The sequence below is a fragment of the Notamacropus eugenii genome, chromosome 5 (genome assembly GCF_028372415.1).
Source record: "Notamacropus eugenii isolate mMacEug1 chromosome 5, mMacEug1.pri_v2, whole genome shotgun sequence".
Classification (NCBI taxonomy): domain Eukaryota; kingdom Metazoa; phylum Chordata; class Mammalia; order Diprotodontia; family Macropodidae; genus Notamacropus; species Notamacropus eugenii.
Window position 1 is genome coordinate 144202471 of NC_092876.1, and position 72089 is coordinate 144274559.

Below are 72089 nucleotides of genomic sequence, written 5' to 3' on the forward strand. Positions count from 1 at the left end.
TTGAAAGATTATGTCTAGGCTTTGTTTCTCATCATGGCTCTCAGGTAGCCCAATCATTCTTAAATTATCTCTCCTTTTTCTATTTTCTAGGTCAATTGTTTTTCCTATGAGGTATTTCACATGCTCTCTTTATTTCCAGTTTTTTTCCACTTTATTTTGTTGTTTCTTAATGTCTCTTGGAGTCATTAGCTTCCACTTGACCAATTCTAATTTTTAGGGAATTATTTTATTCAGTGAAGTTTTGTACTTCTTTTACCACTGGACCAATACTGATTTTTAAGAGTTTGTTTTCTTCTGTATTTTCTTGTTCCTCTTTTTTCAAGCTGTTAATTTTCTTGCCTAATGTATTTCCTTTGCCAGTTTTCCTTTACTACTCTTATTTGACTTTTAAAATAAGCTGTTTGCAGTTTTAAAAATATTTTTTGGAGCCAAGATGGGGGAGGGGAGGAGGCAGGGACTTGCCTGAGCTCTCCCAACATCCCCTCCAAACAACTTTAAATAATGCCTCAAAAATAAATTCTGGAAGAGTGGAACCCACAAAACATGGGGTGAAATAATTTTCCAACCCAAGACAATTTAGAAGTTCAACAGGAGAGGTCTCCAGTAAGACAGCAGCAGGCCTTGGGGGCAACTGAATAAGCATCAGGGACTTCTGAAGCTCTCAGTTCACAGATAGTAAGGGGGTAGGACCACAAGTCTGGAGGAGATTACAGGAGTCTCTTTTCAGTCCCACAGTGAGGAGGAGCATTAGCACACCAGAACTTGTGAGCACAGGGGATCAGGGACTCTAGTCACAATTCCAGGGCAGAAAAGTGCTTGTGGTCTCTCATAGAGCAGAGCATAGGCCAGAAGCATACCTACTTCTTCTTAGATCATGCCACTTTGGAAGAAGTGAAAACTTATACACCTCCAGAATTAGCTCTGAAATCTGTTATTGTTGTTCAATTGTTTTAATCATGTCTTACTCTTTGTGACCCCATTTAGGGTTTCCTTAGCAGATATACTGAATATGCCATTTCCTTCTTCAGCTCATTTTATAGGTGAGAAAACTGAGGCAAACAGGGTTAAGTACTTGCCCAGGGTCACACAGCTAGTAAGTATCTGAGGCCAGATTTGAACTCAGCTCTTCCTTACTCCAGACCTGGTGCTCCATTCACTATTCACCTAACTGCTCTATCTATGTAAGACCAAAAACTAGCATTGTTACATGCTAGTTAAACTTAAATAATTCGAGTGTGTTTGTGTATGTGTGTGTATACATATTTGTATGCATCTATGCATATATGTATATATATACTTGATGTAACATCCTATTAAATGCATACATGTAAAATGACTTAAATAATTATACATCTATAGATCCCCACTTCACATGTATAAGCTCTTTGGACAGTATTGAAATGTTGGACTCAAATGATATGGGAGTTGGTAGGCACTAAACTAGTGAAAAAAAAGGCCTCTCTCAAAAAAAAAAAAAATCTCCTTCCATGCCAGTCAAAATCATGTTATGGGCTGATTAGGACTTATGTCATCAAGATATTTTATCTAATGGGATTTGTTGGAGTAATTAGGATTTGCATGTTGCTGAAGTAACGAAACGGGATTTTAGGTATGTCCACAATTTATGGGCCTCCTCTAAATGATCATATGCCTTCAGAGGGCAGGATGGTGGGCTCTTGTGAGGTGAGAACTGAAGCATTGTTAAAAGTTGTGATATGCTAAAAGATAAAGGTAAACACGAACTTATAATCATGGATTTATATGTTTATGTACAACAACATTATATGTCATGTAATATTAGATAACATTGGGATAGGATATTCATGTGGGAAATAAACTATAATTTAATAAATGTATAAAGTGTTTTTAGTATTGTATGAGTTAATACTAGAAGCTTTCTCAGTAAGATCAGGGAAATAAAGTAAGTATGTCTGCTGACTATTTAATATAATATTTGAAATTCTGGCTAAGACAACAGGACAGAAAAAAAAGACTTGAGAGAATAATGGTAGGCAAGGAAGAAACAAAATTATTTCTATATTACAGAGGATAATATGGTTTATTGAGAATCCCAGAGATTTAATGAAAACAATTATTTTAAAAATCTGATAACTTCTATAAGGGATATAAAATGATCCCACAAATATCATCTGCCTTTCTCTATATTATTTACAAAGTCCAGCAGAAGATAGGGAAATTCCATTCAAAATAATTATAAATCCATATAATATCTGGGCATTATCCTACTAAAACTCCCTCAGGACTTATATAAGTACAAAATCAAAACCTTGGTTCATGACTACCAAAAAATAACATACTACCTAAATTAATTTACATATTTTAGTGCAATACCAGCCAAATTGCCAAGGGATTTCTTTACAGAATTAGACAAAACAATAATAAAATTAATCTGAAGAAACTACAGGTTAATAATTTCGATGGAAAAATTAGAAAAGCAATATTGAAAGAGGCATAGCATTTTCAGACTTCAAGCCATATTATATAGCATTTTTTACCATATTTATTCAGATCAGTTAAAATAGATAAGAACCATGCTAAAAAGGTAATCAGATTGTTCATACACTTTGAAGTAACAATATCATTACTAGGTATTCACCCCAAGGCATTCACAGACAGATAGAAAATCTCAATATATACTAAAATATTCATAATTTCATAATAGCAAGAAACTGGAAAAAACTGAATACTAATCAGTTAGAGGAAGACTGAACAAATTGTGGTTTATGAATATAATGGAATATTACTCTGCTGATAAGGAAAAACATGAAAAATTCAGAGAAATTTGGGTAGACTTGCAAAGCAAGCAGAACTAAGTGAATAACATACACAATGAACTGAACAGTGCAAAGGACAATAACATTACAAGATATCAGAAAAGTTTGGTGCAGTGATTAATCCTGACTGCAGAAGGGTGGAAAGTGTGGAGTGAAACAAAAGCTCTTAAACATAGTCAATAGTTTTGCTTCATTGAACAAGAGAGGATTCTATTGCAAGTGATGGGGCAATACTGGGAAGTAATATACATGTGAAAAAGCATCAATAAAACATTTTTTTAAATTAAGTAATAAAACATTTTAAGAGCTATAAGCTGAATATTTCCCCTCCGACAAAGCTAATTTGGGGGAGGAGGATGCAGTGTTTATGCGTGTGTGTATATATGTAGTATATAGAATACATACGTAATATGTATTCTATAATGTGCTTATATATGTATATGTTTATATATACAGATATATGTATATAAATGTACATGCATATGTATCACAGGATTTAAAAAATAAACATAAACCTTGGGAGCTCACCTTTGACTCATCAAGTTCCTATCTCAGGAAGAACATGTTACCTGAAGGGAAAATAATTTCCCACACGTGAAAGCACTTTAAATGAGGTAATATCAATTTAATAACTGCTCATGCGCATATTTCATTAGCCAGACCTCCTGAGAAGAGGCTTCTCCATGTGCAATTTAGGCATTTGGGGAGGTACATTAATGCAGTGTCACAAAAAATGTATTAATTAGCACCTTGGGGCATAGAGACATTATTAATACATTTCCCCAGAGGGTTCAACTCAAATCCAGAGAATAGTGTCCTTAGCCTTGTAGCATCTGCCCCATGTCTATACTCAAAGAGAATTAGACTGGGTTTACAAAACACTTGATTCTGTTTTTCTAGCTCAGATATCTACTTTGGCATCCAACACTCTCATATGCTTTTTATTGATTGATCTTGAACTTACAAAGAAGTAAATAATGTGAATATGTCTTTGGGGCAAGTTCTTTCATTTTGTAAAATGTCTACTCTGATTGTCATGTTGGGGGTGACCCTGAGTTTTCAAAGCCCATGCCAGCAGAACACAACCTTTAGCAGGTCCAAAGAATTTGGCAAGGCTTTAATGCGGACATGTCAAGAGACCGTGCATATTGGTCTGCTGAAGATTAGCCTAAGTTCAGAGAAGGTTCCTTTGTTGTTTGTTTGGCTACAAACTGATGACCACTTCACACTAGGGCTACTGCAAGAGACTATTGGTTGGTCTCTCTGCCACAGGTCTCTTCCTGCTCCCATTCATCCTCTTCTCGGCTATCAAAATAACATTCCTTGTCATCCTTTTTCTCAGTGGACTCTAGTGGCTCCCTATTATCTCCAAATTCAAATATAAAATCCTCATTTTATTGGCATTCAAGCCCTTCATAACTTGTTCTTCCCAAGTTCTTCCCCAACCCCACCTTTCCAGCCTTCTACTTTGCTCACCCCCATGTCCTATGTGATCCAGTGACACTGGCCTCTTTGTGTATTTTCACTGTCTATCTCCCATGCCCTAGAATTCTCTTCCATCTCAATGTCACCTTCTGGTTTCTTTGACTTCCTTCCAATTCCACCTAAAACCCTACCTTCTACAAGAAGCCTTTTCCAATTTCTCTTAATGTTAGTGCTCTCCCCCTGTTGATTATCTCCTATATTTCCTTATATATAGTTCTTTACATGTTATTAGATTCTCGTTAGACTATGAGCTCCTTGAGAGCTAGGGTAGTCTGTTTTTACTTTCTCTTTCTAGCCCTTAGCACAGTGGCTGGTACTTAGTAGGTGCATAATAAATAATTGACTGACTGAATATTTTTTGGTCACAGCAAATCATAAAGAACTGTCTACTAAGGGGTAGGTGAGTACTCATACCAATGAAATTGTGATTTTTCACTCAAGCTTCTTGGAATTAACTGCCAGGAACTTTTGTGGCAAAGGTTTATACTTTTAAATTCAGTTCTCTTAAATGAATCCTTTTTTCTTTTGCTTTTAAGTGATGTTCTTCACTTTTCCTTCCAATAGAAATTAATTATTTTCTATATGTAAATTCATACGATTCTACCATATAATCCAGTCCCCAGTCTACTGGTAGGGTTGAAATCAATCCTCCCCTTTTGAGCCTCCATAGAGTAGGAGTTGGGATAAGGATCCTCAAAGAATATATGAACTACGTGTCTGATTACAGAATCTCAAAGAGAAAAAAACACTAGCACAGTATACTCAGTCTTCATCTGGAATCTTTGGAAAATTGTCTTGTCTGAATGTCAGCTACTTCTGGGTCCATATTAGATGAATCTTGAGGTCCCTGGATGGGGGCTTTCTTCAGATGATCCAGGAGCCCATACGCACAAGTTTGGAAGCTTTGGAGTAGTCAGAAAGACCTGATAGGGGCCCTTAAAAACAATAACTGATTGATCAATACAGGGTCAGTTTTCAGATAAGATATATGGGTTGCTTGAGATATACAGTTGTGAGAAAACTCCTTATATCAATCTTTGGATCTGAGTTTCTAGTCCATATAACATAGGTACTTGGTTAAAGGTCTTTAAACAGCATAAAGTGGTGGTCCAATTTCCCAGATACACAGGGCTAGGTTCAAACAATGCAATAAGGTTTTTCATAAATTCATAATCATAATTACATTAAGCCAGATTACATTAATGTCAGGCTATAGATCAAACCACTTAGAGGACTCCCAAGTGAGCAGTTTTGAGAGGGACGATCTACATGTCACCAAGGTAACCATGAAACTTAAACATAAACATCATTAAACAAAAGACCAAAGCAATGCAGTAGTTATTGCCAATATTAACTAACATCGTCTCCTTGTATCCTAGTAACCCATTCTCAAGGTTCATTGAACCAGCACATTTTGAGTCCCTAATGTTTCATGGAGCTTTCTGGTCCCTACGTATCTTTTTTTGGACAATAGGTTTCAGTCTCAGGACAGCTCCGAAAGGGAGATTTGTTTCTCTGGTTCTAAATCGAGAGGTTCTTAAATAATTTTGCTAGTAACAAGACTTAATACAAGTTAGTAAATTTGGTTCTCCAATCTTGAAACTTCAGAGAATTTCCGTTTATATGCCATTGGATGTTTCTATCCTTAGATAAATCCTGTCCCTAATATAAAAATCCTTCAAAAATTTATGAGGGTTCAACAGTAAAATGAACTCTTCTTTCCTTTAAAATTATCAGACACTTTAAAATGGGGAAATAATTTCACTTTCTTTGCTATTATCAATACAATTTATGTGTAAAATCCTTTATTCAATTTTGAAAATTTATTATCAAAACATACTCAAAGCCTGAATTTCCATGATAGATAAATTTGAAAGCCAATCTTATGTATATGTACATAGTTCTTAGAGAAAACAATCTACGCCTATTGCTTTTTCAAAATTTATTATTCTATTTATTTAGGAAACTTTTTACATTGTATCTTTGATTTATTACTTTAATTAATTATGAAATTAATTAATCATTTCCCCCTTAGAAGGATATTATCCCTATATTTTAATTTGACCACAAGTATAAGTTAAAATTGTAGGATGTTCATACTTGTATGTTATTATAGTAACTCAGAGATGTTTCAGTATTTACTTATTATTCAATAGATTTAGTATTGTACTTACAAAACTTCATTATAGAATCTGCTAGAAAAGGAAAAAGAGGGACACAGTTATAACAATATCATATATCATAACATGGGGAAAAATTCTCTTAGCTCTGTTTGATTCTAGGCATGAATCATATCTGACAGCCAATCATGTGATCACAGGGTGTTAAAAGCAAGGCTCAAGATTAACCAGGTGGGGAATTTTCCTTTTCAAAAATAGGGAAATAAAGTCAAGAGGATCCTACCTTAGGCCATGCCAAAGCCTTCTCTAAACTCTTATCAGGTACAGACATCCACATTTAGCAGTTCCCAGACTGCAGAAATGCCATTTCCTACTATTGGCTTCATGACAATCAGACAGCTATCTCTAATCAAAGCTCAAAACAATAGCAAGTTATAGTCCCCAAATTTTTTTACCTTAAATAGCAAAATTTCACTAACCAAAATTTAGGGCTTAAATATCTTTCTTGATGCTCCTCTAACAGTTAACATTTCATGTATCCTTTACTTATAAATTAAAACTACTCATATTCTGGGACTTCAGATATATAAGAAATACCTGAAGATTGATTCATAATTAATATGTTGAAGCTAAATCTTTAAATCACCCTATGCATTTTCATAATAGTCAAAAAATTTAAAATGAAAATTAGCTATTATGCTAAACTTACTGTTGTTATTATATGTTTTATAGCAAAATATGCTTCATTAAAATTTAACAGTTTTCAAATATCTTTTTTAATCACATTCTTTAAAGAGCCCAATTCATAATCTGACAGCATCCAAATTGAAAGGGAAGTTGTTTTGTCTAGCAACGTTTCTGTTATAAGGGTCTCTCAAATTTCACATAAGAGAATTTAGAAATATAATAGCATAAATAATGTCATGTATTTAAGACATGAAACAAAACCAGATCACATCAATTTAGTTAATTGCATTTCCAAATTATCCCATATAAAAATAATTAATCTTATTGCCTCTGACATTTTAAACCCACTTTAGAATTATAAGGCATGGAACAAGTACATCAATTAAAGAAATAATAATATAGTGCTTAGCATATGGCAGTCACTGTGGTAAGCACTTTACAATCAGTATGTTATTTTGATTCTCACAACAACCCTGGGTGGGTTGTTTTTTTCTTTATAGATAAGGAAGGCCATGATTTAAAAAAAGGGTCTTGGCATTGTCTTTCAAGAAATTATAAAGGAAAACTGCCCCGATACTCTAGAACCAGAGAGGAAAATAGAAAATGAAAGAATCCACCGATCTCCTGAAAGAGATCCCAAAATTAAAAGTCCCAGGAATATTATAGCCAAATTCCAGAGTTCTCAGGTCAAGGAGAAAACATTGCAAGCTGTCAGAAAGACACAATTCAAGTATTGTGGAACCACAATCAGGATAACACAAGATTTAGAAGCTTTTACATTAATGGATCAGAGGGCTTAGAATAAGATATTCTGAAGGGTAAAGGGCCTATATGTACAAAAATTATTTATAGCAGCTCTTTTCTGGGGGTAAAGAATTGGAGATTGAGGGGATGCACATCAATTGGGGAATGACTGAATAAGTTGTGTTATGTAATTGTGATGGAATACTATTGTACTATAAGAAATGATAAGTAGGATGCTCTCAGAAGAACCTAGAAAGACTTACATGGGCTGATGCAAAGTGAAATGTAATGGGTACAAAGAGAAAGCAATGTTGTGGCATGAGCGGCTGTGACTGACTTAGCTTTTGTCAGCACTACGATGATCTATGACAACACTGAAGGACTTAGGTTAAAAAATGCTATCCATTCCCAGACAAAGAATCAATAGTGTCTGAATACAGATTGAAAATCACTTTTTTTTATGAGTTTTTTTAATCTATGTTTTCTTTCACAACATGACAATTATGGATATGTTTTGCATGACTACACATATATAAACTATATGGAATTGCTTGCCTTCTCAGTGAGGAGGGTGAGGAGGGAGGAAGAGAGAATTTGGAATCAAAGTTTTAAAAACAAATGTTAAAAATTGTTGTTTGCATGTAACAGGGAAAAATTAAATACTAAATAAATACAAAAAAAACCTATCACATATCATCATAAATGTTCTATAGAAACAAACTTTATATTACTTCTGACCTCTTATATGAATAAAATGCTAGCGTTATTAATAGAATGATAAACTACCTAGAAACTATGCGTCTATAACTTTAGTATGGTCACCAGACAAAGGAATACTTGAGGAAAAGAGACAGATTTGGCATAAGGTTTCCTAGGAAATTGTCTCCTTTTTGAACACACACTGGTGAAATTTCGTCATCTAGAAAGAGGGCCTTTCCTGAGAAATTGTGAGTTGCAATCTTGATTCTCTCCTCAATCGGATACTTCTGATTATAACCTTTAATTATATCTGGGTAAGCGTATCTGTATTCATGTCTGTTTTCTCTACACTACAATACTCTGAATTTTTACTCTCTATAATAGGAGACCCCCTCAAGATGGGGAGAAATTGTACACACAAAACTTTGGCAATGCTGCCTGAGAAGTTCGGGTTCCAGGATCACAGCCTGAGCACTTCAGTTCTGCTGTAAAGCAGACATGACCTGAAATTTCTTGCAGGTAGAGTTTCATTAAGAGTTCTAGATTTCTGGCAGGAAGTGTAGGTCTTCTGCCCAAGAGAGCTTTGGGGAATTTTGTTCAAGCAGGCTCATTAATGGAACTGAGGCAATTGTGAGAGTACTTTGTATGTTCTTGTCTGGTTTTGTCTTTGTCTTTAAGATACAGCCAGCATTCACTAGGAAGGAGGGTGAGGACTCCCTCAGAATACTTGTATTTAGAGTTTAAAAGAGTAGTTTTCATTTTAAAGAATTATCTTTCTGTCCTTTTGATTGTTAGCCCAACCATAGCCTGCAAGGGCTGATGAGGGAAAATTACCTTCGATTTTTTAATCAGTAAGTCACCATCTCAAGTGAGCTTAATTAAATGAAATAGCCACTTGAAATCACTTGACAAAAGGGATTTTTGTGTGTGTGTGTGAAGAAAGGAAAAGCCATCATTATGGGGCAGGTGAATAATGACCTTGTATGCATTTGCGTGGGATCACAGGTATTCAAAGAAAGAGCAGGACTCCAGAGAATCAAACTGGAAGAGCCTGATGAAATCTTAACTGTGAGATGGGGCTAGGGAGAGACTGGAAAAACTATAGGGAAAAATACATATATTTTGGCTAGAGAGGAGACAGAACCTTGATTATTTTAGTTAGATGTGCATTTTAAACTTGATTGTAAATGTAAAGTCTATGGTGGTGAAAGGGCTCTCAAATACATATCGATTGTTTAAAGGAAAAGATCCTTCTTTTCTTTCCTTAAATGGACAGTTTTTCTGTTTACTTTTTCCTTTGCACCTTTTATCTGTAAGGTCTGTTTACTAAAGAGGACTGCCCCCTTTGGTTCTGCCAATGAGTTAACTGATTTTTCTCCTTCTTCCCTTCACATTGTACCCATCATAAGCCCCATAGTTAAGAACTCTTGATGAAGTGTTTGCAGTACGAGTTAGTGATTCCTTGAGACTATGTCTGTCAAATGGGGAAATGAAAGCAATGATTATCTCTCTTGTATTTCATAACTAGTTATTGAGTTAGGACCAAAGTTTTTCTCCTTTCTGTCTTCCTCATCCAGAAACCAACCGGTGTGGGAACTCTTGGGCAAAGACTTACCCAGGTTAAGATCTAATCAATGGTAGTAAAAGAGATTCTAAGTTTAGGTGAATGGGTGGGCTCTTGCTCTTTGTGTTTACTCAGACAGGTCTGGGAAAATGCAGATTATCCCTTTTGTCAGACAGATGATATGGAAATTGATAAATCTCTTAGACCAAGACTTGGGTGATCCATGTCATGTACCCCCAAAATGATCATTAGAAGGAACCCACCTCTCATTATAACATTCATTCTTTCATTGCTTGTTAACCAAATTTGACTGCCACCCTCAGGAACACCCACCCTTTCAAGGACATGTAAATGTTTAGTGGGTTCTGTGAAGGTTCTTTGGCATTAGAGAGTGCCACTGACCTCTTTTATTAATAAAATGCTAACATTATTAATAAAATGATTCATTACCCAGAACTGATGTTTCTTGAAATTTTTAAATGTCATACTTCTCATTGCAGTGCTAAGGCTACTTTCCAATTTAAACTTATTCTTCACTTATGTTAACATTATTTTATCTAGAGGATTTTCAAATGAACTGGTTGCTTACACTGATTAGTTGTTTAGTAGAGTTTCTTTGAGAAAGCAGGCAGTATGCCAGTGGTAGAAAAGAAGAAAGTCATCTCTGAAGAGAATTTTTTTCCTTACAAAGTTTTGTTTATATATAAATATTGTTAAAAATGAAGAAATATATGAAAATACACAGCACGTATATTTGTCATTTAACACAGACCTTGTCATTAGGCAGTGGAAAAGTAAATATTTTATGTTGTAATTAGTTATTTATTTTCATCAATGCTTAAGTGCTTAAAAACAAAATATGGAAAAAATGAATTTCTATCTCTCATCAAGAGGGCTTGTAAAATTCTTCTACCCTTTTCCACCACAGATTTGTGCGAACTAACATTTTCGCTTCATTTTTGTTTTAAATGAAAATATAGAAATGAATTTGATATGAAACTAATCATTGTGTTTACCTGAAGTTGAACTAAATATTGCAAACCTTTGTTCAAATAAAAATTCCAACACTGAAACATCTTCAGTTTGTATAATTATTATATTATGTTAAACAGTTTCCAAGTTGCAACTTATTTCATTATAAATAGAATTTATATTCAACAGAACTTATAAAATAAATTTAATATGAAGGCTGATAGGTAATAGTAAACATATAGTTATTTTATTTTTTAAATTCTTACAGAATGTTCCACATAAAATATTTTTCATTGTTTTATAGTTTTATAATATTATTTTAAAGTTTTATGCTTATAGATAGAATACTATTTTATATTATATAATTATAATTACACAATATAAATTTTAATTTGAAACTTTTAGAGGCAAAAATTATTGTAGTTATTATAAACACTTCAGGAATATATCTAAAAGAATATTATGAGTAGTATATTACATTACCTGAAGAGTTTACAAGATTTTTTGTTATTGTTGAAAGGTATCCTCAGAGCAAAAAACACTGGAAACCATTGATTTGTTTCAAATATCTTTATCTGATCCAACAAGGATAGCATGAGAAAGTTTGCCAAAAGCTTTCCTGAAATCTGGGTGAACTCTATCTATAGCATTTCCCTGAACTTCTATTCTAGAAAACCTTAAAAAAATAGGAAATTGAGAGCAATTTGGAACTATGCCCAAAGGGCTACAAAAATGTGCATACTCTTTGCCCCAGCAATATCGCTTCTAGTATCATGCCCCCAAGAGATCATAAAAATGGGAAAGAGTCTCACATGTACAAAAATATTTATAGTAGCACTCTGTGGTGGCCAAAAACTAGGAATCAAAGGGATACCCATCAATTGGGGAATGGTTGAATAAATTATGGTATATGAATGTAATGGAATACTATGATGAACAAAACTTCAGAAAGGCCTGGAAAGACTTATAGGATCTGATGCTGAGCGAAAGGAGCAGAACCAGGAGAACTTGGTTCACAGCATTGACCACAGTGCGCAAGAGTTTTTTTTGGAACTTCATAGCAATGCAAGGACTTAAAAAAAAAATTCCCAGTGGTCTTCTAAGGCAAAATGCCTTCCACTTCCAGAGAAAGAACTATGGAATTCAATCTCAGAGTGTAGCAGATCATTTTGTGTGTGTGTGTGTATTATGTTTTGGTTTGTTATATGATTTCTCCCATTCATTTTAGTTCTTCTACACAGCATGGCTATAGTGAAAATGTATTCAATAGGAATGTATGTGTAGATCGTATATAGAATTGTATGCCATCTCAGGGAGGGAGAAGGGAAGTGAAGGGTAGGTAGGGGGAAAAAAAATCTAAGTTTTATGGTAGTGATTGTAGAACACTAAAAATAAATAAAATTAATCTTAAAAAAATAGGAAATTAGGTTAGTCTGGTATAATCTGTTCTTGATGAAGTCATGCCAGCTCTTTGATCACTATTATTTTTCTGGATATTCACTAATCAACTACTTAAGTAATATGTCCTGAAATTTTTCCCAAAACTAAAGTCTACCTCACGGACTTCCCAATTTGTTCTGGAATACCCCAAATGAGAGACGATTAACTTCTTCTATTCACCTCCTTAACTTCGTGCCTTTTTATAAAAATTAGATTTATCTAATTCTTTATCTAGATTTATCTAGTATCTATTTATCTAGTTTATCTACTTTATTTAGGGGAAGATTGAAGGCCCCCATTATTATAGTTTGCTATTTCCATCTGTAATTCATTTACCTTTTCCTTTAAAAAATTGGATGCTAAGGCTTTTGGTGCTTTTTGGTTTAGTACTAATATCACTTCATTATCTATGGTACCTTTTAACATTATGTAGTTTCCCTTTTTTATCTCCTTTAATTAAATCTATTTTAGCTTTAAATTTATCTGGGATTATGATTGCTACTCCTACTTTTTTGCATCAGCAGAAGCATAATAAATTCTACCTCAGCCCTTTATTTTTTCCCCTGTGCATTTCTCATTTTTAAATGTTTTTTATGAACATATTGTTAGATTCTGATTTTTAATCCATGCTACTACCCATTTCTGTTCTATGGGCAAGTTCATCCCATTCACATTCAAAGTTCTAATTACGGACTGTGCCTTTCCCTTCATCCTGTTTTTGTCACTTTATCCTTCTCTTCCTCTCTTTTAATCCTAACCCTCCTCAAAGTCTAATTGACTTCTAATGACGAATTCAAACTCCTTCTAAGAATCCCTCCCTAGCCTTTGCCCTTACCCTCCGATTACTGGATCTGTACACCCTTCCTTATACTCCCCCACCCTATTTCTTCATAAATTTAGAAGACCCATATAACTTTTCTAGAAGTATGTTATTCCCTTTTACTTGATTCTGATGAGAATAAGGTTCTAGTACTATCAGCCCTCCATCCCCTCCTGCCTCAGTTCTTCCATTTACACCTTATATGTATGAAATAATTGCTCCATTTTAACTCTCCTTGCCCAGTTTTATATCTTAGAATAATCCCATCATACTCAACCCCAAGCTTTCTACCTATGCTGTCAAAAGTACCCAAGAAATAACATTAAGAATTACAGTGTTTTTCCAAATAAGATATATATTTTAAAAGTTATCCATAAGAGAGATACTTCCTATTACATGTGGTGGCATTCCACAATGTGCAGGGAAGGGGCACCATCAAATTGTTCTGGATTTTCCACCAATAAAACCATAGTTCACTTGCTCTAACCAAAGTGTTTACCTTTAATAGTCAGCTAGATGATATAATTATTCCAAAAAAAGGGCACTTGTTAGAATAAGAAAAAGAGTAACAAGACATTTGCCCATAAATCTTCAATGCACTCTCTCACAAGCATATACATGTATGTATGTATGTATATATATGTGTGTGTGTGTGTGTGTATACACATTTATAGATACACACACACATATATGGATACACCACAAGAGAAGTGGTAAAAGGACAAATGAACATTTGGCAATAGAATATGAAGCGTGAGGCAGTAAAGATGATATCTAGGTTGCAAAAACAGGTGAGTGCAAAGGATGGTGGTAACCTTGGTATTAAAAGGAAAGTTAGGAAGAGAGGAGTGTTTAGGGGGGAAGATAAAGAATTCAGTCTTGAACATGTTGAGATAAAGATATTTATAGGGCATCCCCTTTAGGGTGTCCAACAGGCAGATGGAGATGCAAGACTGGACATTAGGAGAGAAGTTAGGACTGAATAAGTAGATCTGAGGACCAGATCTATTTGTGTAGACGTACTACTTATGTACTTGTGCTGTATTATTGTTGACTGGTTGAGGTTGCTCCAAAAAAGGACTTTTTCTTAAGTATGACATAAACTATGTAAATTATTGGATAAAGGGCAAAATTTGAAAAGACATGTTTGAAAAGATAGATTTTTTTGGAAAACTTTAAGAACTTAGCTCCACAATTTAGAGGCAAGCCAACTGAACATCTGACCTTGAGCAGTTAACAGCCATAGCTGACTGTGCCTCCAGAAACCAGCAGATGATTCAAGGTTTCTTGTGTAGGAATCACAGTAGAAGACTGACCAGATGACCATCAACCTAGACATATAGTGTGTGTGTGTGTGTGTGTGTGAAGAGGAAGAAAGTCAATTTGGTTGTACTTCATAGTACACAAAGCATTGGTAGATTGGAGTCAGTGTGAAGGGCTTGAAATGCCAAACTGAATTCTATGCATTTGATCCTAGAGGTAACAGGGAGCCACTGGAGTTTACTGAGTAGGGGAGTGACAAGGTCACAAGCACTTTAGGAATACTGCCTGGGCAGCTGTGTGGAGAACAGTTTAGAGAGGGGAGAGACTTGAGAGATGGTCTTTTAGCTCCACACATTTGAATATATTGAATGAATCTTTAGAGGATCAAAAATTGTGTCATCTTTTGTCTTTGTACTTTCTGCACCTGTAACAGTGACTGGCACACAGTATGCAGTTAATAAATGTTGAACAAATGAACACCATTTAAGTAGTATCTTTGTTGCACAGCTAGAGGTTTTTTTAATCCTTATTATTTAATCCTAAATAAATGCTGTTAGGATTCAAATGACATCTCATTGATTGCTTTCAGTATGAAAAAAGAAACTACATGAATCAATAGGGACAAATATCCACACTGAAGAAAACACAAACACTTTGGAAATATGATTTCCTAAGGGAATCAGTGAAAGCTTCATGGAGCAGCCGATACCCAATTTTTTGATACCTTTCGTTTTTATATCAGTCAACTCTCCACTCTCAACACACACGAGACACACAGAGAACCCACATGGGCAGGAAGAGTTAATTCCAATACAGTAAATGACAACGTACACATGTTGTCCTTGTAGCACCCTGCCTCTGTATCAAGTAAAAAGAAGTGTATTTCACTATTTCTAAAAGACCGTTCTGGTTTTTCAATTTCCCAACTACATGTCTGTGTCCTAAACTTTTCTTTTAATCATGGTTATTGATGTTGTTTTCATTCTGCTTATTTCATGTTGTATCAGTTCATAGATGAATTTCTTTGAATTCTTTATATTTACCATCATACCGCACAATATTTCATTCCAACTGTTTCCTTCAACCCATTTCCCATTTGATAAGTCCCCACTTTATTTCCAATTTTTTGGTACCACCAAAGTACTCTCAATATTTCAATACATACTGAATCTCTTGCTTCATTCTTTGCCTTCTCTAGGACAGATATGCCCAATGCCCAATGTTAGGTGAAAAGTTACAAAGTTTAGTCTCCAACTCCCCCTCCCACTCTTCTGCCCCAGATTAAATTGTTTTCCATAATGGTTGGGCCAATTCAGTTCCACCAGCCATGTCAGTGTGCATACCTTTCCATGACATCTTCAAAAATGACTTCTGTTACTTCTGCAAAGTTGTAGAGGTGAGGGGTAAACCTGGGTTCTTTTTACATTTTTCTCTTATATTTGGAGTGTTTTCTTATGGTCATTTATAATTTGTGATTTTTTTGTAAACCATTTATATTCTTAAAACATCTATCCACTTAGCTCTTAGATGTTGAATTTTAAGACAAAAATGTGAGTGCGCAGAGATAAGTACAGGCATAGTTAATGACAAGCAAAATATAAAAGCCAGAAAGCAATGTTGTGAACCAGGGCTGTAGCATAACGTGAGTGGAAGGGAATAGTTTGACATAATGCTGGGAAGGTAGGGAGGCACCAGTTTGTGAGGGCCTTAAACACCAGGATGCTTAAGACTTATTCATTAGGCAATGGAACTATGAAATTCAGTTAATTAAACTATTACCATATAGACACTAGTGGAAGGTTTTGAGAGATGGTCTGACATGGTAACATGATTAGATATGTAAATAAGGGAGTAAATATGGAAAGCACTTGAAAGGTGACTTAGAAGGGGAAAGGGAAAAGACTAGATACAAGGAGAAGTTGGGAGACTTTTGCAGGGCTCGAGATAATGAAGGCTCAAAGTTAAATGGTGGTCATGGGAATGGAAATAAATTACAGAGGTAGAATGGACAGGATATGGTAATTTATAAGTGATTGGGTGAAAAAGAATCAAAGGTGACACCAATGTGTTTTATTTACTTTTTAAAATAATTTATTATAAAGTTCATAATTATTAAGGACAGATTATCTCCATAAATATGACCAAACAAAATAAAATTCCAAATAAAACTACAAAATCTTTATGCATTACATTTTTATGCAATGAAAGAACATTGTGTCCTCTTCTGTTTGCAAACTTTGAATGCTTCATTATTTATACATAGTTGCACTCATTCTTTCTTCTCTCTGCATCATTTCTTCTCTCCACATTTTTTTTTATATTCTTTAATACCAAGGTTTCAAGTACAGGTGACTCATGAGAATGAAGAAAACAGCAGTCTAAAAGATTTGATTTGGCGGTAGAGGACAAATGGTAAAGTTTGATTTTGGACTTAATTTGGGGGCGCTATAGGCTTTTGCTTGTTGGACAGTTGAAAATACAGATTTGGCAATCAGCTAGAAAAATAGAATTAGTAATTACTGGAGTAAAGATCTTTGTGAATAGATGAAATGCATGTTACGTTACCTCGCCCATTAGAATGTGAGTGCCTGGCACATAATGAAAATAATAATCAATGCTTATTGAGAATGCCAAGGGAAAGAGTATCATATACCTGCATCTTTTAACAAAACTTTCTGAAGGTTATCAATTAGTAATTATAAATGATATCTAATAACAAAAAGAAGTTCTGAAGCTCGAATACAAGGAAATCATAGCCAAAAAAAATTATTTCTTAATATAGCAAGATCACAGATTTAGAAATGGAAAGGACCTTAGACGCCATGAAATGCAACCTTTTCATATATAGTTGAGGAAAACAATGTACAGAGCAGTTAAGCAATTTGTTTAAGGTCACACAGTTAGTATCTGAGGAGACAACTGAACCTCAGTCTTCCTGACTCTAACTCCAATGTTCTATACAATACTCCATATTTGAAATATTTTTAACAAGTATTTTGAAGTTAGAAAGTGAAAAGCACAAAGACAAGATTCCTGTCTTAAGCTTACCTTGGACATGACAATGACTCTATTAATAAGTCTTAAGTCACACCATTATTTGTAAAGCAAAGTATAGACTAGATAACCAGGTTACGTAGTCCAAGTCTCCTCATTTTACAGACACAGAAACTTGTCATTTATTGAAGTCTTCCAAGAAAAATCTTCTCTATGGGTACTACTTTTATTATTCTTGCCTAGAAGAAATTGTGTAAGTTCATGAGTTTCTTGTAAATTTCTTCCAATTTGCATGACCAGGGGTTCATAATGTTCTGAGCTAATCAGTAAAACTTATATGATGATTCTACACTGGAGATGACTGCTTCAAGAAACAAGCTTTAAATATGTTCAAAAATGTCTATAAATGGAATAATAAATCATAGTAACTGGCTAATTAATAATAAAATTTATTTGAGAACTTATAATTAGTAGTTTTGAGAAGTGATTTTTTTTACCATGAAAATCTCACATGTCCTTCCGGAAAAGCTGGTGGTATGTTTTTCTGACCTCCACTTCACATCTACTTTCCATTTATAGCTGGGGATATATTTGCTATGTGTGCTACTAGTCAGGCATACCTTCTGCTTGCTGGATCTTAAAATTTCAGATAAAAATAACTTGGTGTAACATGATATACTGACACATTAAAGAAGTCCTACTGCACAACTACATTCACACTGCTATGCCTGTGTATTTGCTCAATAGGAAACTATGGTAAAGTGTGTGTAACATCGTGTGATTGCATTTAAACATGTTACACACTTTGTTTAGATACATGGTTCTTTAATTTTTAAGACATTCTTATTCATAGTGAAGAAACTAAAGTCTTTCCATTTAAGAAAACTGATGATCCAAGATGTAATTTATCATAAAATTTCAAGTAATTAAAAGTTTATAAAAAGCAGAGTTATATTATAAATTAAAAGTTTATTAAAAAGTTTATAAAATCAACAGAAAAAGAAAAAGAGGGGAAAAAATGGGAAATTGTATAATGAATCAAAATTAAAAGTTACACTAAATTGTATATTTAATAGCTTTCACTAGACATTCTTTCCCATAACCCTGAAAAATGAAACATTCATGTTAAGTAGGTACTCTGAAGTTAAATTATAATTGTACCATGAAACTATAAACACCCACAATACAGACATTAAATCGATCTTTTTTTCTACGAAAATGAAATATTACCACACAATTATTACAATAACCACTTTTGAGTGTGCACCTGTGATTTTATTGATTTAAAAAAACTCCCAGTGTATAAACTCCCTTCTCCATCTCAAATCCCAGATACATCCCAGATTTAAGAGCTTAGAAGAGCCACCTAGGTCATCCAGCTCAAACTTTTCCTTTTAAAGAAAGGAAACAGATTGGTAAATTGCACATAATTTATAAGCTTACTGAATAACATAGGCACTTGTGAGGTTAAGTAACTTGCCCATGATCACACATCTAGTATGCGTCCAAGGCAAGACTTTCTGATTCCCAGGCTTGTCTTCATGTACTACATGACTGTCTGATACAAAGCTAGAATGGAAGGGACATTGTTACTTGGAATAGGAAAGTTTGTCCATATCATCACAATGAAACCTAATCATTGTGTGGTTTGGACTGCACCAAATAAATACAGCATAAGAAAAGAAACCCATGTTGCTTTGTTGAACATACTATTGTATGCAGAGGAAAAAGTGGGGCTTAAATTTGGCAGGATTTCACAGAATGTGAAATATATTTTTAAACAAGCAGTGGCCAGGAAATACAACTTAAGGCTGCATGAATTGAAGTACATCTCTCCCAGTCATTGCCATTTAAATCAATAGTAGTGTGCTAGAACAAAAGAAATGTTAGGCACTGCAAATTAAAACTGAGTATTCTCTACAAAACCAAAATAAACCACCACAAATTATCTTTCAAATCATTAAAATGAAAGGGGGAAAAAAGATCAATTAATCAGTTCAGGGCAACAATAATGACAAAAGTCAGATTTTTTACATGTGGATGAAAGGCCCCACAGTTAAGCCTTTAAAAATTAATTTATCTCTAAGTGAAAACCTCAAATTTGTAACAATGGAGTGCTATGATTTTTATGAAAATCAGTAAAAGATTTTTGGTTTTGTTTGGCCCTGGAAGTTGTAAAAGTTAAAAGCAGCAGGTTTTAGCTGAAAATAAGGAGCATTTCTTAACAATTACAGCTGTCAACAACAATTAATCACTAAAGGTCTCCCAGCATCAGATAAGAAGCAATTCATGATTCAGGTAGGGGGATTAGATGAGGTTACTACCTTGCAGCTTCTCCCCAAATCTTCAATTCTATGATTCTAGAATGAACTCAATGAACCTTTTTAATTTAGACCCCACTAATTTGGAATATGTGATAAATTTAGCTACTATCTAGAATGAAGTTCATTTCAAGACTATGACAAAGAGATTGCTAAGCAAATGAATAAGGTAAGCAAGGGTAGGAGAGGAATGTTTAATATAATTAAAGTGTTTTTAAGCCCTTTAAAAGCATCATTCATATGTTAACAACATAACTACAAATTTTTATATATTAAATAAATATGGAAATAACTTTAAGCAACACGAGTTCATGTTGCCACATGTGGCTTAAGGTAATAATCCTGTACTTCTTCAAAACTTTTACTAATTTAAGGTTAGCTTTTTCCCCTCAGTTGGTCCAGATTCATAAGGTTTTATTCCAGTTCCAAAAGCTACACTGTACAACCTACTAATGAATTTATTATTTTATTGTAAGGCAAAATGAAAATTCCAACTTGCTTCCATATACAACCAACATATTGCAATACCCATTAAAATTATTGCTTTTGTTCTTTCTGGCTCTGCAGAAAAAGGCTGAATTTTAAAAGGATTCCATTCCACTGTTAAGGAATATTACAAATCAAACACTTAGGAAAGATTACAAATGTTCATATTACACTACTTAGAAAAGAATCAAGAATTTCACTTTCCATTATAGTATTCCTCTATTTTTTAGTGTCAAGACCAGACTTGTCATAGGGCACCTATGTTCAAATTATCTTAAGTATTCATAATTCTAAAAGATCATATTAAGAGGCAATTATCTTTATATGTTCTAACATATTATTCAGAAAATGAAGCAGCTCATTGAGCAGTATATGTTTTTCTGCATTAATACACATACTCAGAAGCTTCTCTTGATTGAACATTTATAATTTCTCCTGTTTTATTTAACCTGATGGTGAACACAATCTACTAGAAAAAGTCAAGGAGTCAAGAGACCTATGTTCTAGTCTCAGGACACATCCCAACCACTCTGTGCCTCAGCACATTTCAACTAGTGATAATATCACCTGACTCATAGGGCATAATGACTATATAATGAGGTAATGTAAAAGCGACTTGAAAAGTTGAAAACACTGCACAAATATAAAGTAACTTTATGTGCATTTTTATAACAATGTTACACAATCTGAAATTTAACCAAAATAAAAAGGCTGCATAATTTTTAAAAATTACAAAATACAGTAGAGTTATAAGGTAAATTAAAATAGCAAAGCTAGGAATAGCAATAAATTCTACTCGGCAAATTCTCATTTAATTACATTAACTACAGTTACAAAAATGTGGGTAATATTCCATTAAAGAGTTCTTATTGTCTGCAGTTTATGAGCTCTTGCCCAGATCTATGGACTGCCTAGCATCTGCGACTGCTTCAGGTACTCGGACAGTCATATTGTTCATAGACTTTGTTAAACAGATTTGGCAGCCCAAGCGTGATCTGTTAAAAACAAAAACAAACACCACACTCTTTAGTTTTAACTGACTACTTGCATGAGATGATGATAGTTACACAGAAAACTCTGACATTTTCTTATAGAAGAAAGATTTGATGGGGATTATGGCTCCTGAAGATTCAGAGGATATAACAAACATAGGTGCACTGCTTTATTTTGAAATCCCAAAGGAAAACAGTTTTTCCCACAATCAATCAGAGATCTTGTCTCATTTCCCAACAAGAAGGGACTAAATTTTTCTTTTTTTTAAATTGACTCTTTGTCCCTGATCTATTCCTAATTTTTCTTTGAAAAACGTTGATTTCTGATTAGGGTCATATATAGTTAAACATGAAATAAAATTCATTAATGATACACCTCCTAGGACTTAGCAACTTCAGTTTTGGCTTAAATGAAAAATAACTTGGCTAACAAAGTGTCATGTGGCAGAGAATTTTGAATAGATAAAAATTATTTATAGTTACTAGTACATGCTAAAGTCCTTAAAAATTCATGAGTGATCTCTCAATTTAAATTTGCCCTATGTTTGTCTGAATACGTATATGTATATACATCCAGTCAAAATAAATTATTAAGAAAACTCCAAATAAATTATTTCAATTAATGAAAATTTTACTATACCGTGTTTCAACCTAAAACCGATAACCATTTAAAAGTATTTATGATTCCAATCTAGCCAACAGAAATGCCATATGTATAGCATCATTCTACTTAAACTATAAGTATAATGTGTAAGGTGAAAGAGACCTTATTTTCAAGTATCTAGTCTTTGAAATAAATGATTTCATAAATCCTTAGCTTTTTCACTCAGACCTACAAGTATCCCTAAAATCTTACGTGTCTGTTAGTCCATAGGCCAGATCAAGCATGTCATTCTCCTCATCAGTAATTGCTTCTAACTTTTCAAATACGTGGTCTTCAAAGACAAGGTGACAGGTGGAACAAGCCAATGTTCCTTCACAGGCACCTATAAAAGGGATAAAGACTGAATTGATTGATCACTATACACTAAAAGAAATACACTGTTTCCCTAAAGTTAAATATTTCCCATGAAAGGTTTCAGTTTCTGAGTTAGAACTTTAAAATCGGATACTTTTCTCAATTATGGATGAGAATAAGGAATGAAAAATAAATCAGCAATTTTTTCTACCAAGATTTTCTGTTTGAAGGAATCAGCTAACCACAAGTATTTGTTGAGTTATTATTATGTAAAAGACACTGTGTTACAGTTGCGGAGAATCAGGAAAAAATACAATACAGGGTAAAGGCCATTTTTACATTAGTTAAATTTTTTTCCCACAGAACTAAGCAGAATTAATTAAATTTTTACAAAACTTAAACTGACGCAGTAAGAAGAAAATGAAAGTATTTGTAAGAAGAAAATATGAAACAAAGTTATCAATATCTCACTCCATGTTGTCAGAGAATGATCAAATGTGTCACTATGAGTTACGATTTTAAAAAGGCGGGGGCATGTTTTTCATATTGTGTTTTTTAAACCTTCAAAAAGAAAGCTTGTTTTTATAATCGCATATGTTCTAATCCTAGAGACCTATGACACCCAATCAGCAAATCTTATTGACTCTTCCTCCACAATGCTGCTTTAGTTCCTTCCATTCTTTCCAGGACCACCAATATCACCCCACTATCAGCATCATCTCACACTACAATACTATAACAGCCTTTTAACTTGGGCTCCCTTTCTTTAGTCTCTCCTATCTCCAACACAACTTGCATACTACAGCCAGACTAATTTTTTCCACGCACGTTGATGAATTTGGTTCCTGTTTCAAATCTCTTACACACACACACACACACACACACACACACACACACACACACACACACACACACACACTTACATATCCAACTTAATTCAATAAATATTCATAAAGTACTTGCCATATTCAAGGTTCTGTCTTAGATGCTGAAGATAAAGCAAAAAACAGTCTTTGCTCTCAAGGAGCTTATATTCAAAGAGGGTGACACAATAAGTACATAAGTATATACAAAATAATACAAAGCAATTTTAAGCAAGAGGTAACAACTAGGCCAATACAGAAAGGACTTGTGAAGAAGGTGGCACTGAGCTGGGTTTAAACAAAGTAAATCAGGTGAGGGTAGAAGTCGAGGGGAGGGAGGAAGCACAAACTAAACATGGAGACGACCTGTGCAAAGACATGGACGTGGGAGAGATGGAATCTTGCATATACAGACAAGAGCTGGCAAACACAAAGGCACCTTTTTTTTTCATTTTAAAACAAACTCTTTATGCAAAGTTCATTCCTTCTGGTGTGGCAGAATCAGTGAATCTTCGAGTTCATCTTCAACACCAATTTTCTCTTATCACTAGAGATAGACAAGATACACACACCTAGGGACAGAGGACTCATGAAGAAGCTCAATCCACTTTTGGGAAAGATCTAATTGTCAGAACGTTGTTCTTGTGCCAAAATGTTTCCCTGTAACATTAACCACTGGTTACGGTTCTGCTCCCCGGAACTATTGATGGTCTTCCAAATACTGGAAAGCAATTACATCTCCAAAGTCTCCTCTGGGCTAAACAGCAACAGTTCCTTACATATCTCTTGATAGTATTATTAAAATTAGCATCATTCTTCCTATTAATTCGTGAGGTTTTTTTGCTTTTTTTCCTTCTCTGGAAAAGGGATAGGTTACTTTGGGGAGTAGCAGGGATCTTTTTGCCTTACTTAAGTGTCTTACAGAAATTATTTGAACAGCATGATCTATAAAGATTGTCTTAGATTTAAGCAGAATTATATCCAAACTTTAGATACCTGATATCTTAAACTTAAAAACTTACAGAAATAATCTTACATATGAATAAAGTAAGCAAGCATCTATTCTATATGATGGACTATCAGAGGGTTGATAGATCTAATTCCTATTAAAAATCTCAGTACCAAACTTTTTTATTTTTAAATTGTTTAATTTATATTTATTTAATACATTTAATTTAAATTATATTTAAATTATTTTTCTCTTTCCCTCACATTCTAGTCATTCCTATGTAGGCATCCCCTTAAGTTTCCAGTTCTTTGTTACCACACAAAAAAGTGGCTGTAAATAGTTCTGTACATATAGGACTTTTCCCTCTTTTTTTGGTATCTTTGGAGGGTATAAGCCTAGTCATAATATCAGTGGGTATGCATAATTTACTAACTTTGGGGGCACAATCCAAACTGCTTTCCAGAATTATATACCAATTCACAGTTCCACCACCAGCCTGATGTGCCTGTTTTTTCTGAAGTCCCTCCAACACTGGTCTTTTTCCTTTTCTGTCAATTTTGCCAATCTGAGGAGTATGGAAAGGAATAATATGGTTGCTTTAATTTGCATTTCTCTAATTCTCAGTGATTTAGAGCATTTCCTCCTGTTCTATAGATAGCCTAGATTTCTTTTCCCCCCGAGAACTGCCTGTTCATAACCTATTTCGCAATTGGCAAACTGACTCCTATTCTTACACACTTTAATCCATTCCTGGTATATTTTGGAAATGATACCTTTTTCAGAGAAAATGATTACAAAGATTTTTTTTTCTAGTTAACTTTTAATCTTAGCTAAATTTGATTTGTTTGTAAAAAACCTTTTTAACTCTGTGTAACTAAAATTGTTCATTTTCTTTTCTTTGATCCTCTCTATCTTCTGTTTGGTCATAAACTCTTCTCCTATCTTTAGATCTGACAAATAATTGCTTCCTTGGTCCTTTAATTTATGATGGAACATACTTCTATCTAGCTATCCATTTGGAGCATATTTTGATATAAGTTGTGAAGTATTGGTCTGAATCTAATTTCTGCCAGACTGCTGTCCAGTTTTTGTTAAATACTAAGTCCTTACCCCAATAGCTAGAATCTCTGAATTTCCTGAACTAGGCTATTAGGTTTGCTTGCTTCACTATGCTGTGCACCTAATCTGTTCTGCTCATGGATCTATTTTTTAACCAGTACCTAACTGTTTTGATGATTACTGCTTTGTGGCACAGTTTGAGATCTGGTATTGTATATCTAACCTTCCAATACCTAAGGCTACTAGACTAAGAAAAAGAATAGGTCTTCTTTGGAATTTCGATGAAGGAACAGGGCAAGAGAGAGATGAAGAGAGCATTCTCAAAAAGAATTACAACTTTAGTTCTTAGCCTAGGATCTGTGAATTTGTTTTTAATATTTTAATAACTATTTCAGTATAATGGATTTTCTTTACAATCCTGTATATTTTGTTAATTTATAAACAGTATTTTGAGAAGGGGTATATAGTCTTCACTAGACTGCCAAAACAGGGAAGCAGCTAGGTGGTACAGTGGACAGAGTGCCAGCCCTGAAGTCAGGAAGACCTGAGTTGAAATCTGCCCTCAGACACTTACTAGCTGTGTGACCCTGGGCAAGAACCCTGTTTGCCTCAAGTTTCCTCATCTGTAAATGAGCTGAAGAGGGAAATGGCAAAACACTCCAGCATCTTTGCCAAGAAAATCCCAAATGGGGTCACAGAAAACTGGACAAAACAAAACAAATAACAATAATATGTTTGACTCTCACAGCAACTCTGGGAGGTAGGTGCTATTATTTTTCTCATTTTACAAATGAGGAGAATGAAGCAAATGGAAATCAAGTGACTTGCAGTAAGTCATACAGCTGTTAAGTGTTTGAGGCGACATTTGAACTCAGGTCTTTCTGACTCCAGGTCTGGCGCTCTACGCCACCTAGTTGTTCCTATTTCTAGGGATTGGATAATAATAAAGGTTCATGATAATAAACAGAAATCTGACTTCAGAAGATTACAGAGATTAAAAAACTGAATCTGACCACTGGGAAAGCTATTAATTCTGAATGTAAACTAATGGATGCTTAATTCGAAGTCATCTCAAAGAAAGAAAAATTGTTTGGAAATAATTAACTAAAAGGACAGATAGCTGGTACAGTGGATAGAGTGCTAAGTCTAGAGTCAGATTCATCTTGTTGAGTTCAAATCTGGCCTCAGATATTTACTAGCTGTGTGACCCTGGGCAAGTCACTTAACCTGTCTCCCTCACTTTTATCATCTGTATAATGAGCTGGAGAAGGAAATGGCAAACATTCCAGTATCTTTGTCAAAAGAACCACAAATGGGGTCATGAAGAGCTGGACTCAAGGACTAAAAAAACAACAATTAACTGAAGGTTTGTTACAAACTGTCCAGCTCCACAATTACTCAGAGAAAGAAAAATTTTGGTTTGACATCAGCAAACTAGCTCAAAAGATAGTGGAAAGCATAAAGATTTTAACAGAGCCAGGAGATAAAGAGGATGATAATGACAGAAAATCTGGTCTAGAGAGTTTCCTAGGCAGGAAAATACTCCATAGATATAGCTATTTAAGGCCCAGGAATGAAAATACATTAGGTTCTGTCCCTAGAGAGTAAGGGGCATACAACTTTATATTCTATCAATAGTGCTTTAAGCATTAAACACCTACACTAGAAAAGTCATAGTGGAAATCCGATAGTAGCAGTCTTCTCAGTTTTCAGCTCCTCCCTTGTTAATGCTGAGGAAGTTTTACCCTCTCCCAATATCTACATAGGTGGTTCCTTATCTGTGCTATGAAGGCCAAGTATCTTAGGTGTCAGGCTCAATGAGTAAAACTAGATTAAAATTAAATTCATCATCTTGCCCTTCAAAATAGTAGTAGTAGTAAGTAGCAGCAGCTGGCATTTATATAGCTCTTTAAAGTTTTGCAAAGCACTTTAAAAATACTGTGGGATGTAGGTGCTATTATCCCATTTTATGGATGAATAAACTGAGACAGGCAAGGGTGAAGTGACTTGTCCAAGGTCACACAGACAATAAGTGCCTGAGGCTGGATTCTATGAACTTAGGTTTTACAGACTCTAGATTCATTCAGTGCTCTATTCACTTCCCTTAATGTCTATATTTCTGTTAATATCCTGCCATTTTTCCACTCATTCAGGTTTGAAAGGCTGAAGACCACTCTGACTCTTCCCTCTCCTCTACTCTTTTCAATAACCCAGCTAAGTTTTCTTTACAGTCTTTAAGAGGATAACTTGTAGATCTACATTGGGAAAAGAAGCTCCTCATCAGTAGCTCCCCAACCCATAGGGAGAACGGTAACAAAAAAAGAACCCACCACAAATCTATCCATGTACATTATTTTCCCACAATAAACAAAAAAACAAGAAAACAAAACACTGTTACCTCCTTGAAGGCAGGGACTAAAAATTTAGTTTTGCCTTTGTATTGCCGCAGCTCAGCATGGCGCTCAGAACACAGGAGGCACTTAATAAATAATTGTTGACTGATTCAAAGAAGCTAAAGCCAAGGTGAAATGAAACTTAACTTAAATTCTAAGGACAATGAATGAATGTATGAATGAATAAATGATGTCATCAAGAGGAGGAATAAGGAAGAGAAAGAACTACTACTTGGGGATGGTTTAAGATGACAAGATCAGAGGAAAGAAAGTTGAACTATTCAGCCTCTACTTCCTTTGTCTTCTCCACCAAGAATTATTTCCTGACAATGGAAGGCTAGTACAAAGACAGTTAATGGGAGACTAAAACCCAAGATAAGTGAGAAGATGGCAGAAGAGCACCTACCTACATTCAATGACTTAAAGTTGAGTGGTCAAGAAGAATGACATCAGAGGACAGAGAAAGGACTTGTAGATAAGACTGATGAACTGATTCTTGTGATCAATGATAAAGAATGGGGAATGGGAGGAGTGTGGCAGGAGCTGCAAACATCATCATAATTTTCAAAACAGGGTAGCAAGTTGATTCCTCAAACTATAAGCTAGTGAATTTACTTAACACACTCCTTCCCATGAGATAGTAAGTACCTGACATGATAAATGTTCAAAAAGAAGTTGGATGAACACTTGGCAGCATATACTAGTTCAGGCTCTTACTGCCATAGCCTTTGACCTAGCAATACCAGTATTAGATCTATACCTAAAGAAATTAAAGAAAAAGGAAAAGAATACACATAAACAAAAATATTTATGGCAGCTCTTCTTATGGTGGCAAAGAACTGGAAACTGAGAGGATGCCCATCAACTGGGCAATTCATATGGTATATAAATGTGATGGAATATTATTGTGCTATAAGAAATGATGAAGGGGATTTTTTCAGAAAAATTCGAGACTTACATGAACTCATGTAAAGTGAAGTGAGCAGAACCAGGAAAACAATGTACACATTAACAGGAATACTGTAAGCCTTAAAGCACTATACAAATGCTAGCTATTTATTGGTACTATCACTACTGCTGTGCTCCCACATTTCTGGTCACGTTTCTCTGCTCCAGGATCTTCATAGTCTTCTGTTGATCATTCAAGGCCCTCCACTAGCTTTACAATCTTCTCACATACTCTTCCTCTAAACCAGATCTCCCTGGCCCCTGAATCCCCAGAGTCTTCATCCCTTCATGGTGCTGCTCAGGTTGCTCTGGATACCTGGATTATCTTCCTCCATGTTTAGTTTCTGAAGCTCCTTAACAACAACAACACTTCTCATAACAATGCTAACAGCAGCCAGCACTTCTATAGCACTTACTGTGGGACCAGGCACAGTTATTCTCTCATCTGATCCTCACAACAACCCTGGGCAGGGAGGAAGATGCTATCATTTTCCTTGTTTTACAGATGAGGAAAATGAGGCCAACAGATATTAAGTGACTTGCCCAGGGTCACAAATCTAGCCAATTCCAATGCTATCTCTTCTAGAAAGACTTCTCTGATCCTTCTTTCTCCACCCCTAACAAGAGAATTCTCCACAAATTCTCCCCTCCTGCCCCCACAATTTCCCTCCTGGCTCACTCACCAACCTTCTCCAGCCACATACCAGCTGCTGGCCTCCCCAGGGTGATTCCACCCTGAAGCCAACTGGGAACCAACCTATCATCAAAAGTCCCAGCCCCACCAGCAAATTCTGTTTGTTCTGTTTATACAAAGCATGACTCCCCACCCCTCCTGTCCTCACTTCCCTTTTAATGTACTGTCTTCCACCATTACAAAGGAAGCTGCTTGAAAGTAGTGGCCCTTTTCTTTTCTTTTCCTTAAATCTGCAATACAGCACAGTGCCTGGAACACTTCTTTCCATCTGTCTGTCTATCTATCTCTTGATCACTCTCTGATGCAATACATTTTCCAAGTAATATAGTAATATAGTTTCCAAGTAATATAGTTTGATGCCTTATTTCTCTGCTAGATTGCAAGGTCCTGGAATGGCATCTCATCTTTATTTTCTTCCCCAGGGCTTAAGAAAGTACTCACAAGGAAGGGCCTAAGGTATATTTTCTGACAGAAGACATTCATTTTATTGTACAGAGCAGATAATCTCTAAGGCCTTTTCTGAGTCATAATAACTTAATGGAGTAAGAAACATTATATTAAGAGGACATATATTAAACATAATTATAGAGCACATACAGATTCAGATGATCATTTTCAAACTTAGAACGTAAGCATGTTCTTGCAAAACAGATTACTTAAAGAATCCTTTAATGCATTATGGAAGTCTTCCAAGAGAGCAAGCTAGGCTGATTCAGAAAGGTCCATCTGCCAGATGGTGCCAGAACACTATGAGCTCTGAAAGTAAATTTTATAATTTATGTAATGGTTTTTCCATATTATTTGACACCTGACTTTTCACAAGACTAGTAACTGCCTTTTCGACTATTCAAGTAGCTTGTCCTTTCTATTATAATGAAAATAATCAAGCAAGCACCCACAATGTGCCAGACACTATATATTACATATACTGGGAATACAAAGGATGAAACAATCCCTCCTTATGAGGTGCTTACATTCTAAAGTGGAATATAAATACAAACTAAAGTAAGCATAGAATAAAGCAGTTCGTAGTTTGGGAAAAAGGTATTTGGCAGCTATGGCAAAGAGGAAAAGCTTCAGGTAAAAGTTAGTACATAAGTTGTGTGTGAAAGGAAAAAAGGCATTCCATGAGACAGAGGTGAGGAAAGTACATTCCAGGGCATCAGGGACAGATCTCCAAAGGCATGGAGACAGGAGATGCAATGTCATTTGTGAAGGATAGGGAAAAAGACAATTGTGTTGGAATGCAGAGCAAGGGAGAATGAAAGACAGGGTGAGGCCAAATTGGGAAAAGCTTTAAAATCTTAACACAAGTGTTTTCAGTTTATCCCAGAGGCAACAGGATGCCACTGTAATTTAGTAAGCTGGTGACATGGTCAGACTTGCACTTCCCTTTGCTTAATACTTACAACAACTATTCCCATTCAAATAAGAATGGGTTATGCACATACAACAATTTTCAACCTAACAATTTAGGGAGAAAGCCAAAAGGGCATTCACTTTTTTTTTTTAGAGCAAAACTCTAAATTTCCTTGAAGGACTAATTTGAAGCTAATAGGATCATAGTTTTAAAGCTGAAAGGGCCAGAGATAAACTAGTCCAGAGGTGTCAAACACATGGACTATAGGCCGCATGTAGTCCATAACACTCCTGAGAGTAGCCCAAGTAAAATTAAAACATAGTTCCTATTTGATTTTAATGTGTCAATCTATTAGTTAATAAAAAATATATAAACATGTATAATTTTCTACATCAATATGTGGTCCATAGGCATCTCCATGTACATGAAGTCTAGTGCCCTGTTTCTGAGTTTGATATAGCTGAGTGGTACAGGATAGAGGGCAGGGGTGGGAGTCAGGAAGATTCATCTTCAAATTTGGCCTTAGACACTACCTGTGTGACTTTGTGTATCTTAGTCAAGGAAACCCCAACAAAAAGTTGGATATATCTGAAACGACTGAACAACACAACCACTGATCTAGTCTAATTCCTTCATTTTCAAATGAGAAACCTGAGGCCTGGAGAGGTAAAGTGTCTTAGCTAAGGTGACAGAAGTCAAGATGAGATTCAAATGCAGGTCCTAAGATACCAAATCCAGTATTTTTTTCAGGGCACCACATTGCTTCTCTAATTATTTTACTTTTTAAGAAGATACATACTCCATCTGTTTGAAGAGTTATATGTAATATGAGGTCAAGAGCTAGGGATCAGGATTGGGAACTATCTTGGCTCTGTAAGTCACTGAACTTCTCTGGGCCCAGATCCAATCAGGTTCTACCTCCTCCATGATGACTTTCTTGATCTCCTGTCTAGAAGTCATGCATCTACCTGCAATTTTCCAACCCTCTATTTGATCTCTAATACGCTCAACAAATTCAAATTCATTTTAAACTTATCTATGTACTTGCTTAATTCCCATTACTAGATTGTAAATTCTTTGAAGAGAGGGATATCATCTCTACCTTTGTAGACATAGTTCCTGGCACAGAGCACTGCATAAGAATCAGTGCTCTGACAGGATTCTAGGAAGATGGCAGAGTAAGACAGGAAACACTGGACTCTCCAGAATTCTCCCACAAACATAATAAAAATATTGCCTAAGGGAATTTTGAGCAACAGGCAGAAGTAATTACAAGTAGTGGAAAAGCAGTGCTCCTCCTAAGACCATTTGGATGGGCCTTAGGAAAACCCAACCTCCCAGAGGAGAGGTCTGGCCCAACTGAAGTGAAAACACCTTCAGGCAGACTCCACTGAATCAGGTGGCAGGTGACAGGCTCCAACGGTAAAAATTTTCACATCACAGACAGTGCGGGGGTCAAACAACTGAGCAAGAGAAGCATAAAGGATCCTCTGCAATTGCTGGATGCCAGGCACAGGTATGTGGACCAGATGCAGTCACAGGTTGTGGCTGTGGGAGAGGAGGAGCAAGCACAGACCCAGTGAGTGAGATAGAAGGGGAACCTGCAGCCTGTGGGCACTAAAAGGAAAACCAAAATCCCTGGTTTTCATTTTGATTCTAGGGCAGAAGGGTGAGCTGAAGTTTGCAGTGCTGAGAGGAAACACAGTGACAAGAGGTTTGGCAGTGACAGTGTGGCTGGGGGCCGAAGCCATGGTTCAGGGTGAAGATGAGTACCCCAGGCCAAGCTCAGAAAAACAACAGCAGGGAAAATCTTGAAGCCTGAGGTATCATCCTTCACATCTCTGGGACTAATGTGACTATAATAAACTGCTTAAAATGATAATAATAATAACAATGAGTAAGCAAGGGAGAAAGAAATCATAGATAAATTATAAAAATGAGTAATCAGTGGAAGAAGTATTACACTGGAAGCAGGTGGAGAGGTGAGCTGATAGTGCTAGAATCTTACATCATAACTGGGTTAAAAAGGGAACTACACATACATCTAGAAGGGTATAAAAGTCTTCCAAATTTACAGTACCTAAATTTTTAAAGGAAAAGTTAAATGAATTAAAGGTGGAAAAAGAAAGTAAAACTGTAACAGTAGAGAACTTTAAGCTTTTCCTCTCAAAATCAGATAAATCTAACCAAAAAAATGAATAACAAAAAAGTCAAGGAGGTGAACAGAATCTTGGATAGGCTAAATATGATATATATCTGGAGAGAACTGAATGGAAATAAAAAGGAATATGCCTTTTTCTCCATGGTATATGATGCCTTTACAAAAAGTGGCCATACAGTAAAGGCATAAAAATTTAATAGTTAAATGCAGAAAAGCAGAAATATTAAATTCATTCTTTTCAGATCACAGTGCAATAAAAAATTATATTCAATAAGAGAACATAAGAGACTCAGATTAAAAACTAACTGGAGACTACACAATCGAATTTTAAAGAATAAATGGGTTAAAGAACAAATGATACAATCAATAATTTCATTAAAGAGAATGACAATAAGGAGATAACACATCAAAACTTAAATGCAGTTTTAAAAACTAGAGAAAAAAATTTTAAATTCCCAATTAACACTAAATTTGGAATTCTAAAAATTATAGGTGAGATTAATAAAATTCAGTGCTAGAAAACCACTGAATTAATAAATAAGACTAATACTTGGTTTTATGAAAAAAACAAAAAAAAAAGATTGGTTAATATGAGTGTCAAAAAGAGTGAAGAAAAACAAATCACTAGTATTAAAAATGAAAAGGGTGAATATACTACCAATAAAGATGAAATCAAAGCTATTATAAGGAATTATTTTGCTCAATTTCAAGGCAATAAATTTAACAATTTAAGTGAAATGGAAGTATATTTACAAAAATATAAACTGCCTACATTAATAGAAGAGGAAACAAAATACCTAAATAAATCTATTTCAGAAAGAAATTGAGCAGGCCATAAATGAGCTTCCTAAGAAAAAATCATCAGGACCAGATTTATAAGTGAATTCTACCAAAAACTGAAAGATTAACTAATTCCAATATTAAATAAATTATTTGGAATAACAGGCAAAGAAGGAATCCTACCAAACTCCTTTTACAAAACAGATATGGTACTGACACCTAAACCAGGAAGAGCAAAAACAGAGAAGGAAAATTATAGACCAACTTCATTAATGAATATGGATGCAAAAATCCTAAATAAAATATTTGCTAGGAAACTACAACAATACATTTACAAAGATTTCATTGTGACAAAGTGGGATTTATTAACAAAATTGATTATGTCAATAATAAAAGTAACAAAAATCATACGATTATATCAATAAATGCAAAAAAAACTTTTGACAGAATAAAAGATTCACTGCTATTAAAAACACTTGAAATCAGAGGTAAAAATGGATTTTTCCTTAAATGATAAGAAGCAGCTATCAAAACCCATCAGTAAGTGTTACTTGTAATGGAGATAAGTTGGAACACTTCCTGATAAGATCAGAAGTGAAACAAGGATGCTCATTATCACCAATATTATTCACTATAGTACTAGAAATGCTACTAATAGCACTAAGAGAAGAAAAAGAAATTGAAGGAATCAGAATGAACAATGAGGTAATTATCTCTTTTTGCAGACGATATGATATGCTATAGATTCAACTATAAAGTCTGTGAGAACAATTAAGGACTTTAGTAAAGGATATAAAATTAACTCACCGAAATCATCAGCATTTCTAAATATCACCAACAAAACCTTGCAAGAGGAGATGATAAGAGATACTCCACTTAAAGTAACTATAGACAACATAAAACATCTGAGAGTATACTTGCCAAAACAAACCCAGGAATTTCATGAACATTATTATAAAACAGTTTTTATACAAATAAAGTCAGATTTAAATAATTGGAGATATTAATTTTCATAGGCAGGCAGAGCCAATATAATAACAATTCAACCTAGATTAACTATTTATTCAATGCCATCCCAATTAAATTACAAAAAAATCATTTTACTGAGTTAGAAAAAAATAATAAAATTCATTTGGAAGAACAAAAACTCAAGAATTTCAGAGGAACTAATGAAAAAAATGTAAAAAAAAGGAGGTTTAGCACTACCAGATGTGAAACTATAAGGCAGTAACTATTAAAACTGATATTGGCCAAGAAATAGGAGGGTAGATCAGTGGAACAGATTAGATATACAACACACAGTAGTGAAAGAATATAGTAACTTTGTGTCTGACAAATGTGAAAATTTAAGCTTTTGGGGTAAGAATTCATTGTTAGGTAAAAATTGTTGGGAAAGCAGAAATTGGACATAGACCAGTATCTTACACTGTTTACCAAGATAAGATCAAAATGGGTACATGACCTAATACAGAGGGAGCCATCACAAGTAAGTTTAAAGAACATGGAATGTATGATACCTATAAGACTTAAGGATAGGAGAAGGCATGAATAAGCAAGAGGTGTAAAATGGGTAATTTTTGTTATATTAAAAAGGTTTTATACAAATAAAACCAAAATAGCCAAGATTAAAAGGAAAACAAAATTTCTCAGATAAAGGTTACAGATCTCAAATACATAAAGAATTTTGTTAAAACTGTAAGATTACAAGCCAGTCCTCAACTGATAAAAGGTCAAAGAATATGATCAGGGAGTTTTATGTTGAAGAAACCAAAATTATATACAGTCAAGAAAAAATGCTCTAAATACTACTGATTAGAGAAATGCAAATTAAAACAACTGTGAAGGGGAAAGCAATAGATGATGGATGGGATGTGGAAAAATTGGGATATTAATTCACTATTGCTGGAAGGGATGCCCTTCAATTGGGAAATGGCTAAATAAGTTATCATGATTGTGACGGAATACTACTATGCTATAAGAAATGACTGAGCTGGTTGATTTAAAAAAAACATGGAAAGAGGAAAGACATATGAAATAATGAAAAGTGAAATGAGCAAAGCAAGAGAACATTCTACACAATAATAGAAATATTCTCATAAGAACAACTTTGAATGACTAATTCATTTTGAGTATCACAAATACTCAAACCAACTACAAAGGACCTATGAAGGAAGGTCTATTCACCGCCAGAGAAAGAACTGGTAAATAGAAGTATGTATACTATGGTTTTACACATATATATACATACATGTATGTGTATACACACACACACATACACATACACACACATATCTATGCCTAATGGTAGTCTTTTTTAAGGTGGAGTGAGGAGAGAGGGAGAAAAAACATCAGAGAACAAAAGAAAACTTAGAAGAAAGCACAAAAAAGCAGGCAACTTTGAAAACGATGAGTAGTGTTTATTACATTTCTTAAAAAAGTAAACACTATGAAATGGAAATTCATTGTTTTATACTGAAACCTCTCTTTATGCTGTGCTGCATAACATGGAAATTTTCCTTTTGCATGTGTGTCTTTTTGTACTTAAGTTCAAAATGAATAAAAAATTTTTTTTAAAAAGACCTGAGTTTAGTTCCCGCCTTCCAAATTGAAAACAAAAATCAGTTCTTAAATATGGTGATTTGAAAAGCATAATATACACACATTATAATCCCCCAAAAAAACACATGCCTTCAGGAAAGATTCCTTCAAGATTTGTCATTCCTTACCAGAAAATCTGACAAGAGGACACTCACTTATACTAAAGGTAATATTAAACATATTAATCTAATAACTTGAAAGATGATTTTATCTAAAAATAAATAAGACAACATATGCCTGTTTCTAAAGATGCAAGAGGCTTAGAAATGATCTAAAACAGTATCCTTATTTCACAGATGAAGAAATTGAGGCTCAGCAAAGGGATGTGACTTGGTCAAGACTGCAATGATGATAGACTGAGTCTAGAACTCAGACATCCTGACTCTTAGTCTAGTGCTTAGACAACTACACGAGGTATTCTAAATCTCTAACATTTATTTTGGAATATCTTAAGGATGAGGAGAAAGTGATAAGTACTTTTTAAAAGTTTCTACAAAATGGGCCTCTAGACAGGCTTAAAGGTTGCTTCTTTACATCAAAATTCACATGGGTAGACAAGGAGCACTTAGAAGTTTCCTTATTAATTACCCTGACAAGCTCCATGTTCAATATTGTAACCTGGGCTACAAAGACTAGAAAAGCACAAAATGTCTTAAAATGGAATTTATGACAAAATGTCTTAAAATGGACAAAGACAATAAGTCAAAGATGACAGTAACTCCTAGCATCCTTTACACACCTTCAAATTAATTTCTTTATGACCCATATTTATTTCTAATTTCTTCTCCTATGGATTTCATTGCTCTTTGAATCTATTCTGGAGTTATTTCACATTTTTTGTGTAACGCACATGATTATATCATCAGACACAACCTCACTTTACTTCATATTATAATATTTGTGAGGTGAGCTTGGTATTCTTTTTGTGGCTTTCATCATACTTCCTTCTGGTTTTAGGATCACCTCTGTTGATTTCTCTGTGTGTATTCTGGGATCTGGTTGAGACTTTAGTATTCCAGTCTTCTTTTTTTTTCTTTTCTTTTTGAGTTTTGTCCCCTATCATTTACTTTCTTGTCCCTCACCCTTTGCTTGGTGGGTAGATACCCAAGACTGGGTTACCAGGCTGCCTCATTTTCCTCACGTGGAGGGATACAGAGTTTGCTGGTCTCATTTCTACTTCTTACAGGGGTTCTTTACCACAGGTCTGGGACTTGGATAGGAAGTATCACATTTCAGCTCACCTGAATTCTCCTCTGGCATTAGACCTGGAGTCAGACGACCGGGTTCCAATCCTGCCTCAGGCACTTACTGCAAAACCCTGGACAAGTCACTTAATCTCTGTCTACCTCAGATTTCTCAATTATAAAATGACGATAATAATTGCACTTCCCTCCCAGGTTGCTGTGATAACCAAATGAGATAATACTTGTAAAGTACTCGCCACACTGTAAGCACTATTATCATTTTTGTGGTGGGTGTCCACGTTTATTGGACTGTAAACTCCTTCAGGGAAAGGACTATCTTTTTTTTTTAAACTTGTATTTACATGTTTAGCACTTAGCACAGTGTCTGGCACACAGTACATGCTTAATAAATGTTTACTGGCTTAACTATAAAATGACAATATTTTCTGTGAATGAAGCTTGAACACTGTGCTAAAACTTAGAAGAAACCTTTCTAAAATATAGTATATATCTTCCTGTCCTTTATAAAGAGCACATATAATTCAAATCTATTTTTATGACTCCAGTTAATATCAATAAATTTACTATGAACAAATAGTGGCTATTGTAAATACCCTCTTGTTCCCTACTCCCCAGTTCCAAAGTTCGTATCATCACCCACAATTCTATCCACAATTTGATCCTCCTTTGAATAAGTCTTGATGAAGAAATGGGCTTTTTTCCTTGCCAAAGCTAATCACATTCCTATCCCACCAACCCCAAGATCAATTCCTCTTTCTTTCACATTCTGATTATTTTTTGACTCTTTTTTCAATACTTAAAAATATGACTAGGTCTTCCCCATCCTTCAAAAGCCTTCACTTGACCCTGATGTCAAGAGCTCAAGCTCCTGTCCTGTGCTCTTCTTCATTTCCCAGGGCAGGTTGCCTCCATTTTCTTTCTTCTTAATTAATCCTTTCTGCCTCTCACCATTCTCATCCCCCACTCCACCCCTCAACTCTTACTTCAAGGACCTGTTATTTTATTAGTACATAATCCAACAAAACAGAAAACTAAAGTTTGGAGGAGCAGGAATTCCAGGTAGAGGGAGCAACACAAACAAAGATATTCTGTCTGCAATCGTACCACTCAACTGTATCTATGACTAACTACCACTGAAATACATTCAGTGGTCACTAGCAACTGCTAAATTCAATTACTCTTTTACATTCTTCATTCAGCTTGACCTTTCTGCAACATTTAACACTGTAGAATTTCCTCTGCCAATCTCCCGGATCTTCTTTTCCTCCTTGTTTTCTATGACATTATTCTCTCCTGGTTTTCCTACCTACCTGACTGTTCCTTCTCATTCTTCTTTGCTGACTCCTACCTATCTACCGAGTACAGGTTTTCATCCCACACCTCCCTAGATTCTGTCTTGGGACTTCTACTCTTAGCTAAATGCTATACCTTAATATTATCACTTCCTGTAGGTTTAATTTTCATCTCTGTGCAAATGACTCCCAAATCTACCTACCTAGACACAATCTCTCTCTTGAACTATATTCTCATCTTGTCAACTGTCCAATGGACATCTCCATCTATATATCCCCTCTGTATCTCAATTTCAACATGTATAAACAGAATTCATATTTTACCCAAAGCCCATCCATCGCTCCTTCCAAACTTCCCCATTTCTCTTGATAGTACCATCATCCTTCCAGTCACATAGGCTTAAAAATACTTGAAGTCCTCACTGACTCTTCCCTCTCCCTCAATACCCTTATCAAGTCACTCTACAATCAATCCTCTTGGATGTGTTTCCTTCTCTTGACAAGTTCAGGGCCTCAGCACTTCTCACCCAGACAACTGTAATAACTTCCTAAGTGTCACTTGCTCAGGGTCACACAGCTACTAAGTGTCTGAGGCAGGATTTGAACTCAGTTCCTCTTGACTCTAGACCTACTACTGTATCCACTGTGCTACCTCACTGTCCTTACCTTTGAACAGGATCTTTCATTTTCCCTGTCTTGATAAATTTTCTGAAGCTTCCCTGGTTTTAGTTCTTACCAGATGAGTAGCGCAGTTGCAAGTAGTGCAGTTGTAAGTAGTTGAGCTTAAATGTAAAAAACACGAAGTCTAAACTTACGATTTCATCAGTGCAGGGAACTCCCAGCACCAAAACAGACAGACAACTATAGGTAACTTATAGGTAGTGAGAGGTTAAATGATTTGTCCAAGAACAGCCCTATCAAAGAGCTATTCTTCTGGAGGTATGTACAATAACACTGTCAGATTACTTAATTCAAAGATTATGAATACTAAATTCATTGTGCTAAACACTTATTACCTGCTTGTTGCTTGACTGTTAGTTTAACGATTCTCTGGTCAATTTTATGGGTTAAAGTTTAATTATAATTTGTGCTTCTACATACACATTTTTTATATTAAATGATTTCTACTTACCAAACCCATCAATGTCTAGATTATTATTAACCACAACATCTAGTAGAGTGTCACCAACATTTCCTTGAGTTGTTAATTTCTCACCATCACGGTTTATAAAATGAATGGTTACTTTATCTTCTGAGCTAGAAAAGAAAGAATATCTTTAGTATTCTTTAACCTTGGATAAGTATTTGTAATAAAGCTTTTTAAAGTCTCTAAGGCCAAACAAATAACAATGTAACTAAACATCATCAAATGTATCTCTGTACTCTTCATCCTTTCACTTTCAAAGGATCACCTAGTAGGAAGAGACTGGTACCAACCACAAATTCTGGGATTTAGCAAAGTTCTCATCAGCCAACACTTTGTATACATTCAACATCTATCAATAAACTACTTACAATACTGATCAAATTAACTGAAACAAGCTATTATGTTAGTAATTAAATAATGTATAGTGATCAGGAACTAGGACTTCATTCACCAAAAGTTTATCTACAACATGAGGATAACAGACATTTCCCATAATATTGCTGTAAAGAATGCTGGTAGAAAGACCTGAAATTCAATTTCATCATTAGTTGTGTGACTTTGGGCAAGGTGTTTATCCCCCAGATCTTAGTTTCCTCATACATAAAACAAAGGGATTTAAGTAAATTATATTTAAGGTTTGATCCTGCTGTAAATCCGCTAATTTGAACTAATTATGTTTAAAATGACAATGCTAATATTGTTATTAAATGTTTATATGTAATTACATATAAATTCAAACACTGGTACACCCCTGAATAGTGAGTGGTTTCCCTTCCACCTCTCTTATCTCTAACTTGTTCTATGGAGTGCCTTCTCACACAATGCTTCACCAGACATCTTGCTTCCATAAAACTAATGATGTTGCTCAAGGACACATTTATATAGCACTTATCAATTATAATCTATTCCAAACACACACTGTACTGAGTTCAGCAAAGTCACATGTCTTTAAGAGAAAGAATCAAGGAATACAGACATCTCAACAGAGAAAAACAAATTTCCCCACTGTTACAGGTTCCCTAAAATTCTTGCAGGACTAGGGTATTGGTGCTGAGAAGCATAAGTACAAACTGGCTGCTAGCACACAGATAATCCTGTTTGTATCTACCACTATTATTACTAAAATGAGATAGTAGCTAGAAAATGTGTTTAAGAATTATAATAGGGCTACCAGGTCTAATCCCTAAAGTGATTAAAAAAAAAAAAGGAAACCCCCTCCCCCCCAAATCTAAAAATATTTATAGCAGCTCCAACAATTAGGGAATGGCTGAATAAATTATGGAACATGAATGTAATGTAATACTACTGAGCTATAAGGAATGATGAAAGGGATAGTTTTAGAGAATCCAAGAAGACTTTTACGCAGAATGGAGAAAGAATAAGAACAATTTATGTATCATGTCATAAAAACAAACATTTTTCAAACACTTAAGAACTAGGATCAATGTGCAACTACAATTCCAAAGGACCATTAAAGTATACTACTTACTTCCTGACAGAGAAATCATATTCAGGGTATGAAATGAGATTATATATATATATATATATATATATATATATATATATATATATATATATATATATATATATATATATTTAACATGGTCAATGTGGGCATTTGTTTTGCTTGACTAATCACTTAGCACAATGCTTAGTACATAATAGCAGTAACTTAATGTTTATTGACTGATTGACTATGCATATGTCACAATGATTTTTTTTCCAGATAAAGGAGAGAAAAATACATCTTCTGTTCATTGAAAGACGTTAAAATTAAATACAATAAAATAATTAATCTTGTGGTGTTTTATCCAGAGTATTCACAGTACCAAGATACCAATGGTATAAGTGATTCAGTGAAATATGAACAATATTTGCCCATATAATGTTCTCTATCTCCCTCCACCAGGATGGCTGGATAAATTATCCAAACATCTCGGTTTTGTTCTATCATAATTTCCGATTACCTTAATTTTTATCCTAGACATGCAAAAAGCAGTCCCTAACATAATTCTATTGCAATTTTCACAACTGCCAATAGATGGCAACAACTGGCAAAAGATGGTTTCTTTATCAGACTCCTAAAAAAAGTGGCATAATCACAGAATGTTGTTAGAATTGAATGGAAAGGAATATGGATCCTATAGGTCATCAATTCAACACACATTTATTAAGCATTCCTATGTGCAGACACATAGAAAGGCACAACACAGGACATGCTTTCAGAAATCTTGTACAAAAAAAGGTACAAATAATCATGAGGAAGAAATTATTTTCATCTTTGGGGTGGGGAAAGGGAGGGACTACACATTTACCTGTGCTCTAGCTCAATAGTTTACTATTTGTTTAGCCATGGGCAAGTCTCTCTCAACCCCAGTACCTCATTCTATTTATCTGTAATTCTTTTTTTGGTCTAAATTTGATTTTATCAATGTGGGGAACTGTTCAAACTAACTCAGAGAGACAACTAGTCTGTAACTTACAGTCTCAAGAGTGTTATCATCTGGACTTCTGAGAAGTTATATGATTTTCCATGATCACACAATTAAACATGTCATGTCAAATGTAACACCTGAACCTGTCTTCCTGCTTCTACAGCTATTTACACTGCCTATCCCATCTGTAAAAGAAGGAATCATTGTATCATCAAGGCTCACTCTCTAGTCTGCTCCTTCTAGACTGCTTTGGGCCTCTCTCCTAAGGCTGAATTCATGATTGGTCGGTGTGTTCTTGTTTTTGTCATCAGAAATACAAGTCATGCTGCTCAATTACTCTCATCTGCCTAACTACATACTGCTCCCTACTCCCTTCCAGCCCCACCTTTTCTGCTTTCTTTTGCGTTTTCTTCCCTTAACAGATTTTAACTTCCTGAAGGGCAAGAAGTGTCCCCAGCATTCATCACAGTATACCTAGTACATAGTCATTTAATAACTATTTACTGATTGACCCCCATCTTTCCATCTCTCCTTTACTTGTTATGTTCCTCTAGTAGAACAGAAGCTCCTTCAGAGTAGGTGTCAGCTTGCTTTTTTGCGTATGTTTCCCCTGTGCTACGCACAGAGCCTGACATACACAAACACTTAATAAACACTAAGAAAATACCCGTGGTACCTACAGCTCATAATCTAAAGGGGAAGACAACATGAAAATAACTATGTACAAACAAGCTATATAGAGGGTAAATTTGAAATAATCAATAGAGAGAGGGTGTTAGAATTAAAGGGGAAGGGAGATCAGGAAAGGCATCTTCTGGAAGGTGAGATTTTAGCTGGGACTTGAAGAAAGCCAGGGAAAACAGAAGGCAAAGATGAGAAGAACATTTCATGCACAAGGGAAATGTCCAGAATCAGGAAATGAAATTATTTTGTTTTTCAGGAACAACAGCAGGGAAGTCAGTCACTAGACTGAAGAGAACATGGGGGTGAGTAAGGTATAACCCTGCAAAGGTATAGTGTTGGGGTGGGGGGGAGAAGAGGGGTTATGAAGAGCTTTGAACACCATATACAAGATTTTATATTTGATCCTGGAGGTGATAGGGAGCCACTGGAGTTTGTTGAGCAGGGGCTTGACATAAGATCCATACTTTAGGAGGATAACTGACAACTGAGTGGAAGATGAACTGGAGTAGAGAGAAATTTGTGACAGCAGCTGTGAGGTAATGAAGGAGTGCACCAAGGTGGTAACAATGTCAGAAGAAAGAAGAGGACATACTGAAGGGATGTAATGAAGGTAAAATTAACATTAAGGATAGGATTCTGAGAAGGCTGAATGAATAAGGGGACCTGAATGCTAACACAAAAGGTTTTAAAATTCATTTCCCAAACAGTGAGGTGCCACTGTAGGTTTTTGAACAAAGGAATGACATGAACAATGCAGTCATTACAAAGAGTACTCAGAAGCACTAAGAATAAGGGGAATGCAGACCAAAACACACCTGAGGTTTTATCTCACATTCTCTAAATTAGCAGAGGACAATCTATGGCAAGAATTAACGTTGAATAAGTTGTGGGATAACAAATACACTAATAAGTTGTTGATGGAGCTGTGAAACAGTACAATCATTCAGGAAAGTAATTTGGAATTATACAAATAAAGTGATTAAAATGTCCAGAAATTGTGAACCAGAGACTCCATGATTAGGCTTAGACCCCAAAGAAGTCACCGAGACAAGTCTCCATATACACCAAAATATTTATAGCAGAACTTTTTTGTGATGGTAAAGAACTGAAAATAAAATAGATGCCCATCAATTGGGGAATAAATAAATAAACTGTTGTACATAAATGTAATGGAAAATTATTCCCCTATAAGAGATGTATGATAAATACGGAAAAGTACGGAAAGATCTACATAAATTTGTGCAGAATGAAGTAAGCAGAACCAAGAAAACAATATACAGTTATTACAACAGTGTAAATGAAAAAGAATTATATACACAAAATCAGAAATGAATGTAGCAGAATTATAAAGAACAATTATGTCTCAAATGAAGAGATATGAGGACACCTCCACAGGTTTGTGGAGATGGGAGTTCCATGAGTGCTGCACACTGCGTGTGTTTTCAGATTTTTTTCAAGGTACTGATTGGCTGTACTGATTTTTCTTCTTTTTCTTTATTGGCTTTAAATACCACTTGTTTTATGGGATGGCTCTCTGGGAGGCAGCTATGATGATACAAAAAAAACAAAAAGAAGAAATCAACGAACATTTTTTTTTTTTTAAAGAGTACTGGGAAGAGTCAAACACTAGACTCAGCTCAATACTTCCCACTTCCCAGAATGGTCAAAACCAGATTAAAATGTAACTGGGAACTATTTAACAAAACACAGAAAACACTTTATTTTAAAACCAAGTTAAATATGCTTTGTACTGGGATCCTTATGTCCGGGTTCTTTTTACATCTTCTAGAACATCATTTTTGAGCATCTCCCAGTCTACCTGGACTGACTTCCTCTGTTGCATTTTAGTTATGGGATCCTACCTATTTTTCCTCTTTGAACTTTGCTTTCACAAAATATCACCAATTGCTCTCTTTTAACACAAATTCTAGGAAGGAATATTAAAAAGAGGAAAAAAAAAAAGAAGGGTTAAAAAAGCTTTCCAAACGGGCTATTCTCCTCAACTTTATTTTTTAAAAATTCTTGTTGACATTTTAAAAGTGCATACATATTTTTAAGAAGGTTGAAGTTCCCTCCTCCAACAATCCTCCAATTCATATGCTCAGTCCCACTTACCTACCTTCAACTATATAAATTCACTGGATATATTTTCATCAACACTAATACATTGGCCAAGCGTCTGCATATGAAAGCCCCTGTATACTTAAGAAATCTGGGTACTTTCAAATGTATTTTTGTGGAAAAGTCAAAGGCAGTTTATTTTAGAGTTCCTTCCTTCCTCTTTCTTTTCTTCCTTTCTGTCATGTTTTTTAAGGGTCTAAAAATTCAACAACTCATTTCTAACTCGAAAAAAATATCCACAAGAATGAGTTTGAGAATCAAGGCCACTGTAAGAGGTACTGCCACGTCACTGTGCTCATTGGGAACAAATGCCAGCACAAGCCAGACCTCTTCCCTTTCTTCCCACTCCAGAACAGCAACAGGACAGGTGATCCAACCTCACCTGTTTTCCTCACACTTGGCACAGTGCCCCACAGTAGGCCAGCTAGAGGAACCAGTGGCACCATGCCTTCTGGTTCCCAGCTGTGCAGAGGGAAAAAAAGTACTGTGTGGGGAGGGCAAACTCCAGGTGACTCCTGACAACCTCTGTCACTACCTCTGTGGGATACAACTCTACTGGCAAGGTAGGCACCGAGGCAGCAGTCTGGTAGTCTCAGGGCCCAGTAGGAAAGAGGAGGAATCCCTTGCGTTGAAAGATGAAACCTCCCAGGCTCAAGGAAAAAAGAAGTAGACTGGGCCTCTGGAACCAAAGAGACTTGGGGAGCACGGAGTTGGGGATGGACACTTAAATACAGTCCTGGAGTCCAGGTCAAATTCCAATCACATTTTTATGCTTATCTGTGACTGGCTGTTGACTGGTGTGTTAGTTCATCCGTGCTCCCTTGAGGAAGAGACTTGACATGGATCTGCTTGTGCAGCAGAGCCACCTGCAGAATCATCGATTTGGCAGAATACTGGAATTCTTTGCCCATGAGCAGTGACACATCCTGGGCAAACAGAATCTATCTGTGGAAGTCAATTCAAGTAGTGATAAGCCCCTCTGTTTGTTCAAACTCTAGTGCAGCCTTGGTGATACTGAAGGCTATAGCCATCTTTTGCATGTCAGCATGGACACAGGGACTGAAATACTGGATAAGGGTATGGTTTTGATTCTGGATATAGAAAGTCCTGAGGTGGGAAGCCAAATACATGTCCAGCTGCAAGCTGTCCATCTCATCTAGCATCTTTATGCATGAGGAATATCTGGATTCATAGAACTGAAAGATGATGTCCCAAACCTGTGGTTCCAACTCCAAGAACAATTTGAAAGAGCTGCCAGAGATGTCATTGCATTGTAGCTCCTGTTAATCAAAGGTAGCCAGGACACAGAGACCACCATATACAGCCATATTACTGAGGGGACAGTAGCTCAAGGAAGTCACAGTGATCAAATGAAGCTAAAAGAAAGTACTTGACCATCTGCTTATACTTTTGAGCAGTCAACTCAGCCAAGCTGACTGCACACTTGAACTTGCTGAGAATGGCCTGGGTCTGGCTGTCCCTTTCCTCTAGCTGCTCTACCATCTCAGGAGTACACTCAGCTCTGCTAAAATAGATCAAGACATGGGACCAATTCTGCAAGTAGACACTGACCTTGATTACATTGAGGTACATACTGATGACATGTTTGGCTCTGGTACAAAAGTCCCAAGTCCAGGAGTAACACTTGAGGGGACTGCTCAGATAAGAATCAAGATAATGGTTGCCTAGGTCACTGTGCCCCTCTCTGATGCTTTCTTTAATGGAGTTCCTTATATCCTATAGCCTGCCTATCTATCTATCTATCTATCTATCTATCTATCTATCTATCTATCTATCTATCTATCCTATATACCCTATAGCCTATATCCACCTTCTCCAGTTTTAGCAGTGCCTTTTTTCCAGTGGCTTCCACTTACACTGTGTCCAGTGGCTGGGGCTCTACCCCTCCCTCAGTGACAGCTTCAGGAGCACTTTATAGCTCTCTGGTAGCCTCAGAGAGTTTCCAGTAGATCTTCTCATGAATATCCGCACAGAAGGGCCTCTGCACAAAGGAGCATGCCATCTTTAGGGTCTTCACCCTACGCTGTGGGCAGTGATCTTCAATACCCCACTGTGACAGGATGCATACTGTTCCAGGTCCAGGGTAGGATTTTTCACTACACTGTTGATGTCTAATGCATTCTGCTAACCCTCTTGAGAAGTGACATCAATCTGCAAGGATTGCTCCCTCCAAATTAAACACCTGAACCAGTAGATACAGCTTCCTTCTACCTGCCATGGGTACTATCCACATCAGGGTCACTAGGGCCTTTGTTTTTTGTCTTTTTTTTTTTTAAAGAAGGCTGCTGAAAGCTTAAATTTCAGCAAAAACTCTGAGAATTGGTTATTTTCACATCTTGTCTGAATGTGGGTTCATTTCCTTGACTGAGAGGCTAGTCCACCAAATAAGTAAAAACAATTTTACTTTTGTTTTTTTTGGCCCCACTGCCTGGCTCACAGTAGGTGCTAATAAATTCTTGTTGAATGAATGAAATATCTGAGATAAGAAAGACAAGCACTTGACAAGGAATGAAGTGAAACTTAAAAAGGATGGTAAGAAAGTATTTGCCTGCAGTTTTGTAAATCAAATCAAAACGGTTTTAAACTGAAAAGAGGAAGGGAGGGGGGGGAGGTGGAAAGAGAGAAAAAGCTATATTGCATTGAATCTTAAGATTCTCCAGAGATAAAAATCCAATAAAGTAAACAGTAATATAGCCCATAATTTTTTATGTCTATATGCAATCCTCATAAATGCATAGATAACAAGGAGATACTAAAATAAGGAGGCAAAAACTACCCTCAAAGGCATCATGGAAATTTGGTGGAATGAGTCCCATGACTGGAAAATAACTCTGGTAGACACCGAAGAGGTAAGAGCTATGTGATCACTCCCTTCTGGAATCTCTCATACCACTCTCTTTGGACCTGTCCTATGTATTTAACTGAATTTGAATATGTATTATATTTATTTATATATCTGTCTTATCCCCCTTATGAGATTATAAGTTTCTTGAGAACAGAAACTGTTTATTGTTTTATCTTTGGATCTCCAGAGTCTAGTACAGTGAATTAATTACACATAATAGATACTCAATAAATTTTTGATAAATTTAACTAAAAGAGTCAGAATTTACCATGTCTCTAAGCCATCATGTCAACTGCCTAAACAACCAAATTTGGTCCCCAATATAGACCCTACTAAACAGAAATGGTAAAAATAAATTCAAGAGAATAGGCACAGAAGAGAATGAGTACCCTTCTCAGGCTACAGCCAAGTCAAGGAGCCTGGAACTATAATTTTAAGTGGTTTAGGCTATAGTCAAAATGTTCTTCCTGACTTCAATTTTGGGAAATAAAAGGACTTTGTTAGATTACTATTTAGATGACATCACTTTCACCTATTAAAACAAGCCTTTAAAGGCTCAGACCTCAGAAGCTCAATAACCTCCAATGCTGATAAACTGATCTATTCAATATCCCCTTAACATAGATATTCAAAGGTAATATGAAACACCAGGGTCACTGATTATATAATTATTCATCCAGTAAGTGCAACTAATCTATTTTAGAAATAGATATTTTTAAGGAAGTACAGAAATTCAAGAACTGGGAATGATCATATAATCCAGCCAATAGCTGAAAAGGAACTACTATGCACACAACTGGCAAAGTAGTCACCCAGACTTCACTTGAAGAATTCTTACCTTCTAAAGCAACACATTTCACTTTTGCATGACTCTGATCATTAGGAAGCTGTTTTTAACTTAAACATCTTAAACTTGACTCTCAGACACTTCTACCTACTACTTTCCTAGTTCTGCCCTCTGGACTAAGCAAAACTTCTAAGCAACACTCATAAAATACTGGTATTAAAATTATGAGCCTATGTTTCTGAGAGAAGTTATGTTTGACGAGGGTACTGCAGATCAAGTACCAGCTTCCACAAAAAATATTTTACAATGGACCACACATTCCATTTCACAATGGCCTAAAGATGTAGAGAACACAAGATCACACCATGCTTCTTGTTAGGAGATTATGAAAAAGCAACAGACACAGTGAAACAAAATTGTAAGATAAGGTCCAAAGAGATTCACAGAATCCTTGGATAGATTCCAAAGGATCCATTAACTTGGATGTGGGGGAAATGATCTTTATTTCAATAAGTGGTTCGCTTTGTAATCCTATGTATTTTATTTTATGCACTTAAAAACATTATTCTAGCAAGGACTCTGTAGGTTTCACCAGATATCAAAGGGGTCCATGACATAGAAAAGATTAAGAATCTCTGACTTAAAAACTACTCCAAAAAGGTCTAACACCATATAACAAAACAATTCAAGGTATTTTGAAAGATATAATAGAAATACCCCTAGTTCAACAACCTTCTGATTATAAATATTGTTTTGTATTCATCCTTTGTTGCCGAAGACCAAGCCATCAGAGAAATGATGACATGACTTATCAATATTAAGCAAGGCATAAATAGGTAGATGTATAAGCTTCCTTCTAAGATGGAGGTGTTGCAGAACAGATTCCAATTTAAAGAGGGATTTCCAGTATATGGTAAGATTTTCTAGATATTCCTGTTGCTAGATACTGTGCTAGCTGAATCTAGCCTTGGAATATACTGCAGAGCCTTCTGAAAAAGATCTATTAACCACTCACAAGAATATGAACTAAACATCCACATACATAGATGAAATGGATGAAAAATGTCTATTGACCAGATTATGACATGCTGTTGAACTGATAACTTATAAAGTTTGTGCATCAATATGTATATTATGCTACAAATGGACAATGAGTTGGGCCCCACAATTCAACAGAAGGGAGGCTAGACTATCATTAGAAAATTGCAAAGCTCTTTTAAAGACCCAAAGCACCTTACAGAAATTTTACACATGTCCCAATTAAATATCATTTTATTAGATTCAGTTCATCATTCTAAGTTTTTAGGATCTAACCTCTAGATCTTTTAAGATGCTGACTGACGTCTAGCTTTGTGTCACCCGCCAATTTAATAAGCACATGATGTATGCCTTCATGAATTGAATTTTTGGAAAATCCAAAAAGTAACCTATTTTTCCTGATAACTATACCATACCTAGGGGGTAGAAAACTGATACTGGATAATACTGTACTGCAATACAGTAGCAGGGATCATTAAATAAACAAATTCCAGTTGATATGGTTATCACACTACAATGCTTTACATTCTAAAAAGACACTTCAACTTAGCAGGGGAAGTATTCTTTTGAACAGACAAACTATGCTTAAGAGTTGGGGAAGGAACAGGAATTCTAGGCATAGAGAATGAAAATAAGCACTATAACCTTAGGAAAGGAAAAACTGGATAAAGACCATTATAGTTAGCTTTTAGTGGAGATTAGAAAAATGATGGTTTGAAGACAAGGAGGGAAGACAAGAAAGGCAAGAGTATGTAGGAACCTCAATTGTACTTACCTGATCTTTCCAATATTATGAGATACTGAGGGGCCAAGAAGGCAGAAGAGGAGAAGGAGGCATGTAGACAATAGAGACATTTTATCTCACAAACTTAACAAGAGAAGCTCTTTGCTTCCTAATTAAGATCAGATTCTATCTACTGGGAGATAAGCCTGATCCTCCAAAATACTGTTTTTATGAACCATTTAATCCATCACCTCAAATCATTACATGCTGTACCTTTCCCACTACAACATTCACTTTGTAGATCGAACAGCATTCATACTGATAAAGCTGCCAGGGGAAAAGGAGGATGCAATCTATAGTTGTTGTTAATTTCTTAGGCAGTTTCAAATAACTAGGGAAATGCCAGTAGCAGGTTTTTTTACACCCTTGGGGGTCTCAGTTCCACTCAAGTACAGGCAGTGCATAGAGATACATCTATGCATTCCAGACAGTCTGTACATCCCTATCTGAATGAGATCAGAGAATTCAATTCTCTGAAAGTGAAGCTAAGTACGAACATAAAATTAATGAAATTAGTCATCTGCAGGAGTATATCACACTAAGTGATACTTAGAAAATGTTTCAAATTAATCCAATTCATTACCTAACTAGGAATACAAAGAAAAATGAAAAAGTCCTTGAGGACAAAATTATGGATTTTGTTCTGCTAAAAGGATAAAATAAAATACAACTAATTTGAGGAGGGACAAAATCATCAGTAACTTTCGAGGTGGCAAGTGAGAGGACTGACAGCAAAGGTTTCATAGACAAAATGGCACCTGGGCTGACCCTCAAAAGAAGAGACTGACAGCTAATAATTTAGTTTGGTTGTAGGTTCCCAATCACTGTAAGTATTCAAGAAGATGACAGATTGTTATTGACACAGAGGAGATTTCTGCAGTGGAGAGGGGGTTGAAATAGATGCCTTTTGATCTGATCAGACCCAAGTTTTTATGTTTTGAAAACTAGGATAGATCTCAAATTTCATCAAATTAATATAAAATAAGTAGTGATCTAATTAAATAAATGTCAAAGAATTCCATTAGAACACTGATCGTCTATAAGGAGTCTACAACAAATAAGAGTAAGGAAGAATTCTGCAGTGTGTCTCCAGTACCATTCAAGGAAATGGCTGCCCTGATTAGCTGATGACTGTTTTAATTAGTTTCCCAAGTAGAGCCAGAGGAAAACACTACCTAAGACTATCCAATTCCTTGTGAACTGACACTAGAGTTACCAATCAAGCTTCTTCCTGGCCTTAAATTTCAACATCTACAAAATGAGGACAATATCACCTGTGCCAACTAAGTCAAGGGGAGCAGTGAGAAAATTGCAATTTAATCCAGCAAGTGCTATATAAATAAACATTCGAATACGTTGAGAGAGGCAACAAGGTATGATGGTATAGAGTGCTGCACTTGAAGACAGGAAGAGCTGCGTTGAAATATTGCCTCTCACACTACCTGTGTGAGTGAGCATCTCAAAATGTTATTTAACCTCTCTGTCCTCTAGATCTGTGAAAAGAATTCATGATCTGTGGATGAAATTGAAGTAATCAATGATGCTTAACATACTAATACAAGCCATTACTTCTGTCATTACTACTGTCCTAGCTTTATACACATATGTTTTATCTCCGAGAAATGTTAGGGGATGATTTTTCACAAACATGATTACGTTACAAAATCATTCACAGCATTGTTGTTTTTAAGACTGAATTCCCCTAAAACATTTCAATTTCTTTTTACTTCTTTATAGTTCTCTTCCAAACTTTTACACACAGCAAGGCACAAATATACAAAGTTGTGACAGCCAAAATCTGAAAAGCAATCTGGGAGCTGCCAGCACAAGGCACATCAACAGCTGCAATATGACAGGTTAAAAAAACAACCCCCAAACCTAACTCTCCCACTCCAGGACACACACCAAAAAAACAAAACGAAGAAACACAAACCAAAGGGATGAATGAATCTGAAAAGAGTACAGCACAGAGAGCAAGGGAAGTGATCCTCTGCCCTCTCCCCCAGTCAGACTATGTATATCTCAGGAGAATGTGAAGCTCTACGTATCTAACGTGTTAGACACATTTATGAAGCACTTGAGATTTGGGGACACTCTCCACATGTTCTCATCTGATCCCTGTGGAGGAAGCACTCTTTACGAAGCCTCATGTTACAAGGGAGGGAATGAGGCTGGGAGATCCAAGCGATGTCCACGACGACACGGCTGGGAAGCGTCTGAGGAAGGACCTCTGGACTCCGCTTCCAACACCGCCAAGGAGGCAGTTTAGACAGAACCGGATTCGGACTCACAGAAGGGAAGTTCTCACCTTACTGTGACCCTGGCACGACTCACTTAACTTCTCTAGCTGCAGGAAAAGGACAACTACATGACTTGTAGGCATCTCCAGCTCCAAGCTCCGCCAGGGTTGGGAGAGCGGGACAGGAAAAGGGCCCGGACCCCCCGCCAGGCACGGATCCGCACGAGGAGCCCGCAGAAAAGACCTGGGTCGTGGGGCCGGAGCAGGAGGCCGGTCTGCAAGGCTCGGAGGGGCCGTCAGACGGCCCGGGGTCAGGGGGCTCCGCTTAGCCCACGACTTGGAGGCAGTCCAGAACAGTCCGGGCCGGCCAAAGGTCCAAGGGCAGCGGAGCCTCCGGGGCTCGTCCTCCCCGCCCCCAACGCGCGGACCCGGCCTGGAGAGCGGAGGTGCCCCGGGCAGCCTCAGCGGACCAGCGCCGGGCGCTCCGAGCGGGGCCCGCACAGGAGCCGGCCCGGCCGGACTCGCTCCCGGAGCTCCCCTCCCCCCCGGGCCCCGCCGGCGGGCGCTTACCTGCGCCGGCTCGGGGTCGACGAGCTGAAGCACCGGCTCGCCCCCGGGCAGGCGGGGCTCCCCTGCGTCCGCTCCCAGGCCCGACCCGGCCTCCCGGCTCCCGCTCGGGCTCCGGCCAGGAGCAGGCAGCGCCGGGGCGCGGCCCCGAAAGCCGCCGCCGCGGCCCGCAAGAGCCTGACAGAGCCCGGAGCCGCCATGCCGCCCGCTAACCAACGCCGGCCGGGGGTGCTCGACCTCGGGCCCCGCCTCCCGCCGCCTCCGGCCCGGGCCGCCGAGGAGCCCGAGGGCGCAGGGCCGCCTCCGCGCCGCCTATTCCCGAGCGCCGCTACGCTCCGTCCCGGCTGCCGCCAAGGCCCGGCACCGCCTCTCCGCGCTCGCTTGCGGAAGGTGCGTGCGTTCCTAGAGTAAGGCGCCCGCAACGCCCGCCCACTGCCCTTGGGCTATTGGGCAACGATGACGTCAAGGGCCCCGCGCCAGCCCCGATTCGTTGGCTGCCCCCGAGCTCCCCGGCCCCGTTTGCCCCGGTCAAGGTTTCCCCTCTTGGCCGCCCCCGCCGCGGCGTGCTCTGGTCGGCCTTGCTCTCTTGTCCCGGGTTGAGGGGAGGTTATCTTGGGGTTTTACGTAGTCTTTGCGTGTGGACAGACGGACCCGAGGGCCAGTCGTACTTCAGGGCTGCTGCTGGCTTTACACAAGCCTGTTCTCTTAGGCAATCCGGGACCTTGGTGCTGGTGATGTTTTATTTCAATCCGAACCGAAAGACGCGCTCTCAGAAGAGCATTTCCTTAGTGCAGGATTATGTAGGAAACGGTCACCTCCGTGTTATGCTTTATCCGAAAAACTCGGGGTTAAAGTCGGTACTCTTTAAGCAGAACCCCCAAGAGTGTGTATGAGGCTGTAATTCCCTGCTGCCGCTCCCTTTTCCCTTTTTTGTCTCAAAACTTCATCACGAAATCCACAGTATTTCAAGCCAGAAGCGACACTGGAGGTCCCCAAGTCCAGTCCCCTCAGAACAGATGAAGACACGGAACCCCCAAAGAGGGGAAATGACTCGGGACCTCAGAAACTCTCCGAGGCAGCCCCCACATTTTACAGAGCAGGAAACTGAGGCTCAGGGAGCTGAAATGACTTGGCCAAGATCGGACAAAAGGTCAGCAAGGCTGGGATTCGAACTCAGGCACTTTGATGGCAAGTTCAGCATTCTTTTCCTGGCACAAGAAAAAGATACTTCTCTAAAGGGGAAAAACATCACCTGCACCCGCCAAAATTCCCCTTAGTGCCCTCCCACCCCATCTCCTGCCAGGGCAAAGCACATCTCGGAGAAGAATTGGAAGGCTGGCATAGTCAGATGGTGCCTTCTACTTGAGGAGAGAAGATGAAAGACAGGTCACATGGCTAGAGAATCTAAAAGCAAATAAAATGGCCTGAGGAAACACTGAAGAAAATTCTATGCAAAGCTATATCCTATTTTGCTGATGAAAGGGGGAAAGCATCTGTTCAAGATTCATTCAACAAGGTTTCATTCAGTCTGCAAGGAACGCTCTCTGATGAGTTTAAATTTTAAATTGAAAAAGTATCTTCCTCCTTTGGCCCTGTTTTCCCACTATCCTACAGTAGTTAAGGTCCTTATTACCTTTCACTTATTCTCGTAGTAGCTTTCCCTACTAGTCTCTTCATCACCAGTTTTTCTCTCTTGTATCCATGCTCAATTCATTCTTCATACAGTTACTTGGATTAATCTTCCAAGGAATCAATTATTTGAAAATTATTTGACACTTATTAAGTGGTAGGCATTGTGTTAATACAAATAAAATCAAAACAGCCTCTCCTCAAGAAGTTCACATTCATTGATTATGCAGTTATTCTTGGTTGTGTTTGTCCTTCATTCTCAAAGAGAACCATGACATCAAGATGATAACATGACCTGCAGTTGACTTTGATTTGAGTGAGGGAGGGCCATACAAGGTCACCAGCCCCACTTCCTCCTCCAGGGTCCAGTGGCCAGATATTCATCAGGACGACTGGAGAGGGCCCAGGATTCAGTGTGAGGCTAAGGTCTTATCAGATTCTCACTTTCAGTGAGATACCTCATGCAATTTTATACACATATATATGTATATGTGTGTGTGTATGTGTGTGTGTGTGTGTGTGTGTGTGTACTTATACATTTATACTTCACAGAGACTCTGAAGCCGCTATCCCAACTCACACTGGGACTAACAGTCCCCAGAAAAGGCTAGCTATATGTCCCCTGAAGGTTCTAGGGATAACAGAGCTTGGGGTGTATCTTTCTATAGTACTGTCATAAGTTATTATGCATTCTCCCCTATATCAATTGCCAGTGATTATCAGCCCAATATTATTTTGCCCATTTGAAATTTTTGTATCACGTATAACCACTAAACATCAGTTGTCTTTTACAAAAGAATATTTACTGAGAAGACAGAGCAAAACCTAAAGTAGAAAACCCTCTCAAACTGGGAATGTCCTCTCTTTTCTCACTCCACTGTGAGGGGAGTAGAATGACACTTAATGTTTACCTGATACTAAACTTACTCCCCAGAAATTCCCAGATGAGTTCACAAAGAGTTGGACATGACTGAACAACAACAACAAGCTTACCCTCCTCCCTTAACTACTACCAAATTCACTTCTGGGGATTGCATAACCAATAAATTAATAGTTCCCTTGCTTATGGATCAAATAGAGTTTATATGTAACCTGAGAAATAATAGAGCTTCACTGGAGTTTATTGAGTGTGAAAGGGACACAAACTGGAGCCAGTGCAAACTGGCTTCCAAGAGTCCACTGTTAAATATTCAGGTGCACCATTTATACCCTGGACATCAATAAACATTATCAACCAGTATTTAATTGATTATTTTACCAATGGTAGAGAAAATAATAATGAAGATTAAACTTAAAAGTGTGTTTTGTGGACTTTTTTTTCTGGATAGACAGTTGTTAAACATTAACTAGAACATCTCTGAGGAGGGGGAGAGGGAGATATATGGTTAGATCTATATTTTTGGAAGGTACATTTGGTATCTTTGTGGAGGTTGGATTGGAGTGGAAAAAGATTCAAGGCAGAGGGAACAATTGGGAGGATCTTGCAATAATCCATGAAAGAGGCGACAAGAGCCTGAGCTAGAGTGGTGTTTGTGTAAGTGAGAGGGAAGGGGAGATATGGAAGAGATATTATAGAGAAAGAAATGACAAGATTTGGCAATAGAATGTTTATGTTGGGCAGGTGAAAATCAGGAATCAAGTATAAGACTGAGGTTACAAACCTCTTTAACTGGAAGAATGAAGATTCTATCAATAGTCATTATGAAGCTGAAAAGAGGAAGAGATTTTAGTGAAAATATAAGTTCTTTTAAATTTGAGGTGTTTACAGGACATCCAAATGTCCAGTACAAAGTTAGTGTTGTGGGAATGAAGTTCAGGAGGTTCTGACTGAGTAGACAAAAGATAGATAGATAGATAGATAGATAGATAGATAGATAGATAGATAGATAGATAGATAGCTGATGGATTGATGGATGAATGTAGGAATCATCAACATGGAGATGAGGATGTAAAGAAATTGTTCAGTCATGCTTGATGGAACTAGCTATTGAGTGGCTAAAGATTCTACTACATCTCTGGTAAACCTTGAAAAAGCAGGACATATGCTGTAGGGAGTGAACTGAGGTAGGTAACAGTAGGAGTCTAACTTCTGGCAGCAGAAGTTCAAGACAGCTATGAAGTAAGAACTGAGTGCTTAAGAAGGACTTGCCTTTTGCCTTTACCCTTTATTAGACGGCAATGGCAGGAGAGGACAGGGGAAAATTTTCTCATCATCTCTGGGTACTTGAAGCAAAGATACTTGCCCAAAAGACAACACTATATCCAACAGGGAACAGGCCTAGTAAGTCAAGGCACAAGACAGAAGGAACTTTGTGAGTCAGGAGAAAGTTAGACCTAGACATCAATACTCAAACTACAGAGAAGGGGAGCAACATGAAGGAAGCCTGATTAGAAAGGACATCAGGGCCCTGTACTTCCAGAGGTGCCAGTTCCAAGGGTCATGTGAGTTCCTTCTGTGTGCTCCTTTCTATTGGTGTACTTTATGTAAGGGCCTACTCTTCCCACTGATGCTGTGTTAACTTTTGAGAGTGTCCCAGGTTTATGGGGGCAATTCTTTGATACTACTATTCTTAGGATACCACCTCAGCAAATGACTTTGCTTTGAGATAATTGTGTCAACTAGCCTTTAGAGGTAAAGTGCATCAGTATTAGCTCTTGAGCTGTAGTTTTAGAAGTGTGGACACCCAGAGTATTAAAACTGGGGTAGTCAACTCCCAGGAACCCAATCTGCAAATATAAATTGAGAGGCAACTACCCAGATATTGTGCTACATATACTTCATTCATTCATTCATGCTCACTGTAATCTAGCCAGACTAGCTTCTGGTTTGTTTTGATTTTTTTGGTTGTTTTTCATGTATGACACTCCATGGTCCATGTCAGTGTCTTTGAACATTCCTAGAATGTATTCCTCCTTAATCTCCACCTCTTAGAATCCTGTTTCCTTCAAGGCTCAGCTCAAGCACCACCTTCTAAATGAGGACTTTCCTGATACTCTAAGAATCGAGTGCTTAACACTTCACTCCCCCCCCCTACAGTCAATTACTTTGTATGTTACAGAATCACAGAACTGGAATGTTGGTTATGATTTCAATGACCATCTCCTTCAATTCATAATCCAGAAGAAATTCAAACTATAACAAACCCAACAGGCATTTTTATTTCTGGTCAGATTTAGTGTGAGATTTTGTCCATGTAGGAAGCTCTTAGATGGGAACTTCCTCATGCAAAGCAAATGAGCAACTTCCAGACATTTCCTCCTGGCATTCTTTTTCTCCCTGTGCCTCATCCCTCATCAGCCTTGTTTTTACCCTCGTCCATACCTCCAGTTGCTCCATCCCACCTTTTTTTGGTTATTGCCCTGGCTCTGACTTCCCTCCCTTTTTAGTCTTGACCTAATTCAACCAATTCAACATGATACTGAAATCCCTTGCTTCCTCATCCTATCAGTGCCCATTTTTTGCCAAATTTTAGCCCTAGATTACTCCCACAGTCCACTTCTTCCATCCTTACTCACATGCTGTACTAGAGGAACTCAAACAACTCTACTGACTGAGTATGGCTATGAATCCATGTTTTCCAGCTTTAATTGGGCCTTCACTCCGACGAAGTAATCTTTTTTATTCATTCTTAATTAATTCTTTATTTCAGTTCCCACAAAAAGGTATACTAAACTTCTTTCTTCAAATTTCCCGTACCTACTGCTCCCCACTTTTTCTCAGCCAAAGATCTTGCCTCTTTACTGAAAAAATTAAGGGAATGCAATGGAATCTCCCAAAGTCCCCCATTCTTCTCAAAACTTTTTGAAGTCATTTGCCTTTGACACTGTTTACCAACCTCTTCTCGATAGTGTCTCTCTGGGCTTCTATGAAAATATTCTCCTTTTTCTTTCCCTACCTGTAAAATTACTCCCTCTCAGTCTCCTTTCTTGGCTCCTCATCCATATCACATCTGACCAATGCAGGTGCTCTCCAAAGCTCTGTTCTCACTCACTTACTCTTTTCTCTTCAAGCTCTCTTCAAGCTCTCTCTGATCCTATCACTTTTTATAACATCTTCTTTACCTTCTTTACACACACACACACACACACACACACACACACATACACACAGTCAGCCCCAGTCTTTCTCCTGAGCTTTAATCCTAATTTACTAATTGCTTATTAGATGGACATTCAAAATAGATATCCGAGAATCTTCTCAAATGCCATATTTCAAAAAAAAAGTCACATATTTTCCCCCTTCCTGTAGCAAGGTGGTGCACTGGATAGAGGTTGATCCAGCTTCATATAATTACTAGATCTGTGACCCTGGGCAAGTCACTCAATCTCTGTTTGCCTCAGTTTCTTCAACTATAAAATAGGGATAATAATGGCACCTACTTAACAAAGTTGTTGTGAAGGTCAAATGAAATAACATTTGTAAAGTGCTTAGGATGGTGCTTGGCACAAACAAGGTGCTTAATATAAATGCTTATTTCCTTTCCTCCATCTTTTCCTTCCTGCATTCTTTTCTCTCTTCCAATTTTCCCTATTTCTGTCAAAGGTACCACCAATTTTCTAGTCTTCGAAGTTTAAAACTTTGATGTTTCAATGCCTCACTCTCCTTCACTCCACATGTGCAATTAGTTGCCAAATCTTCCAATTTTTGCTTTCATATCTCTTTCCTCTAACCCCTGTTCTTAATCACACAGCTTTTATCCTCTTTCAGACCTTCATTAGCTCTCTCAGAGATTATAACAATGGCTTCCAGTTGATCTCCCTTGCTCCTTCATCCATCCATCTCCCCTCCCTCATCCATCCTCCACATTGCTATCAAAACAATTTTGTTAAGCACACATCTAACCATGTCATACCCCTACTCAATTAATTCAAGTGCTCCTTTATTGCCACTAGTATAAAATATAAACTAACCTGTGCAGCTTTTAAATCCTTTTACAACCTGGCCCCAACTTCTCTTTCCAGATTCATTACATAGTTTTACCTTCCCACACTTTAAGTTCCAGTCAAACCATCATTGTTTCTGTTCCTCTCCAATCTGCATGCCTTTACACTGACTGGCCCCCATGCCTGGAATACATTTCCTCTTTACTTCTACCTAATAGAATCCCTCTCTTCCTTTAAGATATGGCTTGAGTACCATCTTTCATATGAAACCTTTTTCTGATCCTCCCAGCTGCTATTGCCATTGCTCTCAAATAACGTTGGATTCAATTATTTTCTATGTATACCCTTTACATTTATTCCGCATATATATAAGATACTTTTTTCTTTCCTACTTGAACATAGGATCCTTGTGAGCAAGGATTGTTTCATTCATTTGAATTTCTATCTTCAGTACCTTACACAGTGCCTTGTATGGAATAGGTATTTAATAAACACTTTTTTTGATTTATTGATGACTAATTACAGTTTTAGGGAGTTGTCTTGGGCACTAAGAGGTTAAGTGATTTACTCAGGGTTACACAGCCATTTTGTGTCACATGGTACTTGAATCCCCTTCTTCCTGACTCTGAGGCCATATTTTTATTCACTAGGCCAGGTTGCCTCTACTCTGAGAAATGATCATGAAAGTAATACATGTCACTATCTTTATGTTTTGCATATACATATATATGTATATATATATATGTATATATATATACATGTATATGTCTTCTCTCCTGTTACTCATATGTACTTATAAGCTCCTTTTGTCTGGGATTATTTTATTTTTGTCTTTGTACATCCACCATCTACCACACTGCCTGGCAACTTGAGATGATGTGGTTGGGAGGGAGGAGAGAGGATCAGATTTCTAATGTTAATAGTATTGAGAACTCTTCTTTTGAGTAAATATCTTCTGCCAGTTTAAATCAGCATTTGCCCTGCAGTTTATAGTCTTAGAGAATTTCTTGAAGATGCTGAGAGATTACTTGACTTGACCAGAGTCACATTGCCAATCTATCTCAAAGGCAAGACCTTAACCCAGGTCTCCCTTACTTTCTACCCATGATGCCAGGCTACCTGACAAGTGGTAGATACTTAATAAATGCTTATTTATTTGATATTACCTTTGGTGCCCCAAATCTAGGGATCTAGGATGAATTGGAGTCCACTTTGGAACAAGTCTTATATTACTCTTGGCATCCCAAGGATCAGGAATCTGTGATGAATGAGTTAGTCAGTAGTATTTATTAAGCATTTACTGTGGACTAAACACTATGCTAAGACCTAGGGATACAAAAAAGAGAAAAACATGGTCTTGCCTTCAAGGAACTCACATTCTGATAGGGGAGACAATATGCAAATAACTATGTAAGTACTACATATTACAATTATTGCATATAATACATAAATATTACATAGAATTATTACATACACTGTATGTACATGGAAGTTAATTTTGGAGGAAAGGATGGCAAGGGGATGCCAAGAAAGGCTTCTTGAAAAGATGGGATTTAAGCAGAGTCTTGAAGGTGGTTGGGAAGACAAGAGGTAGATGTAAGAAAGGAAAGCATTCTAGGCATGGGTGTAAATCCAGTGGAGTACAGAGAAAGGAGATATAGCATCCTATGGAGGAAATGCAAGCAGTACAATGTAGCTGGATCATAGAATCAGTGAAGGGGAATAAACTGTAAATAAGAAGACTGGAAAAGTAAGAAGAGGTTAGTCTGTGAAGAACTTTGCATGCCAAATGGAGCACTTTATATTTTGATCTTTAAAGCAATAGCTACTGAAGTTTTGTTTTGTTTTTTTAATAGTGAAGTGACATGGTTAGACTCGGTCACTTTGGCAGTTGAGTAGAGGATTGATTGGAGTGGAGAGAGATTTGAGACGTAGAAATCAATCCAAATGCTATTGCAATAGTCTAGGAGTGAGGTGTTGAGGGCCTGTTTGGAGCAAGAATATAGGCATCACTAAGACTTGATGTGATGTAACTCATGACTGGATAATGGGTATGAGATATTATTTAAAAAAGGAATAGATGAAATAAAATAGGAAATAGAGTAACACTGTATATTTTAAATGGTATACTCACATGAGGAACTAGATGTAGAAAGCATTTGAGAGATAGAGGAACAAGTAATTATGGTAAGAGTATGTTGAAGAGTTCATTCAGGTGGGAAGGTGGGAAGGAAAGAAGAGTTGGCCTTCTTTATTAATTAAAACTCTAAGGAAACAAACATATAAACACTAATATAGTAACTGACAGACTTCAAACCTGTAGGTGAGTTAGGAGGCTCTCTACCCCAAGCGGGTGAAGATTTTCCTCAGCAGAATGGGCAGGTGAGAACAATTTGTTCCAACAATCATGAAGGTGGCTGAAGCAAGTGCTGTGGAGTGCTTACAGTTTGGTCAGGCCCTGAAGACAACAAGATTATCCACTGCATCCTGGGCCATGACCAGTCATCTTGACTTTTGTCCTGCCGCTGGATTTTCATGACTAAGGGAGAATGAAGCTGATGACTTTATGCAACTCCACCTCACTTAAGTCAATTTAAGGACCAGTTCAGGTATCCACGATCTGTAATATCATCGGTCCCCTTCAAAAACAAAGTACAAACAGCACCAGCAGTCAGATGAGATTAATAATTAACAGAAAACAGACTTCAGTCAACCCAATATCCTAGGAGGGATGGCATGGTAAAACTGAATAAAAGGAAATTGAAAGTTTCTCATCATACTGATGTAGAAGAAAAAAGGGATCTATCTTATGAGACCAGTGTGAATGCACAAAAACTTGTATGAATGCATTTTTATTTATTGTTAATGTAATTTTGCTTCTTAATGGGAAGATCTTTCCCATCCATTAATAGGCCCATGTGACCTGCTTAAGTCTGAGTTACATGAGTCAAGTCACATGGAGCAGGGAGGGTGGAACAGGAAGAGGGGGAGCTAGAGCTGAGCTGAGAGAAAGGTGGTCCAACTAGTCAGAGCTGAGAAGGAGAGAGAAAGCAGGAAACTGAATAATGTGAGTGGGAGAGCTTGTTTATGATTTGTGTAAGAGAGCTGGTTTGTGAGAGGGCCATAGCAGGGGGAAGGCTTGGGGATAGCAGTGCCCTCTGCACTGTTATTCTGCATAGATTTCTTTGTTGCTGTGACAGATTTGGCTTTCTGGTTTTGGGATTCGGTTTTCTGGTGTCTGAATAAATGTTTTTCTTCTGCTTTCTATATGGAAAGTCTGTTATACTTTGAGACGCAGAATTACATTGGCATATTCATAGTTGCCCTTAGTGCTGTGAATATTGCCTGGGCAATACAATAATTCATTTACCAAATAAGGTTTCTTTTAAAAAAAAAAAAGAGAGATTTATAGAAGATAGCTAACTTGGGATAAATAGTCTAAGTAATAAAGTTCACACCACTAAAAATGAGAAGAAAATCAGATTAGATTCCTTTCACAGCTATGACTAGGGGGTAATCTTTTATTAAACAAGTGATAGAGATGATAGCAACAAATAAAATAGAAAATTTCAAATATGTGAAATTGAAAACCTTATGAGTGATTAAAATCAATGCAACTAGGAACTGAACGTCCAAAAATCTTTTTATCAAATATCACTGATAAGGATCTGATATTCAAGATAGATAGGGAACCGACACACATATGTAATAAAGAATTTTATTATTTTGGTGAACTGCTTTTTTAGCTTCCTTTTTCTTTTCTTTTGTAACATGTTATGCTGTTACCTACTTCTCTTTGGGTCATACTGCTACATTGCCTCTCAGGGTTCCAATGCATTCTGAGGGCTGTGTGGTGGTTTTTTTCTCCACTGCCATTGTTTCAAGCCCCTATTGTCTATGTTCTTCCCAATTTTTAGAGGGCCATTGGCTAATATCCCACTTCCATTCAATCATTCAACATTCATTAGATGTTACAAAAGAATTTTTCATAGATATATATATAGCTGAAATAAATACATAAACATTTTCCCCCAACATTTTAGGGCTATTAATTACTCCACCTTTACAACCTTGGTCCGGGGAGAGGTAAAAAGGGGAAGAGGTTAGGCTCCCAACTTAGCCCATTCCCTACATAGCACTGGTCTCACCAAGTTCCTGTTTAAAGCCTCCATTGATTCCAGTTCTCTTGACATACAGAGTCCTGGACTCATGCTTCTTCAGGCTGGGCTGGCTGCAGCACCTGACCTGGATTCCTGGACTTTGAAAATTCTACTTTTTTCACCTAGGATGGAAAAAAGCAAACAAAAAGGACAAGGATGCAGGCCCAATTCTTAAGCACCTTATAGGTTCAGGAGAGAAGGTCCCACAACTCTGCCTTTTACAGCATGGTTTTCTCACTGAAACCTATAGATGAAAGAGGCTCCTCAATTCCTCAGAGGAGAATGCGACAAAGAAAGAGAAGACCAGAGATGACTCAGGACCTTGTGCTAGGCCAGTCAGAACCAGTAACAGAATGTCCACAAATGTTCCAGTCCTCACAATTCTCCTAGAAGCTGCTGTTCCTTGATGTGTGTGTGTGTTCATCCTTCCTTGCCAAAGATGACCAAGCCATCAGAGAAATGATGACATGACTTGCACTTGACTGTTTTTGAGTGAGAGGGGGCTGTGCAGGTCACCACCCTCACTTCTGCTCCAGAACCATTTGAATCCAGTGACCAGATATTCATCAGGATGACTGGAGATGACCCAGGATGAGGCAATTGGGGTTAAGTGACTTGTCCAAAGTCACACAGCTAGTGAGTGTCAAGTATCTGAGGTGAGATTTAAACTCAAGTTCTCCTGACTCCTACCACTGGTGTTCTACCCACTGCACCACCTAGTTGCCCCACTGCTCCTTGATATCCTCTAAGTGGATGACACCATCTTAGCAAACTCATGGAATCTGCACATTGTACTTTGTTATAAGAATTGATTGACTCTCTGGGTAAAGAAGGAAAAGTAATATATTAGGAAATGAAAATAATATAAAGACAAAAGATACTGATAAAATTAAAAAAGATGATAAAGATAAAATAGTGGCACAGGCTTTTTTGATTAGTGTCCAAACCACTAAACCTTTGAATGAACTGGAACTGGTGATGAATACTAAGAATAAAACCAAGGACTTTTAAAACCATTTTAAAAACCAGTTCAAGGAAGATCAAACATCAAAGAAGGAACATGACATCATATTTGACTCAAACAGTGATAATGGACAACAGAATGAAGGCAAAAGAAATAATTTTTTATCTTGCTTCTTTTTTCTCTGCCAAGGAGAACAAACTTTGAACTAGAACAGATAAATTTCAAAATTCCAACAGTTTACTGAAGCTCAGGTTAAGTGAGGAGATGGTAAAAATCACTTTGATGTCCTCAATGAGTTCAAGTCACCAAATTTAGATGATCTAGATTCTAGGATATGGAAGGAACTGGCATATGTATATGGCAACAATGGTCAAGGGAGCTCCTGCTTAATTAGATTACAGAACACAGAACTCTTTTGGAAAGGAGAACCTCTTATGGAGCTAGGCTAGGTTGCATCAAAGACAATTTGTGACTGAAAGTCAGGAAGAACAGACTCTTGTCAGAGGAACTTTCTTCACCAATTTAAGGGTTCTGTCCCTTGGGACAATTTTCTACCCTTTTCTTTCCCTTCAATGTCTAGATTAGAATGAGAAATGGAAAGGATTTTTCTCCCCTTCCCTCTAGCAGCACAGGTAACATCAAAAGTAGCAGTAGGCAACATGTGCTTTCCTGGGCATGCCTAAAATTGAAATTCCCTAGACCTCTCAGTTTTGGCTACCATCTGTTTCCTTTTCTAAGCATAGGTAAATGACAACCAAACCCGGAAAATGGACATTTCTAGTGTTAGGGATAATCCTGAGTTTGAATGTTCAAATTCAAGAATCAATCACCAGCTGACCAGAGGAAGAATACTACTGTAACAGCATATGCTTTTTTGTAGGAAAGGAAAAACATCAGTAGGAGGATCCAATAGTTGCATTAACTCCAGGTCATGGCTGAGCAGGATTTCTGGACCTTACTGTGAATTGGTCAGACAGAGCAAGTCTAAGAGACTCTCACAGAGAGTCTTCCAGTGGTAGTATAATGCACTGAGTGTTTTGTACTTTTTGATTAGTCTGTCAAAAATATCTATTAAGTGCCTACTATATACCAGGTACTCTTCTAAGTACTGGGGATACAAAGAAAGGCAAAAAGACAGTTCCTGTTCTCAAGGAGCTCATTGTGTAATGGGGTAGACAAGATGCAAACAACTGTGTGCTATCTACATATAGTACACACACGTATATGTGCACTTTTGCACACACACATATATATATATACACAAAATACTATGTAATACATATATAGCTAAATATATATGGTACCTAGGTACATGTCTATGTTATATGTGTATGTCTGCAAATTGGAGATAAACAATAGAAGGGAGACACTAGAATTAAAGGGATTATCCCCCTGAGTTTATTTATACATGCCTGTGAATCTTTTGTATTTTACATAATTTCTGTGGTGAAGGAAATAAAAAGCAGCCCTATGTCCACTACCTATTGTGTACCTTTATGGGAAAGGTCTTGGTTTACCTACATTTTGGGAAACCCTAAACAGAACCATAACAAAACTTTATCTTAAAGACTTTCTAGGAGAAATCCAAGTGGGAATGTTGAGCCAGATGGAACACTTAAGCCCTTTGTGGTCAGGATCAAACCTGATTTATTTGAACTCGAAGTCCTTGGTGGGGATAGAGTATGCCTTCAGCTCTATGTAGGACCTGGAGTTGCTGAACTAAGCTGCTGTCAGATCTTTGAGAATTGACAACCTACCTAGTATCACTACATTAGAATCAGCAATGGAATGCAGGGTCTGAAACTATTTACTTCCTGGCAATGCCTAAGGGAGGGGCCCTCAACCTCTGGCTGGATACATCTGAAATCCATTTCCCAACATAGAATCAGTTTAAGGATCTACACTCAGTACCTCCTGGCTATTCCTAGGGGAATCTATAGGAAGAATTCTGGGAATCCACACCCAGAAACTCTTGGCCTTAATATACATACTTGCACAGCAGACACACAACCAGTGATTACATTATTTGTGTCTCCTACTTTCACACCTCACTCATTAAGATTTTCTTAAGAGTATTATTAACTACTGGGGCAGCTAGGTGTCATAGTGTGTAGAGTACTGGCCCTAGAATTAGGAAGACCTCAGTTCAATTCCAGCCTCAGACACTTACTAGCTGTGTGACCCTGGGCAAGTCACCTAACTCTGATTTCCTTATAACATAAAATAAAATAAACTAACTACACCAAAGCCACTGAGGGGGCAGCTTGTCATGGCTTTAAGGTTATTTTCCTTTACAATGTTAGAGTCAAAGCACAGTTCTCCTGGTTCTCTTAACTCTATATTCCTTCATACAAATCTTCCCATCTGAATCTGACCCTTTCATCAACAATATTCATTACATTTTTGAATCTGTTCAGTCATTCTCTAATCATTGGGCACCCTGTTCATTTCTAGTTATTTGTTTGTAACAGGTATTGCTATGTATTTTTTGTTCTTAGCAGCTATTCCCCTATTCCCTTGATCTCTTTAGGGTATCTGCCTAGCAGTGATAGCACTGGGTCAAAAGGCTTGAATAGTTTATTTCCTTCTTTGGTACAATTTCAAATTGCTTTCCAGAACTGCTAGAATAATTCACCACTCTGCCTATGCAGTAGTGTGCCTATCTTCCTCACAACCCCTTCAGCAATGGTCATTTTTTCTTTTTTGTAAGTTTTGGTAATTTTGTAATTTTTAACAAGCTGATGGGCTTGAAAGTCAGTGTTCTTTTAACTTACATGTCTCTTACTGTTAATGATTTGAAGCATCTTTTTTTCCATTGCGTTGTTGATAGTTTGCAAATCTTTTGACAATGGTCTGTTCACATCTCTTGGCCATTTTTCTGTTGGGAAATTGCTCTTATTCATATGTGTTCCTATTGCCTTCCAGTATATCTTGGACTTCAGACCATAATCAGTAAACTTTACTGCAAAAACTTTCCCCTAATTGGGAAAGTAAGGATATAATAGCCTATGTGATAAGGGCTCTCTGTTCACTCTGGAGAAGCTTTGTGAGAGTTCATACAACTCATTCCTACAGATTACTTGGCAGAGGACAGGGTGTTATGTAGGGAGGTGGATTGCTTTCTAACAGCATGAGGGAACATAAATGATCACTAAATAACTATGGTGATTGTGAATTTACATGGAGGAAAGGAGATACTTGTAATGTTAAAGTAAGGTTGATGGTGGGTGGGATAAAGAGTTAAAGATCTTCCCCACCCATTAATAGGCCTCAGATACCTTTTGTTAATTTATAATGAGGCACTGGGTCAGGAGGGTTGTGCCCTCCATCTCTGAAAAGTGTATATATACTCTGATGTGAAGTTTTACTTTGGGGCTTATTTTTGGAAGAAGGTTCGTTTGCCAGATGACACTCTGGGTAGCCACCAAAGAGCCCTCTGGATTTGAAAACTCAGATGTTGGTGCTTCTCTCTCTGGTAACGATGTATGTGTTGTCTATGGTCAGAGAGTTGGAAGCCCTTTCTGTTGGTCTTTCTGCTTGTAATTTCTGTTTGTATTATCTCTGAAGTTCAGGGTGCTGACTTTTCCTTCTGAACTAAGTGAATGATATATGTGCTTGATTAAAGTAGATTGTTGACCCCTCAAAAGTTGCTTTCCTTTTAGAAAAGCAGATCTATGAACCTGTACAGCAGGTCTTTTTGTATGTGCTGGGGTCCTCGCTGTTACAATACCTTAGCCAACTTGGTGGCAACCCTGTGTCCCAGGATGAAGATGAGGGTCAGTCCTTATATAGTCCCTGCAAAAGAAGTGGTCAGTGCTTTAGCAAAGACCTTTAAAGGGCAAAGGTTTTATATCATCCCTCTAATGGGGTTCCCAGAAACAGAGAGGTTTTGGTGGATGGGTCAGGGAATATTGAGTATTATGATGGCAAAGAGACACCCTCAGGATCAACTTAGGTGTTGGGACAGGTTGCATGAAACAGGCTTATGACCTCTTAGCCACTTTACTACAGATGAACCAGATATGTAATGAAGAATTATTGACTGTGTTGGATATGCCATAATGAAATCACTAGCCTTGGACATGAGAAGAAATATGGGTGAACTAGCAAAAGTCAGGGCTAGAGGAAGAGCCAGTTGATATCAAAGAGGTGAAATGCGTACAAAGGGGTTGAAAGTGCCGGATGAATATTTTAAATCAAGTGAAGCTAACTCAATAATATGAGATTGGGATATTAAATCATATCTCTTCTATACATAGTTTGTACTCTCAAAAGACTTTTGCATAGTACTTAAATAGCCTGTAAAGATCAAAACAGCTCTGTGGAGGGTCCTGCAATGGTCACTGTTAAAGCAGGGAAAACCAGAAGGTTTTCAAGCCTTTGGTAATGGGACCTAACTAGGGGTCTATGTTTTATCAGACAGGGTATTTTCCTCTAGGTATTCTACCAGGCTATGCATTGTATGGTTCAGTTGAACTGGCCAACTTGCTGTCTACATAGAAAACATTTTTATTTCTCTCCTCCTGCCTGCAGTATTTTTCCTCCTTCTACCTCTTGGAATCCCTAGCTCCATTCAAGGCTTGACCTCCCACACTGGGCCTTTCTTAATTTCTCCCTATTTTCCCTGGAGTATGACTACTTTCCTCACCCTCAATGATTATGTTATCCTTGTTATACACACACACACACACACACACACACATATGTATGTATGTATTTTGCACTGCTATAGCAACATACATGTAGTTTTTTCCCAGTAGAATATAAATTGCTTTAGAACAGAAACTATTTTCATTTCCATTTTTATGATCCTAACACTTAGTATTGTGCTTGGCATATGCTAGGTACTTAATAAATGTTCATTGAATTGAACTGAAGCTCTTTGGAAGACTGGTAGGAGAAGCAGAAAAGAGCAAACAGTGAGCCACAAGCTAGGTAATCTCCTCACAGTGATGGATGTTGGCTGGCTTCCCATTTTGTCTGAGAGATAAAATAGCCTTGAGTTTTGGATAATTAGAGTGTTAAATTCATTCTACATTATTTTATTATACTGAGAATCTTGGAAAATCTAGGCAAATACAGTGGAGATTTCAAATTGCGGTCCAACACAAAGAAGTATCAATTCAGAAGGGATAGTAAGGGTAGTATAAAACAGAACTGAGACCTTTACATTCTTCTGTTTTTGAAGTGAATGGTTCTAAATCATCTGTTGGATAGTATTCTGATATAAACCTCAGTTTGACAGATTCATCACCTATTGAGCTCTACTTTTAATTTTCTTTCTATCTTTGCCTTTGAATACCTTTTAAAAGTATCAGAGTAATATCTCTCCTTTTCAGCATAATATTTGTGAACCATCTTGTTTCCTTACATTTGTATCCCCAGAACTTGGCACATAGTAAGTGCTTAATAAGTGCTCTATTTGTCTATCATATATCTATTTTCTATCATTTATTTACCTTCACCCTCTCCACTATATTTCTCTCTAATATAAATGGTAACTTAGGGCCTAATTGGTAAAAATTCAATTAAGCCATGGTGTGTGACTTCTAAAAGCTTGCCTTCCTGAGGAATATAACACATCTTCACCTTCTTTGAATCTAGATTGAGCAACATGAGAATGATTGCCAAATTTTTCTAATATTTGCCAACAGAACTTTGAGCCAACACTGAAATTTTTTTTCCTACTAGAATATCAAGTACTGATTATGGAATTTGTTTTGAATCAGTCATGGAAGCATTTTAAAAATCCTTAATTTCTCTCTTGCTCACAGGAAATTATTTTTTTTGTAAAGGCCAGTGATCTTATTGGTGTAGGGAACCGTTATTGTGCAGACTGGCAACTCATTTTTAATTTATAATCTTAGGATATTGAAAGGTATATATATATTGAAAGGTATATATATATTGAAAGGTATATATATATATTCTTACTTTCTATAAATTCATGTGGAGGAACTCCCCAGGAAGCAGGATATAGTGGTAGTAAATTGAAAGAGTCTTACCTACCAATATGCCTTTTGGTCAGTGGTTACAATGAGACTGTGAAGAAGTACTTAGGGGGAAGTTGGAAAGTTCAGCCTTTAACAGAAGTGGCTAAGGGAATCAATGAAAACAAAAAGTGAAAAAAGGCAGCCTAGCTGTAGCAAATTTCAAACCATACTACTAAGTGGTTATCATCAAAACATTCTGATATTGAATAAGAAATGGAGTACTTGATCAATAGAAGAGAGAGGTACAAAATGTACAGAAGTAAATGACCATAATAACCTAGTGTTGGATAAACCCAAAGATCCAAGCTACTGGGACAAGATCTCACTATTCAACAAAAACAGCTGGGAAAACTGGAAAGCAGTCTGGCAGAAACTAGGCATAGACCACCACCTCATACCATATACTAAGATAAGCTCAGAATGGGTACATAATTTAGATAGAAAGGCTGATATCACTAGCAAATTAGGACAGCATGGAAAAAAATTACCTGTCAGATCTACAGATAGTTCTACAAATAGGAGTAGAGTTGACAGCCAAACGAGATATAGTAAAGATCATAGGAGGTAAAATGGATAATTTTAATTACATTAAATTTTAAAAGTTTTGCACAAACAAAATCAATGAAGCAATGATTAAAGGGAAAGCTGAAGATTTCAGGGAGTGGCGTAGTACAGAGAAAACACTCAGCTGAGCTCTCCCAACACCTTACAATTTTAGTGCCCCAAATTGGATTCTGGAGTGGCTGTGCCAACAAAAAATTAGAGTGAGACATTCTTCTAGCTAATGATAACACAGGAGGTCAGACATAGAGATCTGTGACAAGGGGAGGAGGCTGACCTGGAGCTCAAGGATAAAACATCAGTGATAGAACTCAGTGGTGGTGACAGAAGCAGAAGCAACCTCAGGAGCTCTGAAACCAGAGAGAGTAAGGGGACCTGACAACTGGTCAGAAAAAGATGACAGAGAATCCTCGTGCTGGCACTGGACATAGCACCAGATACCGTTTGGCAACTCCATTTACTATACCCATTTCTGGGTCATAGTTCAAGGGCAGAGAGGAGCACTTTTGGTCAAGAGAGAGGGGAAATCCTAAAAGACAATATCACTTCCACTGTGAAGGGATCAGGAACCCTGAAGAACAGTATGGT

General features: G+C 37.0%; 1 protein-coding gene, 1 long non-coding RNA gene and 1 pseudogene across 2 annotated transcripts; 1 reads left to right on the top strand and 2 right to left on the bottom strand.

The window, feature by feature from the left end:
* Nucleotides 1–18532: 18532 nt before the first annotated feature.
* Nucleotides 18533–53699, bottom strand: FDX1 (ferredoxin 1). The gene is made up of 4 exons (XM_072611163.1): nt 53314–53699; nt 39775–39899; nt 22239–22368; nt 18533–21385 (listed from the first exon to the last, which is right to left on the bottom strand). Exons 1-4 carry the CDS (start codon nt 53508–53510, stop codon nt 21271–21273), a joined length of 567 nt encoding a protein of 188 aa, XP_072467264.1. The 5' UTR covers nt 53511–53699; the 3' UTR covers nt 18533–21270.
* On the top strand, nt 30257–39779 carry LOC140505306 (uncharacterized). The gene is made up of 3 exons (XR_011967443.1): nt 30257–30326; nt 32050–32122; nt 32267–39779. It is a non-coding gene; the product is annotated as an uncharacterized lncRNA (long non-coding RNA).
* LOC140505305 (COP9 signalosome complex subunit 1-like) lies at nt 42131–52806 on the bottom strand (annotated as a pseudogene).
* Nucleotides 53700–72089: the final 18390 nt, after the last annotated feature.

Excerpts from the sequence above, each read along its gene's own strand:
- FDX1 (XM_072611163.1), bottom strand. The coding sequence starts at position 53,510 with ATGGCGGCTCCGGGCTCTGTCAGGCTCTTGCGGGCCGCGGCGGCGGCT. Across the intron at positions 39,900-53,313 it reads TCGACCCCGAGCCGGCGCAG|CTCAGAAGATAAAGTAACCA; the intron begins GTAAGCGCCCGC and ends TTTCTTTTCTAG. Across the intron at positions 21,386-22,238 it reads GCCTATGGACTAACAGACAC|ATCACGCTTGGGCTGCCAAA; the intron begins GTAAGATTTTAG and ends TGTTTTTAACAG.